This window comes from Lithobates pipiens, unplaced genomic scaffold (assembly GCF_037356315.1).
Source record: "Lithobates pipiens isolate NorthernLeopardFrog02 unplaced genomic scaffold, aLitPip1_a1.2 Scaffold_25, whole genome shotgun sequence".
NCBI classification, from domain to species: domain Eukaryota; kingdom Metazoa; phylum Chordata; class Amphibia; order Anura; family Ranidae; genus Lithobates; species Lithobates pipiens.
Window position 1 is genome coordinate 28455438 of NW_027507787.1, and position 71656 is coordinate 28527093.

Sequence of the window (71656 nt, forward strand, 5' to 3'; positions counted from 1 at the left end):
CTGGTTTGCATATTTTATGCTATTAAATTGCATTTTGGTCTCATTTGTGAGGTGCGTCTCCTGCAGGCATATCAATTCCACCCTCTGGGCTTCCATCATGGAGAGCACAGTGGCCTTTTTTTTAGGGTTGCTCATCCCACGGATATTCCAAGACCCTATTTTTAAAGTTCTAACCATCCCTTAATATTAGACAGTCAAAAATAAAAGAGGGGGGGAAAAAAAACTCCAAGAAAAGGATTTTACAGGTAAGTCGTTTTAAAAATCCTATTTTCTTCATCGTACATCATAGGACATAGAGTCTCAAGTAATTACTTGGTGGGATGTCCCATAGCAATGCTACATGAGTGGAGGGAGACACAACCGATAGGGTAACCCCCAGACCTGAGGACTTATACTGCTGCCTGCAGCACACTGCACCCGAAGGAGATATCCTCATTCCATCTTACATGCACTTGATAAAATTTTGCAAATGTATGCACTGAAGGCCAAGTCATGGCCTTGCAGATCTGAGACCTGGAGGCCTGGTGACGCACTGCCCAAGAAGCACCAACCGCTCTGGTAGAGTGCGCTTTCACTTGAAGAGGGGGGGGGATCTTTCCCTTTAAATCATAAGTTTGAATTATAACTTGAGAAATGCACTTAGCGACAGTGGATTCCGATGCTGCCTGTCCCTTCTTAGGACCCTCTGGCAGAAGAAATAAGACAGTCTTATGAATCTGAGCAGTTTTCTTAAATCCATTTTCACTGCTCTCACTACATCAAGACAATGTAGTGACCTTTCTTCCCTGAAACAAGGTCTTGGGAAAAAATCCTGGCAGGACAATATCTTCATTCAGATGAAAGCCTGAAACCACTTTTGGCAAAAAACCTGGACGAGGGCGTAACACCACTCTGTCCTCATAAATAATCAAATATGACTCCTTACAAGAGCAGCCCATTCTGAATTCCTCCTTGCTGAGGATATAGCAAACGAAAATATAAGCTTTCTAGTCAGAAGGACTAAGGGAACATGCTGCAACGGTTGGAATGGCTGTTTTTGGAACACTGACAAAACTAAATTCAAGTCCCAAGGGCTTAAGAGTGATTTAACTGGCGGATTAATCTGGCTGTCTCAATAGCCAAGCCATTAAAATTTAGCGTTCCTAAAGTAGGATGGAATATCGGCCCCTGAGATAGCAGGTCTGGCCTTAGTGTGAAGAGCCCTGAACCCTCCACTGCCGCCCTTACGATCTCTGCGTACCATGACCTTCTGGGCCATGCTGGTGCTACCAGTATTACCGATTTTCTTTCCAGCTTCATCCTGCAAAGAACTTGAGGTAGCAACTGAATCGGGGAAAAGTGCATAGATCAGTAAAAACGGATCCCACGGGGTTGCCAGCGCATCTGTTCCATATGCGAGTGGGTCCCCTGTCCTGGATGCAAAATTGACTAGCTTAGTGTTAAATCTGGACGCTAGAAGGTCTACGTCCGGAGTCCCCCATCTTTGGCAAACAGCTTGAAACACCTTGGGTGTGAAGAGACAATTCTCCTGGGAATAACTGCCGGCCACCTGCCAATAAGCATGGGACATTCTCTTCTGTCCAAGTTGGAATCTGGTTCACCTCTCTGAGCTGAGAGACTCTTGGTGACCCCTTGTGATTGATATATGCCACAGCTGTGGCATTGTCAGACTGGATCCTGGCAGGCCAATTCTTTAACCTGGAGGTCAAGGTTTCTAGAGCCAGATACACTGCCGGAATCTCTAGGATGTCGATGGGCAAGGCTCCTACTCCCCAGCCTGAAAGGCTGGCATCTGTCGTTACTACCTTCCAGATAATTGATCTGAAGGACTTTCCCTTCAGCAGGTTCCAAGATAGTAACCACCAGCTGAGGCTTTGGGGCACTCATGGGGACAGCCATATTGGCAAGTCCAAAGCTTGAATCGTTTTTTTCCAAGCAGACAGAATACTGCTTTCAGTTTCAAATGAAATTGAGCATAGGGAACTGCTTTGAATGAAGATACCATCTTCCCTAACAACCTCATGCAAAGGCGAATTGAAGGATTTCTCATTGACCTGATCATCCTCACCAGCTCCTGTATGGAGCCGATCCTTGCGGGAGGCAAGAACACCCCTTTTCTGGGCTGTGTCTATGATCAGGCCCAGATACTCCAGCCTTAGTGGCTTTAAGGAGGATTTCTTTAGGTTGAGAATCCAACCCAAACCTTCCAGGTAACTGCTTGTGATGTCTACACCTTGCTTCAAGCAAGTCACTGACTGGTCTATTAACAATAGGTCGTCTAAGTAAGCCAAGACAGTTATGCTCTGTGCCCTTAACCCTACTAGAGGTGGGGCTAATACCTTAGTGAATACCCGAGGTGCTGTAGCAAGCCCGAAGGGCAAGGCTATTAACTGAAAATGCTTCTGTTCTACTTTGAACCGCAGAAACCTCTGGGTGAGGAGGAAATATAGGGACAAGCAGCTATGCATCTCTGATGTCGATGGACGCCAGAAGTTTTTCTCCTTGCAGGATGGAAACTACTGACTTGATTGACTCCATGCAAATGTAGCGGATTTTCAGGAACCGATTTAGATTACGTAGATCTAGACTTGGTCTGATATCCCCATTTGGCTTTGGCACCGTAATTAGGTTTGAGTAAAACCTCAGACCTTGCTCTCGTTTGGGAATCTATCTGATCATCCCTTAAGCCAATAATCGGTCTAATGCTTGCAACAGGGATTGCCTTTTCCCTGGATCCTTGGGAACATTTGATCTCAGAAAATGAGATGGTGGAAACTCTCAAAGCTCTATCCTAGAGACACTGGAGAGAGTCCATTTGTCCTGAATCTCCCTTTGCCAGATTTCTGAGTACATCAGAAGCCTCCCCCCCCCCCCCCCCCCCCCCCACCTTGGTGAGGGGAGATGCCTCTTCATAAGGAGGTCTTGTATTCCGCTTTGCAGACTTGTAGCCCCAGGTCTTCCTTTATGCCTGGTCTGATGGCAGAGGCCGAACAGTTTAAATGAAAGACGCTTATATTTTCTTTTGACTGGCAAAAGAGTACTATTTCCGCTGGAAATTGTTTGAATGTATTTATCCAAACTATCGTCAAATAATCGTTCTCCCTTAAAGGGGAAGCTAGTTAGAAGGTTCTTACAAGGCGTCTCAGCTGACCAACCCTTTAACCAAAGGGTCCTTCGCATATGTACAAGTACAAACGCAAGGCGTGATGCCTGGTGAATAGAATCCTTCATAGCATCTACAGCAAAGCATAATGCTTTAGGTAGCTCGGCCAGTTCCTGTGCTTGTTGTGCAGGGAGCTCACCTGAGAGCATCTGTGAACTGGTCCTTTAAGGACTGACATGCCTATAGCTGCAATTGCAGGCTGAGCAACAGTACCTGCTAAGAAAAAAAGGATAACAGACCTTCCAACTTCTTATCTGTTGGATCTTTAAGCATAAGCGCATTGTCCACTGGGGGAAAAATGGAAATCGCAGCGCCAACTGCTGGAACTTTCCATCTTTTAGTGAATCTTTCTTCCATAGGATAGAGCTTTGCGAGTCTCTTTGGAAGGGAAAAAATTCTTATCCGGATGATCCCATTCGGTAGAAATAAGCTTTTTTAGTAATGCGTGGACGGAAAATGCATGCAAAGGCTGTAAAGGCTTCAAAGAACCCAAGGAAGAGACCCTTCATCTAACTCCATTAAGGGTAGCATGCAACTAGAGCGAACCATCTTTGCAAGCCTCTATACTTCAGATTGTGAAGCAGGGATCCTTGGGAACTTCAAGTATTGTTTCCTCCGCAGAGAAATAATCGCATGCCTTTTCCTCCCAATCATCCCCATCTTGCCCCCATAATTCTCTTGGACCCTCCACTGACTGTAAAGAGTCTAAGGTGGGGGAGGGGGATCTAGGACGCTCCCTATACACTGGATGGAGGATGCGATTAAAGCTGCTAATCTTCCTTCTAAGCCTTGCAAGGCAGAGGAAAATGCATCTTCAGTCACCTCTACAGGGGCTGGAGTGTGTGAAGCAGTTGCACCACCGCTAGCTTCCAATGAATCACCCTGGCTTTCCATGTCTGATCTCTCCGAAGAGGAAGACAGTATGGAGGCATAACTGGGATTCCCAGCACCGGGGGGGGGGGGGGGGGGGGTACCTTTACGGTAGGTCTGGAAGACATAGTGCAAAGCACAAACAGAGGTACACACAAAATAACAGTTCTTTTGCTACTAAGTAACAATAGTTTTTCCTGTCTGGAAATGCCTGTATACACCCTTAAGTGCCCAATGCTCTGGTGTCTTAGTGTGACAGACTGCCTCTCTTCAGTTAAAAAGTATTTCTGAAATGAGAGTGTCCGTGATATAAAGCGTCAGGTGGAACCTGATCGGCGTCCTCCACGCTTCCCCTCAGCTATGCGGCGAGTGCTGTGTGTGTGTGTGTGTGTGTACACCCGTTACATCCATACACAGCACCACGTGACCTTGCGGACATGCCCCTCTGCGTTCTCAGGCCCTGCTAGGTACCCGAATGGCCAACACAAAGTAAGGTGAACGTACTATACACCTCTACAAGGTGAGAGGGGAAGAGAGGAAGGGGAGGGTTCTGTCAGCAGATTTATAGTTTTTTTAAAACCACAGAAGCATAGGGCGTTTACCAATGTTACTAGGTGGAAGTGCTGGGTTGTAATTAAACGATGCAGCTAAAAGCAGCTGCATCAACCAATCAGCCACCACCCATATAGAAGTTTATACACATCTCTGTATTAGCAACTGCTGTATATTTTTTACCAAATCCCACAAGATCTATTTAAGTAAGAACCCCCTCTGCCGCTAGCACCACACATGTTCTGAGACAGAGCTGCACTAAGACACATCATAGGTAGTGTAAGTTACTCCTTATAGAGGAGACATTTATAAGGTAGGGATGAGCTTCGTGTTCGATGCGAATACCGAACGTTATGGGCTGTTCGCGCCAAATACGTGTGGCGCTCACGGCCCACAACACACTGCGCCATTGCAGTGCATTGCTGGCTCATGATTGGCCAAGCATGCACTGTGACCCGGCATGCTTGGCCAATCACAGCGCAGGCAGCGAGGAGAGCCATGATTGGCCACAGGCAGGATGCCTGTGGCCAATCATAGCTCAGGCTGTGTAGTACACACCCCACACTATATAAGGCCGCCAGCGCGGCGGCCTTGTGTAGTGTGTTGGCGTCTGTAGGAGATAGTGGGTGTTCTGTGTACCTTTAACACAGTATTCACCGTTCGTTATCGGCCGATTTTGCATTCTTGCTCTTCTGTAGTGGTTGTTGTCTGCGTGCCCTGACCGCAGTATACACCATTATATCCACCTATATAGCTAGCTATATATTTCTCTTTTTTAATAGAGCTTGCAGTCAGTTGTAGGAGATTGTGCGTGCTGTCTGCGTGCCATGACCGCAGTATACACTGCTATATCCACCTATATAGCTAGCTATCTTGCTCTTTTTAAATAGAGCTTGCAGTCAGTTCTAGGAGATTGTGCGCGCTGTCTACGTGCCCTGACCGCAGTATACACCGTTATATCCACCTACATAGCTCTTCTCCAATTGAGCCATCTGCCATCTGCAAGAGTTAGTGAGTGTTGTGTGTGCCTCCAGCACAATATACACTACCCAATTGCTGGTTTTCCCATCTCCCTTCAGGCCATTGCCATGTCTGGAAGGCCAGCAAGGAGAGACAGACAGAGGCGAGCCGATAAAAGGGCAAGCAGGGTCTGTGTCTAGAGACAACTGTGCTGGTCGTGGACGCGGTGCATCGTCATCATCAGCATGTGGCCATGGGACACGCTTGTCCTTTTCGGCAGCTGGACATGTTAAAACGCAACATGCTGAAGACTTGGTAGAGTGGATGACCAAGCCCTCTTCATCCTCTCTTACCCAGGCTCAGGATACTAGCAAAGCAGCTACCAACGCATCGTCTTCCCTCCTCTCAATGTCATCATCAGTGACTCCTTCCCTAGACCCACCACGTCCTCCTGAGGAGTCTCCTGAACTCTTTGAGCACAGTGTTGGGTACATGCTCCAGGAGGATGCCCAGTGTTTTGTAGGCTCTGCTGATGATACTCAGCTAGAGGAGGGCAGTAGCGTGAGCGCAGAGAGAGGGGATGCTCAAGAAGGACAGCAATCTGGCAGTCATGTTCCACAAGCTGCAGCATACTGCCAGGTTTGCTCCAGCGATGAAGAGGGAGGGGATGATGAGGGCACTGACTCCACGTGGGTGCCTAGGAGGAGGAGGAGGAGGCACATGTCCAACGAGGCAGGATGCCCTTCGGGGGCCAGCTTAGGGGCAGCACACCGACTGAATCACACCACAGAGCTCCGCCTGTGCAAGGCGCTGCCTCTGCACGTTATTCTAAAAGTTCTTTGGTGTGGGCCTTTTTTGAGACGAGTGCATCAGATCGCACCGCTGCTATTTGCAACATATGTCTCAAGTGTATCTCGCGTGGCCAAAACATCAGCCGCTTGGGCACCACATGCTTGACCAGACATATGTTGACCTGCCATGCAGCTCGTTGGCAAGCGTACCTCAAAGACCCACACCAAAGTACAAAGCGGACCTCTCCTTGCTCCTCATCAGCTGGGATCTCCAACCCCACTAGACCTTCAGTCCTCTCTGAAACCTGCTCTGAGAGTAATGAAGGTGTAGAATTAGGTGTGTCACAGCCAAGTGCTTCCGGGCACTCTGCTAGCAGTACACCCACTTCCGATTATAGCAAGCAAATGTCCCTACCCCAGCTGCTGGACCGCCGAAAGAAGTTCACTCCCAGCCATCCACATGCCCAGCGGTTGAATGCTAGCTTGGCTAAATTGCTAGCACTTCAACTGCTGCCTTTTCAGTTGGTAGACTCTGCCCCCTTTCCGTGAGTTTGTGCAATGTGCGGTTCCTCAGTGGCAGGTTCCGAAACGCCACTTTTTCTCACGGAAGGCGATTCCGGCTCTCTACTGGCATGTGGAAGGCAATGTCCTTGCCTCGCTGGACAGGGCGGTCAGGTGCATATTACCGCTGACTCATGGTCCAGCAGGCATGGACAGGGACGTTACCCGTCTTTCACGGCCCATTGGGTCACTCTTCTGGCAGCTGGGAAGGATGCAGGACAAGGTGCAGTAGTGTTGGAGGTTGTTCCGCCACCACGCCTACAAAATGCTACTATTGGTTGTGACACACCTCTCTCCTCCACCCCCTCCTCTTCTTCTTCCTCCATGGCCTCTTCCAGTGCTCTGTCCTCAGAACCAGCGGTACTCCGTAGGCGTTCCAGGGGCTACGCAAGTACGAAGGCAAAACAATGCCATGCCGTGCTTGCGCTGGTTTGTTTGGGGGACAAGAGCCACACTGGGGAAGATGTTTTGTCAGCTCTGCAGGGGCAGGCCGAGAGGTGGTTGACGCCACGCCAGCTTAAGCCAGGACTGGTGGTTTGCGACAATGGCACCAACCTCCTCTCCGCCCTCCGACAGGGACAACTGACCCATGTGCCCTGTGTGGCTCACATCCTTAACCTGGTGGTGCAGCAGTTCTTGGGCAGGTACCCGGGCTTACAGGATGTCCTGAAGCAGGCCAGGAAAGTCTGTGTGCATTTCCGCTGATCATTTAATGCCTGTGCTCGGCTGGCTGAGCTCCAAAAGGAGTTGAACCAGCCCAAGAACCGCCATATGTGACATGCCCACCAGGTGGAACTCAACGTTGGCCATGCTGCAGCGGCTGCACACGCAGCAGAGGGCCATCAATGAGTACCTGTGCGACTACGGCACCAGGACAGGGTCAGGGGAGCTCGGTTTTTTCTCACCACGCCAGTGGGGCATGATCAGGGATGCATGCATTGTCCTGTCACCATTTGAGGAGGCTACAAGGATGGTGAGCAGTGACAGTGCATGCATCAGTAAAACTGTACCTCTTGTCCACCTCTTGGAGCATACGCTGCGTGGAATAATGGACAGGGCACTTGAGGCAGAACAGAGGCAGGAAGAGGAGGACTTCCTTGCCTCTCAAGGCCCCCTTTATCCAGACAGTGTTCCTGCTGTGCCACCCATCACACAGGATGAGGATGAGGATTGTGTCAGCATGGTGGTGGAGGCTGGCACGCAGCAGTAGTCTTGTAGGGATGATTTACAGTCCCAAGAAACCTGTGGGCTTGTACATGGCTGGGAGGAGGTAGCTGCGGATCATGTTGTCCTTAGTGACCCAGAGGACTCCGGACCGAATGCCTCAGCTAACCTACTCTGCATGGCCTCCCTGATCCTGCAAAGCCTGCGGAAGGATCCTTGTATTCTTCGGATCAAGGAGAGGTACCATTACTGGCTAGCCACTCTCCTTGATCCACGGTACAAGGGTAAGGTTGCCGACCTTATCTTGCCATCGCAGAGGGAGCAGAGGATGAGACATCTCCGGGAGGCCTTGCAGAAAGGTCTGTGCAACGCGTTCCCAGAGACTGGGAGGTTACAAACTCCTGGTCCTGGACAACATGTTGCTGAGGCATCGGTCAGAAGGAGCGGTGGAGAAGGTGGCCATCTGACCGATGCGTTCAGACAATTTTTTAGTCCGCAGCCCCAAGGTATGATCGGTTCCAGCAACCATCGCCAGTGTCTGATTTACATGGTGCAGGAATACCTAGGGGCAAGGTCAGACTTGGACACCTTTCCCACCGAAAATCCTCTGGCTTACTGGGTCTTGAGGATGGATCACTGGCCAGAGCTTGCACAGTATGCAATTGAGCTACTGGCCTGTCCTGCATCGGAACGCACCTTCAGTGCTGCTGGTGGCTTTGTTACCGACCACAGGGTGCGCCTGTCCACCGTCTCAGTTGATCGACTGACCTTCACCAAGATGAATCAGTCTTGGATCACCCACAGCTACCAAGCACCTGAAGCTGATGTAACCGAATAATTTTTTTTGAAATATCACATCCCTTCAAGACTGCCTATGCTGATTCTGAGTGACTGTCCTGTTATGTTGATTGTCTATCCTCTTCCTCCTACGCTGATATGTTGGAAGAACATTTTTGGTTCTGGGTGATGCCACCAGCCCAATTTTTCAGCCCCTGTTTAACAGGGGCGTTTAATTACAATTTTTGATGCAATGCTTTGCAGCAGGGCTCATTCCTGCACCACAACTAGAGTATATGGAAGAGGTTGCAGTGTCGTGGCACCAGCACCAGTGCCTAAGGCCCAATTTTTCAGCCCCTGTTTAACAGGGGCATGCAATTACAATTCTTGATATAATAGTTCACAGGAGGGCCCATTCCTGTGCCCACCCAGAGTAACTGAGGACTTATAGTGGTGTGGCACCAGCACCACAACCACCAAAGGTCAATTTTTCTACCACTGTTCAACAATGGCATGTAATTACAATTCTTGATATAATCGTTCACAGCAGGGCGCTCCAGCGCCCACCAAGAGTCACTTTGAGGGCTTACAATGTTGTGGCAACACCAACACCTTGTTCCGCCATTTCTGCAGAGCATATAGGGCAGGCCCCTACTTTCAAACATCCAACTTACAAACGTCTCCTACTTGCAAACGGAAGGAGACAACAGGAAGAGAGATGAAAAAAGACGGACGGCAAAACAAATTATACAGGGGTGATGTTTTCCAAAAAGCTTAAAAGTAGATTTTTTGACTGGAGCTACACTTTAAAAATGTACCAGTTGAAAATGACAAAACAGATTCTACTTAACACAACAAACCTACACAGTCCCTGTCTTGTTTGCACCGCCTGTATACTGCTGTTCTGAGTATATAGGGCTTGGGGGCCACACGTATTTCCTTTTTTATTGTGAGTACGGGGTTCCCCTTAATATCCGTACAAGACCCAAAGGGGCTGGTAATGGGCAGGGGTGGCTACCCATGCCATTTTTCTCAATGATTTTCATCCATATTGCCGGAACCAGACATTACATTAAAACCGCAAGCAGCTTTAAATGACGTTATTTCCGTTAAATGTCATTTTGTGCAGGGACTGTTCTAAACACGGGAAACACGTGGCAATTCACAGGCATACTATAGACACCCCCTAGGCACGATATATAAAATGAATATTTCACTTTTTTTCACTTTAATCGTCATTAAAATCAGTGCTCCCGCTAAAACAGCCATTTTTAAAAACATTTTAGGCATTGACCCATGTCCCCTGGGGCAGGAGCTAGGTCCCCAAACCCTTTTTAGGACAGTATCTTGCATATTAGCCATTAAAATTAGCACTTTTAATTTCGAACGTTCGAGTCCCCTAGACTTTAATGGGGTTCTAAAGTTCGTAACGAATTTTGGGTCCGTTCGAAAGTTCTGGTGCAAACCGAACCGGGGATGTTCGGCTCATCCCTATTATAAGGCATATAAGGTATATTGAAGGAAAAAGCAAAGCTTCTTCCCTTACCTTGTCCTCGCTGCAGGATACTGCTAATTTAACAGACAGATCCAACTTTCACCCATCACGGCGGGCTGTGTTTAAACAGGGGTTCCGCTCCTTTGGGCCTTGTATAGCACCCCTCAGGACAACTTTAGGAAATGTAGCAAGACCAAAAAGAGTCCTGGTTCCTAGGGTCCAGCTCTCAAAGAGAAGCATTACAGGCAAAATCTCGTTCTTGCATTGAGGTCCAGGTACCATCCTATGGCCTCAGTGGCGAGAATGGATCTGATTGTGGAGGTTTCTTTAAATCCAGCATGGATCCCACCTAGAGCTCCGCAGAGCACATCTTCACTCGTGACCAACACCTTAGACACTGGCGAAAAAACTGAGTGCTCCTGGAAGGAGGAGGGGTTATATAGGGGAGTCAACTTCCTGTATTGGTTATACCAGTGTCAACACCTGAAGGTAGGCCTATAACCCACCAAGTAATTACTTGAGACTCTGTGTCCTATGATGTACGATAAAGAAAAAAAAAATGTGTCCTAGCTCTCGGGTACCGAGAGCTGGAGCAGAGGGGGATGGGCCCAGGGCTGGCCCTACCATGGGTACCACTGGTCTGTCGCTGGGGGGGGGGCGTGCGCGCGCTGCCGGATTATACAGAGAGGTTATCTCCCACTTACACGGCTGTCAGACAAAGTCACACCTCCTGGGCTGGCTCCTAAGATAGGCAGCACACTGGTGACATCTATCATAGGAGGTGGGACTTTGAGGACAGCGACCACACATGGTAAACAGGAGATCCCTGCTCTGTATAATCCGTCTCCTCTACTCGCTAGCTATGCACCCAACATGCTGCATTGATGGCCGCTGATCAAGCTGCACTGGTGAGGCTGCACTGGATGGCCACTGGTGAGGCTGCACCGGATGAGGCTGAGCTGTTGGGCACCAGTGAGGCTATATTGATGGGCACTGATCAGACTGCATTGATGGGCACTAGTGAGGCTGCATTTATGGGCAGTGGTGATCTGAGCTGATGGCCACTGGTGACGCTGCATTGATGGGTACTGGCGAGTATAATACACTCTTCAAGTGTGCTTTAAAATGGATAGTTTTCCCTTTTAAGAAATTGAAAATAATGACGTTATGTGGTTGGGCTGGAATAAAATGATTTCCAGAAATAACGTATAGATCATACAGTCATTACATAAACACATACCACATACACTGTATATAACACTTGAGGAAAATATGCTTATAAAAGAGTTTACCATTTGCCAATAAATAAAAATATGACCCAGGATTTAAATTTAAAAAATCTGGTCACCTTGCCCTTCCACCCCCAGGCCTCATAGTAGGTTTATGGGCTGCTCTGGTTAATGGTTTCCTCAAAGTACCACAAAGTATCAGTTTCCATTCTTCATTTTATCATGGAGCTTATCATGGAGCATGGTCACATGGTATGAAGCTATCTGTATATAGAGGATCTCATCCACCAGGTAAGTCAGGAATTTCCCAACAACAGCAAACAGTACACTCAACGACGAACAACGCAGAATGAGGTAAATAAACGTATCATTCAAAGTACTAGCAATGACCGGACATCTCTAGCTGTAAATGTATCTTTTAGCCATCTCTATGTACATATTCACATTGTTTGCTAAGGGATACTCTTTATTTTGTTACATGGTCCTTTATATAGCCGTGAAATCAATAGTTTTTTCTAACCTTACATTTTTTAGTAATACACAATACAATGTTTTCAATTATGCATACTACTACCACCATTGCCACTGCATAATGTCCCATTATTTTTATTCTGCATAATCAGATAATGGCTTGTTCTGGTTCTGTTTAAAATAAATGTATTCAAGAAAAATCCACCTATTTTTGCATTTCCTCCACCCAAATTTGGATCTCCATGTTGTTGTGGAGATGTATTTCTGAGGTAAAGGGATCAGATGCCCCTTTATGTCTGCTCTCTGCTGTAGGAGGATTACAGTACAGGTCCTTCTCAAAAAATTTGCATATTGTGATAAAGTTCATTATTTTCTGTAATGTACTGATAAACATTAGACTTTCATATATTTTAGATTCATTACACACAACTGAAGTAGTTCAAGCCTTTTCTTGTTTTAATATTGATGATTTTGGCATACAGCTCCTGAAAACCCAAAAATCCTATCTCAAAAAATTAGCATATTTCATCCGACCAATAAAAGAAAAGTGTTTTTAATACAAAAAAATTCAACCTTCAAATAATTATGTTCAGTTATGCACTCAATACTTGGTCGGGAATCCTTTTGCAGAAATGACTGCTTCAATGCGGCGTGGCATGGAGGCAACCAGCCTGTGGCACTGCTGAGGTGTTATGGAGGCCCAGGATGCTTCGATAGCGGCCTTAAGCTCATCCAGAGTGTTGGGTCTTGCGTCTCTCAACTTTCTCTTCCCAATATCCCACAGATTCTCTATGGGGTTCAGGTCAGGAGAGTTGGCAGGCCAATTGAGCACAGTAATACCATGGTCAGTAAACCATTTACCAGTGGTTTTGGCACTGAGAGCAGGTGCCAGGTCGTGCTGAAAAATAAAATCTTCATCTCCATAAAGCTTTTCAGCAGATGGAAGCATGAAGCGCTCCAAAATCTGATAGCTAGCTGCATTGACCCTGCCCTTGATAAAACACAGAGGACCAACACCAGCAGCTGACATGGCACCCCAGACCATCACTGACTGTGGGTACTTGACACTGGACCTCAGGCATTTTGGCATTTCCCTCTCCCCAGTCTTCCTCCAGACTCTGGCACCTTGATTTCCGAATGACATGCAAAATTTGCTTTCATACGAAAAAAGTACTTTGGACCACTGAGCAACAGTCCAGTGCTGCTTCTCTGTAGCCCAGGTCAGGCGCTTCTGCCGCTGTTTCTGGTTCAAAAGTGGCTTGACCTGGGGAATGCGGCACCTGTAGCCCATTTCCTGCACACGCCTGTTCACGGTGGCTCTGGATGTTTCTACTCCAGACTCAGTCCACTGCTTCCGCAGGTCCTCCAAGGTCTGGAATCGGTCCTTCTCCACAATCTTCTTCAGGGTCCGGTCACCTCTTCTCGTTGTGCAGCGTTTTCTGCCACACTTTTTCCTTCCCACAGACTTCCCACTGAGGTGCCTTGATACAGCACTCTGGGAACAGCCTATTCGTTCAGAAATTTCTTTCTGTGTCCTACCCTCTTGCTTGAGGGTGTCAATGATGGCCTTCTGGACAGCAGTCAGGTCGGCAGTCTTACCCATGATTGCGATTTTGAGTAATGAACCAGGCTGGGAGTTTTTAAAAGCCTCAATAATCTTTTGCAGGTGTTTAGAGTTAATTAGTTGATTCAGATGATTAGGTTAATAGCTTGTTTAGAGAACCTTTTCATGATATGCTAATTTTTTGAGATAGGAATTTTGGGTTTTCATGAGCTGTATGCCAAAATCATCAATATTAAAACAAGAAAAGGCTTGAACTACTTCAGTTGTGTGTAATGAATCTAAAATATATGAAAGTCTAATGTTTATCAGTACATTACAGAAAATAATGAACTTTATCACAATATGCAAATTTTTTGAGAAGGACCTGTATATCGAGGATATGTCTAAAAGGGCACTTGAACATTGTATACTTACAGCGGCACCTACTGTTCAAGACAAGTTTTACCTCATTCCTCTTGTCTTCATTCACTTTTTACAGGGGTTGATCAAATGAGAGTAAAGTACCTTATAGGGAGACCAAAGTATCAAAAGGCTGAGAACTATTGTCTTTCCATTTTATTCTACTGGAATACCAAGCATAAAAAAAGACAAAACTGCAAATACAATATGCTACATGTACTGCAGATTTGTATATTTATATGGAGCCATAGTACATCAGTAGTAAATAGTTCCCGACTGTCCCTGAATTGGAGGGACTGTCCGTCTTTTTTTTTTTTTTCAAAAAGTCCCTTTGTCCTTTCCTTTAACTCTTAGTTTGGTTTGACAGATGTACCTACATAAAATGCACTATTTATATATCAATTGTTGTTTTACAGTGCTAAAGTTTTCATCCAATTACTAAATTGTTGCATTTTATATTTAAAAGTCAGTATAAGGGAATTATAGGGGGGGGGGAATACTTGTGGGTTTATCCTATCATTTTTTTTTTGTATTAATGCTCCATGTTATGGGGGTATAGTAGGGGTGTGTCCTTTGCCTACATTCTTTTTGCTAATAGGTGTTCTTTCCCATCTCAGAAAGTTGAGAGGAATTAAAGTAAATTCATTTATCCTTCACCGAGATCAAAAAAAAGTTGGAGACCAATAATGTTGTCATTCCGTTTTAAAGAGGAGCTGCACCTAAAAAAAAAATATTAAAAGCCAGCAGCTACTAATATTGCAGCTGCTGACTTTTAATAATATCACACTTACCTGTCCCAGGTTCCAGCGATGTCGGCGGCAGATAACGAGCGATCGCTCGTCTCGCTGCAGCCACCGCCACCATCCTCTGTCAGGGAATCGGGAAGTGAAGCATGAGGGCTTCACTGCCCGATTCCCTACTGCGCATGCGCGAGTTGCGCTGCGCTTCTCTTATGGTCCCCCGCTGTGTCTCTGGGAACTGTGTGTTTCCCAGAACACAACGGGGGGGGGGGGCGGAGCAATGCGGGGGGCGGAGCCATGCGGCGGTCTGGCCGGAAGTGGGTGCAGATACCTGGATTATCCAGGTAACTGCACCCCCCTCCCCCCGAAAGGTGCCGATTGTGGCACCGGAGGGGGGGAGGGATAATACTAGCAGAACTTCCCCTTTAGGGTGAAGAACCGCTTTAAATAAACTATCTCATACCAATGTTACTTTAAAGAGTTCCACCCAAAAATGGAACTTCCACTTTAAATGATGGCCAGTTCCTGACATGCCATATTTGGCATGTAATTTTTTTTTGGGAGGGAGCGGATACCCTCCTTAGTTTTAGAGGCATCCAACTCCCACTTCCTCCCAGGGCTCCGCAGCACCAGAAGGAAGTTCCTCTCCCTCCTCCCTCGCCACAATCTTCTGGGACACGTCACAGGTCCCAGAAGATTGTCTGGCCATTCAAAATGCGCAGCTCGCGCATATGTGCAGCGCGTGCCCAGCTGAAAAGCCAAAGTCGGGCGCCCACAGTAGTGTTTCTGGTGCCGCAGAGAGGAGGGGGGAGAGGAGCAGGGCTTAGTTCGCCCGCATTGCTGGACCGTGGGACAGGTGAGCGTACGGTTATTAAAAGTCAGCATCTACACTTTTTGTAGCTGCTGACTTTTAAATGGGTGGAACTCCACTTTAATTGAGTGTTTATATTTTACCAGAATATCAACAAACATTTTACAGGCTAAAACACAAGAACAAAAACATAACATATTGCAGCTTACTAGTCTTTAGATGTTGTGACTGCCTTCATTTTTAAGCTAAGAACATTTGCAAATACAAAAAATACCTGTTGATCTTGCCAGAATTGTGTTGCCCTTGTCACTTCTTGTGAGCTAAATTTAAATATCAAAAAATGACATCTTCCTTGTAAGCAATCTTCATAAAGTACATGTTCACCGTTCCCCAAATATAATGGAGATAAAGAGAGGAAGAGGTTGTGTGTCCAAATCAGGAGGCCAACTTAACCACCTCAATACAGAGCACTTACACCCCCCTTCCTGCCCAGACCAATTTTCAGCTTTCAGCGCTCTCACACTTTGAATGACCACTACTCAGTCATGCAATACTGTATCCATATGAAATTTGCGTCCTTTTTTTCACACAAATAGAGCTTTCTTTTGGTGGCATTTAATCACTAGTGGGTTTTTTATGCTATAAAAAAAAAAAAAGTAAATTGTGAAAAAAAAAAGCCCTTTTCTTTGTTTCTGTCATAAAATTTAGCAAATTAGCAATTATTCTTCATACATTTTGGCCAAAATTTGCTACATATCTTTGGTAAAAATAACCCAAATAAGTGTAAATTATTTGGTCTTTGTGAAAGTTAGAGTCTACAAACTATGGTGCCAATCACTGAAAATTTATCACATCTGACCACACCTGATGTACTGAAAGCCCATCTCATTTATTGAGACACTAACAAGTCAGTGAAGTACAAATACCCCCCCAAATGACCCCTTTTTAGAAAGTAGACATTACAAGGTATTAAGTAAGTAGCATGGTGACTTTTTTTTTTAAAGTTATAACTTTTTTCCCCCAATTCTTTGCAAAATTACGTTTTGTTTTTTTTTTTGTTTTTTTTACAAAATTGCCATATTTACAGGTTATTTCTCTCAGAGCATACGCAAACAACAAATTACACCCCAAAATACATTCTGCTACTCTTCCTGAATATGGTGATACCACATGAGAGACTTTTACACAGCCTGGCCACATACAAAAGCCCAACATTATGCCACGTACACACGGTCGGAGAATCCGTCGGAATGCGCCTTATCGGACCGTGTCGTCAGATAATCCGACTGTGTGTGGTATGCATCGGACTGATTCCGTCCGAATCTCCGTCGGACCCAATTTTCCAACATGTTGGAAATATTTCCCGACCAACTGGGCCGGTCGGACGTAATCCGATCATGTGTAGCGAATTTTGATCAGACCAAGTGCCACGCATGCTCAGATCAAATTCCTACATCAAAGCTATTGGCTACTAGCCTGAATCTAGTCCCATTGTAACGAAATTACGTCATCACGTTCTGAAAGATCGGATTTTTCGACAACTTAGTCCGACCGTGTGTATGCAACAGTTTCGGACACAATCCATGCGTGCAAAACATGCAAGCTGAAAGTCAGCATGGCAACCCCCTCTAGCATGAAGCTCTCCGTGTAAGGATCGGCTGTGGTGGCCGGCGGTGTCACGTGCTGTGCTCGAGCGCCGCGCTCTGAGCCTCCCCCCCATGCCTGGCCACGCCATAGTGTCCTCTGGTTGGACTCCATTTCCCAGCATGCATCACTCTGCTCATCCGAGAGCCCCAACAACTGGATTGCCACGAATCCACGAGTAGGACACCTCTACGGGCACAGAGCGGCAGTGATCCTCCCCCTCCTCCTCTCCCCTAACAGTGAGTCAACATAGGAACATTGTTCCTTCATCTGTACTTTGGGAGTTTTGTTCACCAAGCACTGTCACCCCCTCTCTAGGCAAGGACATTACGTGATCACTAACCCCTTGAGTCCTAGTAGGTTGGTGGCAGTGCATGTGTTGTTTTTACATATACAGACTACATGCAAGGATTATTTGTTAAAAGTCTGCTATTTTATATTGTGACCTTCTGTTACAACAGACTGACTTTTGTTGCTTAGATCCCAAGAGGGATCGGATGTCTTTGTCATAGTTTTCTCATACATTTTTGAATAAATCACTTTTATGTTTTATCATGCAAAAGATCTCTAGTGCGCTGTCTTCTGCTGTTTTTTTTTAAGTTTATATAATATATTTGTCGTGATTTGGATGATTGCGGGGAGCGCACTGGGTGTTGTCACTAAAATGAAGAAAGCGCATTATCATTTCATATCGGGACCTGGCCATTACGGCAGAATAAATAGGCATGTGGTGGACCAATAGGCATGTCCTTCATTTTTTTTTGTAAGCCCCATGTTTAGGGTGAGGCCCATAAACAATTTGAACTCCTCCAAATTCAGATATCTCCACTCAAATGGACAGGCATATGATTGGGGGTGTTGGCAATATACTGCTGGGCATATAAATTTGTCTGGTCCACAATGAATTGCAGCAAAGTGTCGGGCAAAAACAGATGAAAGCAATCTGAGAAATTTTGGGTGTTGGCCTGCACATCTGGCTGTGCTGTGAAAGGGGGAATAATTGGTGATCCCGAGTTGGATGGCAGCCATGTTGGGTTTTAAAAGTGCCGTGCTATTTTAGGAGGGACCCATTCTTCCTCCAAATCATTTGCTGATTCACTATACTCAAGCCGTTCAAATTTCCGAATTGGATTCGGAATCAGAATTGGAATCTGATGAGAACTCCCCGTTGCTCTCATCAGTCATGGAGAGTATCTGGAACGCCTCCTCACTGCTGTAAACTCCTATGGACATGACGCTGATGATGGTGTGACAGGCCGGCGACGGTCACTGATGGGCGACGGCTGACAGTTGGTGGTCACTGATGGGTGATGGCTGACAGGTGCACCACGGACGGTAACTGATGGCAGTCTCTTATGTGACAGGTGCAATTTATGGGGTAACAGATGACAATGGGGGGGCGATGGGGCAAGTGTTTTGCTTGGTGCAGATACTACAGAACACAGATCAGTGAGGCCGCGTACACACGCGCGGACTGTTGGCCCAACCTTGTCCGCTGAACAGTGTTTGGGCGGACAGTCCGCTCGTGTGTGGGGCTTCAGCGGACAGTTTCAGCGGACAGTTGGCCGAACAAGGTCTTACGGAAATTCCGAAAAACTGTCCGCTGAAACAAGGTTTCAGCGGACTGTTCGCTCGTGTGTAGGCTTGTTCGGCCAACTAAGTCTCGCGCATGCTCAGAAAGGATTTCCACGTCGGAAGGTTGCATTGCAGTGTATAGGACGTCGTATTTTTCGTCCCGTCGTACGTGCCGTTCACGTCATCGCGCACGGTTTCAGCAAACTGTTCGTCCGTCGTGTGTGGCCATGTCCGTCCATGCTAAGTTTGAGCGGACTGTTCGCTCAAACTGTTGGACGGACAAAGTTGGGCCAACAGTCCGCGCGTGTGTACGCGGCCTGACTCACTGCTCCAGGCTCTTCTCTCCTCACAATGGAAATGGTGTGTGAGGAGAGAAGAGCTGGTAACAGCTAGCTACCGCTCTGTGTTTACATTTAGTGATCGACTCTGAAAGGATCACAGCCGATCACGTGGGTAAACAGCCAGCCAATGGCTGTTTATCGGTGATGAGCAGTGTTCCCGGGGGAACATACCACCACCGACGCACAGCACGCATGCACCGTGCAGATAGGGGTGGAACCATTTGTGATCGGCCGTGATGAACGTGGTAAATAGCCATGCCCAATGGCTGTTCACCCCCCTTGGTGGCGAGCGGTGTCACGGTGACACGCCGAAGGAGCAGGGATGTGCGCACACGTTTGCGCGCATTCCCTGTTTAAAGGGTAGGGCGTCGTATGACGCCCTCCCATGTGACGGTTAAAGGGGTTGTAAACCCTTGTGTTATTTCCCCTTATCCTATGCATTAAGGTGAAAAAGCTTCTGACACTGGACCACTATGCCCCCCCCCTACTTTAGTCACCTGAGCCAGTTCGTTGCCTTGGTGGAGATGTGCTGTTCCTCTCTGCCTGGGGTTCTGGGCTCTTGATTGATAGCAGCGCAGCCATTGGCTCCCGCTGCTGTCAATCAAATCCAATGGTGCATGTACCAGGTTCAGAGCCGAGTCCAGCATTCTGTGTCTATGCATAAAAAATGCTGGACTTGAGAGCACGCCCGCAAGGTAACCCCCAGGTAGAGCGCTTCTCCTACAAACTGCACAGTGGAGTTAAGTATGATATGTTTGTTATTTAGACTGCTTTTACACTGAGGCCCTTTACAGGTGCTATTTTGCTAAAAATAGCGCCTGTAAAGTGCCTCTCCTCTCACTCACTCTCACTCCTCTCACTCCAGTGTGAATGCTTTCACACTGGAGTGGTGCCCTTGCAAGATGGTTAAAAAAAAAAAAAAAAAAAGGTCCTGCAAGCAGCATCTTTGAAGCACTGTAGAAGCGTTGTATAAACCACTCTGCTAGCAAGGGGTTAAAAGCATCCCGCTAATGGTCAAAAAAAAAAATAGCGTCACTTAACGCCAATGCCCTCAAGAAAATGTCCTCCGGGACTTTAGAGGCAGGGGTCACACCAAGCATACGGGTAGAAATGTAGGTATTAAAATATATCAATTGTATTACAAATATAAAAATTAAAAAGGTTAGACATGCATATCAGAGTTTCAAAGATGAAATACACATGGATCACCATACAATACAAGGCTGATATTCAAGGTACACGGTTGGTTGGCAAGTGGAACACCTAACAGCAGACAATCAGCTGGAAGATCCCAACATGTTGTTTCGAACTGTATATCAAATTCCTTCTTCAGGGAATGATCATAACAAATTGTATTTTCTGGTAATATAATAACAGTATATCTGTATAGGTTCACATAGACAGATAATATGAGTAATACCATAATAGGTTAGGGGAACAGCATAGCATGATATAACACAGGGACAGAGTGAGAGGTATATATATTTAAGTGATCCATCAAAAAGCTTCCACGGTGCCCCACCACATTCAAAGAGCCCCTATCCTAAAATTGTGTGTAAAGATCTGAGTAATGTTGAGTATAGGCGAGTAAAGGTGTGCATGTGTATAGACAAGTACAGGAAAGTAAAATTCTTCTTTATGGCCAGTATTGTATCATACTCACATACTCGTGTAAATATTAAATGAGTAAACATGTGAGTAAATTACTGCACTCAAAAGTAAAATTTTATTTTTATTCTACTGTTCTGTACTCAACGTATAAAGCCCCGTACACACGAGAGGACTTATGTCCGACAGACTTCCGAAGGAGTTCTGCCGGAGTTCTGCCGGAGTTCCGACAGAGTTCTGACGGACTTTTCGACTGAGCGGACTTGGCCACACACAATCACACCAAACTCCGACGGATTCGAACGTGATGACGTACGACTGGACTCGAACAAGGAAGTTCATAGCCAGTAGCCAATAGCTGCCCTAGCGTCGGTTTTAGTCCGTCGGAATAGCATACACACAAGCGAATTTTTCGGTAGGAACTGGGTCCGGCGGAGTTCCGTCGGAAAAATTTGAAGCATGTTCCATTTTCTAAAGTCCGTCAGACTTTTGCGAATCAAAAGTCCGTTGCAGCCCACACACGATCGAATAGTCTGACGGAATCATTCCGTCGGACTTTGGATGTTGAAAAGTCCGCTCGTCTAAGAGTATGAGTAAGGAGTATCCACCATTGGTTTTAGCAGTTAGTAGGTCATTGGTGAGTTTTAGTAGGGCAGTTTCAGTGGAATGTTGTGGGTGGAAGCCAGACTGTAGGGGGTCAAGAAGGTTGTTGTCAGTAAGGTAGCACCTCATTTAGTCATAGATAAGGCATTCAATGAGCTTGGAGGCAAATGGGAGCAGGGAGATGGTTCTTAACTTATTCAAACAGGTGGGGTCTAGTGAGGTTTGGTATGGGTAACTAGTGTATGTTTGAGCGGAGAAGGAAAGGTGCCAGGGGAGAGGGGGAGGTTGAAGATGTGGGTTAGGGAGTTTAGCGTAGAGCGGGAAAGTGGTCACAGTAATTGTGAGGGGACAGGGTCCACTGCACAGGTGTTGAGGTGGGCCATGGAGAGGAGTTTATCAACTTCATCAGTGGTAACTGGGCAGAAGAAGGAGAGTATTGAGTGCATGTTGGATTGTCAGTTATACACTCACTCCCGGTGAAAAATCCCCCCCGTCAGTTCTGTACGACATACAGACCTAGAGGTAAAAAGGTTAAATGTATTGGAAGATTTTTGCCGCATACACACGATCAAACAATCGGGTGGAAAAGTCCGGCAAACTCAAGTCCGCCGGACAATCCCCCCCCCCCCCCCCCCCGTGTGTAGCCTCCGGCGGACTTTTTTTACCCGAAAGTACGGCGGACTTAGAAAGTATTTTTTACTCGCAGTCCGGCGGAAAATACGGCCGTGTGTGCTAGTCTGCCGTACTTTTGAAATGAGCGGACTTTTCCCGCGCGGAGAAAAGTCCGCTCATTTTGAGCGTGTCTCCAGGTAGACGGGGCCAGCGAAGGAGGCGTCGCTAGCCCCGTCACCTGGTATGGACTTAAAGGGGAAACCCAACGCCCAAAAAAAATCGGCGTTGGGGTCCCCCCCAGGTCCACATCAGACCCTTGTCCGAGCACGCTACCCGGCCGGCCAGGAAAGGGGGGGGCGAGCGAGTGGCCCTCCTCCTGAGCCATACCAGGCCGCGTGCCCTCAACATGGGGGGGTGCCTTGGGGAAGGGGGGGCCACGCCGTTTTTTTTTGCGTTGGGGTTCCCCTTTAAGTCCATACCAGGTGGCAGTGCCAGCGACATCTCCTTCGCGGGCCCCGCCTACCTGGAGACGCGCTCAAAATGAGCGGACTTTCCTCCGCGTGTGTGAGCGAGTCCGTTCATTTCAAAAGTACGGCGGATAGTCCGGTCGGACTTAGTATGCCGTATTAGTCCGCTGAAAAAGTGCCGTGTGTGGGCAAGTAGCCTGTTCGAAAAGTCCCGCGGACAGTCCTGCGGGAAGTCCGCCGGACTAAGTCCGCTACGTGTGTCTACGCGGCATTAGAAACACTAACAAATTGCAGTCAAACTCTAGCTCACACTTTATAGTCAGTTAGATCAAACTGTTTTTTTCCTTTTGGGATAAAGGTTTTACATAAATAAATGCTTATAATTGTAAGCACCCCTGACATTTTAAATGGTTTTTCTCCTCCCTGTAAACTGATAGTCTGCAAGAGAGCTTGTTATGAAACAAAAAAAAAAATGTTATATATATATATATATATATATATATATATATATATATATATATATATATACTGGCTGGATAACCAGATGAGAACAGAAGAAAGCCTAAAATGCAGCCATCACATCTAAGAATTAGTAATCTGCGATTTACAAAATGGTTTGTTTTTAGGTTTAATACTGCTTTAGGGCTGTTGAAAAGTGAATTCTTACATTGTTGATCAATAGGAAGATTAACCTCCTCACAGGCAACTAAAAAGATCATTAAATGTCAGTGATTACTGAGAGACAGAAATTCTTCATTGCTCGACCCCTAGCAAACTCTAGAATAGCCCTAGGGTTCCAGAGAACACTGATTTAGGAAGGACACACAAGAGATTTATAATCCTGAGGCATGTCTCTAATGACACGTTACCCTTTTTTAATGCATGGTTTTCTTTATGTCTAACTTTTCAGTGACATTGTAAAAAAATCCTTGATGGATCGTCTATTGAAACTTCAATGCCATTTTACTTGGCACCTTCTTGGAGAAGATGTAGATATTGATAATGTGGAAGAAAGGCTAAATGACCAGATTGTGTTTTTGCCAGATGCACTCAAACACAGGATGTATAACCTCCTGGCTTACCTAAAGCATCTCAAAGGAGACCATGAGGAAGCCATGATCCAGCTCCAAAACGCTGAAGAACATATCCAAGAGTCCAACATATCAGAAGATACAGATGTTAGAAGAACTGTCATGTATGCTAACTTTGCTTGGGTTTTCTACCACCAGAACCAGTTTACCAAGAGTTCCATCTATGCTACAAAGGTGGAGATTATTTTAAAGCAATACGAGTCTCCTCCAAATAAAAACACTCTTATATTAGATATATATGGTGAACAAGGCTGGGCTTACTTATCCTTTACAGGAAAATACTATCAACAAGCTGCTGAGTGCTTTGAAAAAGCTTTAGAACTTGACCCAGAAGATCCAGAATTGAATTCAGGCTATGCCATGGCTGTGTATAGAATGGAAGGTATCAGCTACAGCAGCAACACAGAAATCAAATCTTTTCCACTCTTGGAACGAGCTGTTAGATTAAATCCTAGAGATACAGTGCTGAAGGTTCTCCTTGCTTTGAAATGTCTAGATATGAAGAATTATAATCAAGGAACTATGTTAGTAGAACAAGCACTGCAAGAACAACCAGAATCTCCATATGTTCTTCGATATGCGGGAGAATTTTACAGAAGAAATGAGAAGATAAATGAAGCTATTGCAATATTGAAGAAAGCAGTCAGTTTAACTCCTACCTCCTTCACTGTTCATTATCACCTTGCCAAGTGTTACAAAAAATTGATAATGCCCAACTATACACTATACAATAGGCAGCAAAATGAGGAAACCATTGCAAATGCAATATTTCACTCAGAAAAGGCTGTTGAGCTAAACATGTCATCTGTGGGGGCTCACATTTTATTGGCTAGTGTATACATGAAAGCTAATGAACACCAAAAGGCAAAGGAAGAATTTAACAAAACTCTGACCATGAATAATATTGACTCTGTACAAAAACAAGAGCTCCATTTCTACAGGGCACTATATTTTAAACATCTGGGAGCTGAGTCTGAAGCAGTAAAGCATTTAAAGGTAGTGATAGACATACAAAATCCAACATGGTTTAGAGAAACTGCCATACAAGTACTGGAAAAACTTGAAACCGGATTCACTGCATCCAATTCGCAATAACAGGAGATTGTGACCGACTCTCTATGGAGCCGATTCACATATCTCCACAGCGGGTCTGGTGTAATTTGCAGCAAACCGCTGTGCATCTTTTGGTCCATTTCAGGTCCGAATTCAGCCCAAAATTTGGGCTGAAATCGGACCTGAAACGGTGCACCAGGGCGCACTGGACCCCTGCTGTGAGCTGCATGCAGCTCATGTATAAACCAAGCCTTATTGTGCAAAATTCAATGAATGCCACCGGACATGCTTACATCCACCAGCATAGAGGACAGGTCATCGCAGCAATGAAGTTCTACAACAAAGCTCTTCTACTAGAGCCAGACAACCAGGAGCATTTAGAAGCATGGTCTGCTTTGCAAGCCACATTATGGATGACATAGTATTGTTCTATAGAATTAGAATCTGATCTTAACTGCTCTGAATATTGTAAATGTAAATATGACTATGATTACTACACTTTGTATTGATTTTGGCAAGGCCCTATTGCATAAATCTGGTGATATTAACTAATACTGATTTACAAACAAAGGAAAATGATATTAGTTTAAATCTTGTACTGTTATGGCGATTTACTCTTTCTGGGAATTAGATATGAAAGAAATTAATTTTATAAAACAGTGAAGGGAAAAAAAAAAAGAAACGCTTCCTAATCTCCTTAGATAATTCAAATCCTATTTTTTATTTTTAAAACTAATAGAGGAATGACTACTGGGTTGCTGAGTCAGGCCAGTAATAAGTAGTTTAAAACAAGTCTGTCATCTCTCCCATGCAGGGCAAAGTGACAATGTGGCTAATTTACTAAATAGGTAAAGAATGTTCACTTTGCAAAGTGAATTTTCACTGAACTTAGTGAATGAGGTGAATATATTCTGATCTCAATTAGCCAATCATGTCCAAACTAAATACATTTGCATGTGATTGGCTATTCTGTACAAAGTGAACTTTCACCATATTCGCCAAGTGAAATTTACCTTGAAGAATGGAAAATTCGCTTTGCAAAGTTGACATGCTCTACTTAGCAAACCATCCACAGCATCTCTGCCAAGGGCCCTCTGACTTACTCACCTGCTGCACCTTCTTCCGCTCTCACATGACTGAGGAAGTGATGTGCCCACTCCCCTTATTCTAAGGCACTGGTGATTTTAGTGTTGGCTGTGATCGAAGGACACAATAGGAACATACGTATAGCCATCATGTGACCAAAATCTCATTAGAGCAAAAAATAACCCACTTGCCTTGAATGATTTAGTGCATTTTGGTACCTCTTGACTGTTATTTGTTGAAAAGAGTGGTAAGGTGTGTTTAAAAAAATGCAGTCATTGAAATAAAATAAATATTCCTTTGAATTTGTCTGTGTTAATAATATAAACTACTGCAATTGCATTACAAGGTTATCTTAAACATTTTATTTGTTGTTCTACATTTTCCAATCTGATGGAGGTCTTACTATAGGATGCTATCTTGCACTTTACTGCCAACAACTAGGAATGAGCTCAATGTTCGGGTCGAACATACGTTTGACTTGAACATCAGGTGTTCGTGGAAGAATGAACAATATGGCGTTCACGGGAAATTGGAGCGCCTGCGGAATGCCCCATAATGCAAAATCACAGTGCATTGCTGTATAAAGTTTGGCCAAAGCATGTGCCTGACCTGCGTGCTTTGGCGAATCCCAGCTCCCACTGCTAAGAGAGCCATAATTGCCACATGGCTCAGGGGGACAAAGTCCATGCCCCACACTATATAAGGCTGCCTACACGGTGGCCCTGTGTAGTGTAGTTGGTGTGGACGGAGAGATAGCTTGATTTCGATTAAGCAGGCAGGTTATTCAGTTAGTGGCAGTGTATTTGAGATAGATTATGTAGCAGATAACATTTGAGATCAAACATCACACACATTGTAAATTTAGTTTTTGCCTTAGGACATTAACCTCCTCCCACCCGCCCTATAGCCGAATGACGGCCTTAGAGCTGGCGGGTTCCTTCGCCTGGCCGTCCCTGGACGGCCTGGTGTTTACTTCCGCAATGCGCGCCGCCGGGGGCGCGCATCGCGGAAGTATTGTATTCGCCGTGTCTCCCGGAGACAGGCAAATACAGATCGCCGTGAATGGCCAATCAAAGCGGCCGTTCACAGCGCGATCGCAGCTGCCAATGGGAGATGATCTCATATGTAAACATATGAGATCATCTCCCATTGCCGTGTCTCTGCCTCCTCACACAGAGACAGCATGTGAGGAGGGAGAGCGATCTGTGTGTCAGCCCCAGTGCCAGTGTCAGCCCTAGTGCCAGTGTCAGCCCCAGTGCCAGTGTCAGCCCCAGTGCCAGTGTCAGCCCCAGTGCCAGTGCCATCTGTCAGCCCAGTGCCATCTGTCAGCCCAGTGCCATCTGCCAGTAGTGCCAGCGCCAGCGCCAGTGCCTGCCGTCAGCCCCAGTGCCGTCAGCCCCAGTGCCGTCAGCCCCAGTGCCTCCAGCGCCAGTGCCACCTGCCAGCGCCACCTGCCAGCCCCAGTGCCGCCCGTCAGCCCCAGTGCCGCCCGTCAGCCCCAGTGCCGTCCGTCAGCCCCAGTGCCATCAGTGCCATCAGCCCCAGTGCCGCCAGTGCCGTCAGCCCCAGTGCCACCTGCCAGTGCCACCTGCCAGCACCAGTGCCACCTGCCAGTGCCATCCGTCAGCCCCAGTGCCGTCAGCCCCAGTGCCGTCAGCCCCAGTGCCGTCAGTGCCGCCAGTGCCAGTGCCACCTGCCAGTGCCACCTGCCAGCGCCAGTGCCACCTGCCAGCGCCAGTGCCATCCGTCAGCCCCAGTGCCGCCAGTGCCACCTGCCAGTGCCACCTGCCACCACCAGTGCCGCCAGTGCCAGTGCCGCCAGTGCCACTTGCTAGTGCCACCTGCCAGTGCCACCTGGCAGTGCCACCTGCCAGTGCCACCTGCCAGCGCCAGTGCCATCCGTCAGCCCCAGTGCCATCCGTCAGCCCCAGTGCCGCCAGCCCCAGTGCCGCCAGTGCCACGTGCCAGTGCCACCTGCCAGTGCCACCTGCCAGTGCCAGCACCAGTGCCACCTGCCAGCGCCAGTGCCACCTGCCAGTGCCATCCGTCAGCCCCAGTGCCGCCAGCGCCAGTGCCGCCAGCCCCAGTGCCACCTTCCAGTGCCACCTGCCAGCGCCACCTGCCAGCGCCAGTGCCATCTGCCAGCCGCAGTGCCATCTGCCAGCCCCATTTGCCAGAGCAATTAGCCAGAGCAAATAGCCAGCACCATCTGCCAGTGCCATCTGCTAGTGCCAGCCCCAGTGCCAGCCCCAGCCCCATCTGCCAGCGACATCTGCCAGCCCCATCTGCCAGCCCCATCTGCCAGCCCCATCTGCCTCCAGTGCCATCTGTCAGTGCCACGTGTCGTCAGTGCCACGTGGGGTCACTTTGTGGGCATTTCCATTGTCCTGGTGCTCCAGGGCCTTCAAAACTGTATTAGGTGGTTGAGAAATAAGATGTGTAATTTATGTTCCTAGAACGCCTGATGGTGCTATTTCAATATTGGGCCTCTGTATGTGGTCAGGCTGTGTAAAAGTCTCACACATTTGGTATCGTTATACTCAGGAGGAGTAGTAGAACATATTTTGGGGTGTCATTTTTGCTATGTACATGCTATGTGTTGGAAATATCTTATAAATGGACAACTTTGCGTAAAAAAAATGCGTTTTCATTTTTTTTCCACATTTTCCCAAAACTTCTGGAAAAAAAACGAACCATTCAAACGACTTATTATGCCTCATAGATTATACGTTGGGGTGTTAGCTTTCCAAAATGGGGTCACTTTGTGGGCATTTCCATTGTCCTGGTGCTCCAGAGCCTTCAAAAATGTAATAGGTGGTTGAGAAATTAAATGTGTAATTTATGCTCCTAGAACGCCTGATGGTGCTATTTCAATATTGGGCCTCTGTATGTGGCCAGGCTGTGTAAAAGTCTCACACATTTGGTATCGTAATACTCAGAAGGAGTAGCAGAACGTATTTTGGGGTGTCATTTGTGGTATACACATGCCATGTGAGAGAAATAACCTATTACATTGAAAATTTTGTGAGAAAAAAAAAAAAAATCTTCATTTTGCAAAGAATTGTGGGAAAAAGATGACAACATCAAAAACCTCACCATGCATCTTAGTAAATACCTTGGAATGTCTACTTTCAAAAAAGGGGTCATTTGGGGGGTATTTGTACTTTCCTGGCTTGTTCGGGTCGCAAGAAATGAGATAGGCCACCAGTACATCAGGTGTGATCAATTTTGTGCGATTCGCACCACAGCTTGTAGACTCTCTAACTTTCACAAAGACCAAATAATATCCACTAATTTGGGTTATTTTTACCAAAGATATGTAGCAGTATAAATTGTGGCCAAAATGTATTAAAAAAAAATTATAATTTGCAAAATTGTATCACAGAAACAAAGAAATATGCGTTTTTTTTCAAAATTTTCGGTCTTTTTTCATTTATAGCGCAAAAAATAAAAACCCCAGAGGTGATCAAATACCACCAAAAGAAAGCTCTATTTGTGGGAAAAAAAGGACACAACATTCATTTGGGTACAGTGTTGCATGACTGAGTAATTGTCATTCAAACTGTGAGAGCACCAAAAGCTGAAAATTGGTCTGGTCAGGAAGGGTGTTTAAGTGCCCAGTAAGCAAGTGGTTAAGGTGCTGAGGGTTAATTGCTAGGTAGGCCTCAACACCTGGCTGGGCCATGTTTGAAGTTCTGCCTGGTCATGTGAACAGTGAGGTGCACATGACAGGCCAGAACCTGGCTTGGTTGAATGTTTGGGTATGGCCCTCTCGGAGCCAATCAATGGAAGTGCCAGGCCCGCTGAGGAGTCTGGGAGATGGTACTTAAGCAGGTGTGGGTCATGTGATCGGGGTTCCGGAGTTGTTAGAGAGACCCGTGTGGTCTGTTCTGGTTCCAGGACTGGGGTAGCCCCGTGAGGGGTCCCGGTCACGGGGTGTTTGACATCCCGCAGCATGTTCCTGTCAGTGGCCCCTGATAGACACGTCTGGTCTGGGGTAGGGATCCGTCTGTTCCCGAGTCTCGGAACCGACTGGTCCGAGGCGCTGTAACTGAGGGAGGATTCAAAGTGTCCGGGTGTGCTCTCGGCTTAGAGGGATACCACAGCTTGTGGAAGTGACTGGGGGGGGGGGGGTGGAGGACTCTTCGGAGGAGGGGCGCCAAGTGGCATCCTGAGAAGTGCCTGGTTACTGAGTTGGGAAGGACATTGACAAATTCACACTTTTCCGGTACCATAGAGGAATTGGGAAACGTTCCAAGTACGGTGGAAAAAAGGTTTCTGTTCACCTTCAGTTGATTGTTCAAGTTTTGAGTCAACGTGCTGACTGCCATGATCTCTGGCTAGAGATCTGTTCAGCCTTGAAGTACCCAGCTGCGAGTGGCTACTCTCTGGGAGACAAAGAGACTTTGTTAACCTGCAGTTCAAGGTACCTGAGTTCTTCACCCATGCCCTCTGTTCCCTAAGAGACTGTGTTTTGTGAAAGTTCTACTGCAAAATAAAGCCTTTTAAAGGACTTTATCTGCGTCAGTGTACAAGTCATTGGGTATCAACCCTGGGAACCCCTAGACGTGGAAGAGCAGGCCAAGAGAAGGTAACCAGTAAGCCCATAAAGTCAAGGCCGCCCTGCAACCGCTAATATATATTAATCTGGGGGACAGGTAACAGATACAAAAGCTTCCTGGGATAAGCAGGCTTTCAGGCACAGATACCAGATCCAGTGAGGTAGTGACAAACAGTGTTGTGTTTGTGTTCTATATAAGTCTGTATACAGTAGACATGTGCGATTCGTTTCGTACGAATCTCAAATTCGTCCTAATTTCCCAAAATTCGTACGAATTTCCCAAAATTCGTACGTTCAGGAGGATCCGAAATACGAATTGCCGTGCGTCCGAATTCTGTACGGAATACGAACTTTTGTTTACGAATTCCGGATTTCGGACGACGACTCAGTCATAATGCTTATTATGACTTGCAAAAGACTTCTGTAATAGAAGTCAATGTAAGTTGCCTGAAGACATCACTGAAGGACTTTCCTCCTCTCTGGGCAGGCTGCCAAGAAAAGATCAAAGTGATACAATGTTTCTTCTTCAATGGGCTGAACTCCATGTGTAGAAGTTCTCAGTTTAACCATTTAAAGACTAAATCTTTTCTGACACTTGTTGCTTACAAGTAAAAATCCAGTATATTTTTGCTAGAAAATCACTCAGAAGCCCCAAAAATTATATATATATTTTTTAGCAGAGACCCTAGGGAATAAAATAGCGTTTTTTGCTATATTTTATGTGACGCGGTATTTGCGCAAAGGTCTTTCAAACGCAAGTTAGCCCTTTTTTCAGTCGACCTCTAGAGAGCACTGACATTAGCAGCGTGACATACAGCAATGACACCTGCACCGTGATAGAGTGATCTGACACCAGCACCGTGATAGAGAGCACTGACATCAGCAGCGTGACATAAAGCACTGACACCAGCACCGTGATATACAGCACTGACACCAGCACCGTGATATACAGCACTGACACCTGCACCGTAAGCAGCCCCAGGTGGAAGTCAGCATAGCACAGGGATGGTGGGAGCCCCTCATAATAAGCAGCCCCAGGAGGAAGTCAGCACACCACAGGGATGGTGAACTTTACAATCCTACAGGTCATATTTGCAGCCACAAAATAATTACTAGCTGTGCACACATAGTCCCACCACATGGCCAATGACATAACACATGTATGAGGTGAATCTGGGATCGACAACTACAAGCATTCTTTTTTTATATGTGAAATTCTGAAAATTCAGGAATCTTGAGACAATGGAGGCGAGGGAAGGTGAGGGTAGGCAAAGAAGAGGGTGCAGGAGATGATCACCAGCACCAGCACGGTGATATAGAGCACTGACACCTGCACCGTGATAGAGTGATCTGACACCAGCACCGTGACATAACACATGTATGGGGGGAATCTGGGATCGACAACTACAAGCATACATGGTGTCAGTGCTTTATGTCACGCTGCTGATGTCAGTGCTCTCTATCACGGTGCTGGTGTCAGATCACTCTATCACGGTGCAGGTGTGCATTGCTTCTGAGTGATTTTCTAGCAGAAAATACTGGATTTTTACTTGTAAGCAACAAGTGTCAGAAAAGATTTAGTCTTTAAATGGTTAAACTGAGAACTTCTACACATGGAGTTCAGCCCATTGAAGAAGAAACATTGTATCACTTTGATCTTTTCTTGGCAGCCTGCCCAGAGAGAAGGAAAGTCCTTCACTGATGTCTTCAGGCAACTTACATTGACTTCTATTACAGAAGTCTTTTGCAAGTCATAATAAACTAACCTAACGACAATTCGTATTTCGTACAAAACAGAACGGAATTTCGGACACGAAATACGAAGTACGCTTTTTTTTTTATTACGAATCGAAATGGAACAGAACGAAACAAATTTATTGACGGCGCCCATGTCTAATGTCTACTGTCCTCTATCTCCCCTTCTTTATGTCCTTGTCATGGAACACCTAGCAATAGCCTTACGCAATAACCCCGATATCTCAGGTGTTTCGATAGGCCCCACTCATTCCAAGCTGGAGCTCTTCGCGGATGACCTGCTATTGTTTGTAACCCAACCCCATATATCTTTACCACATATAATGCAGGAATTCACGAGGTTTGGCATGCTGAGCAATTTTAAAGTAAACCATACTAAGTCAGAAATCCTGAACATCTCACTGTCCCGAGACGTCCTCCACTAGGTCGTCGCTAGGTGCCCGTTTAAAACAGGCTCTACCTCCATCCGCTACCTCGGAATCCAAATACCCATGGAAAGGTCCCAATTATTCTCCTTAAATTATGCACTCCTTCTCCTTCCTTAGGACCAAGACGGATCTCTCAAACTACACAAAGAAATACCTATCATGGCTAGGCAGAGTAAATGCCCTAAAAATGGATGTCCTCCCTCGGTTTCTCTATTTGTTCCAAACAATTCCTATTTCCATACCCTCCTGGTTTTTCAAGAAGCTCCATCAACTATTCTCTTCCTTTATTTGGGGAGGGGCTCATCCCCGGATACGCTATGATTCCTTATCGCTCCCCAAGATTCGTGGCGGAGCTGGAGCCCCAGATGCCTCCTTATACTATAGAGCAGCTGTGCTCACGCGTATACTTAACTGGTTCCATCATTCCTCTTCCAAATTGTGGGTACAGATAGAGAGCCATATTAACTCAATAGATCTCTGTGCTTTGACATGGACACCTACTGAATTCTTGAAAGGAGAGATACCCCTGAGCGACCTCACCGGACAAACCATAAGAATTTGTACCCGAATTAACTCCTCCAAGACCCTATCTCCCCTGAAGGGACCCATGACCCCTCTGTTTGGGACTCCGGCTTTTCCACCGGCCCTCCAGGGCGCAAGTTTTGGACCTTGGTGTAAGGAGGACCACAGACGACTTGCCCAAGTCCTATGTTCAGACCCCTCTCTGACTCATGACGTTCCCTCCGACCCATTTTCTCATGCCTCGACGCATTGGCTGCAGAGGCAACAGGTGATTTCCTTCATTTGCACCTTCCCATCATTACCTGATGTACTCACTGACTTAACAGACTTGGAGAGCATGTTGCTCCAGGCCACCCCCCCCCCCTACACATGTAGTCTCTCAATTATACTCTCTCTTACACGTGGCTTATAATCCTGACCTTCCCCCATACACACAAGCATGGAAGGAAGACCTGGGCCACTCCATCTCGCCTGTAGATTGGCAAAAATGCTTCATACTGACTCACAAAATGTCCTTAGCCTCCAATTCTCAAGAAAAGGGGTTCAAGCTGTTGACCCGCTGGTACAGATGCCCTTTGACTTTGCACCGGATAAACTTGCCGCTTCCGGATACTTGCTGCTGTTGCTTGTCTTCTAGGGGAACCCTACTTCACATTTGGTGGGAATGTCTTTTAATAAATATCTCCTAAACCATGTAGGTTTAGGAGATATTTCTTGGCCCCCCTGTAAGGAAGTTCTGGCAAAAGATCCTCAACTTGTACTGCAGACTCATGGTGACCTCAGTCACACCCTCTCCTGAGGTGGCTCTGCTATCTCTGCTCCGGGGATCACTTAAATCAGTCAAGAAAGACATTCTGCTTCACTTTTTGGCTGCTGCTAGATTAAGGCTTACCTGTAGGTCAAAGTGGTTTGTAAGGGTTTACAACCACTTTAATAACGTATTATATTCTTAAGATGAAGATTGAATCAGATGTGTATCTGTGTGTAAATGTATCAGCAATGTCTTGCAATGTGTGTGTGTAGCTGTCCTTGTGGAATGAATGTCTGTAGCAGAATCTGTCTTATAGTTCCACAGAAAACCGAGGGCTTTCCTGAGACATAGCTTTCAGTCTAATGCCAGATGTTGAAATAGAACACAATCTCTATGCAAGTCATTCCATGGGGATGGGCAAGACTGCAATGTGTAACATTTTAAACATATACAATATAAGCTTCCTTTAACTTCTAAATAAAATACTACATATATCAGTAGGTAGATTATATTCATTTAAAACGCAATGTTCTTATTAATATCCTAATCAAGAAATATTGTAATATAAAGAAATTATGATCTTAACTAAAACATGAACCTTTACATCTTAAAGAATATGAATTCTTCCTTCTCATCTGTGATGGGGGGAGGAAATAGCTCAGCTCACTCTTAATTATTAACACATGTAGACTCTACATAGAACAGCTTATGAGCTTATAACAGCATATACTTTCACAAGTATAAAAACCTATATAAAACTTCACTTTTTCTATACATTGAGTTTTTATAAATATATATTTATATCTCTTCTATTATTCTGTAAGATCGAATCCATTCGTAAATATTACTTGATAAATATTAAATTCTAACAAAAGTGTAGATCAATTTTGTAATGTTGTGCAAGTGCCTTTATGTCTTCTGACAAAAAAGATGTAGAAAGTGGGTTGCATGCCTCAATGCCCCTGACCAAATTTCTTTACTGCTTGAGAAATGATGGTCAAGTTCAGAGAGTATTCGGTCTAAGCCAGAGTAAAAGATTTTTGTTCTAAGATCATCTTCACTTGACGCATGATCCTGTGTTGGCCTGGCTTCGTACACAAAGTCTTCCATCATTTTTGTTTTTTTAATTCAATCTTAATTGTATTGATATATAGAAAGCAAGATAGAGAAAATGCAAAGTAAACAAACAGATTCGTTGTACAATGATACTTAATCAGTAGAAACCAGCTCTTTTACAATGGTGTCAAACTATCATGGGGTTAAAATACGTTGTTGAGCTTTGGATTGTTTAGTATAATGTAAGAGCCTGTATACCTACAATAGACAAACAAGATACCTACAATGTCTAGTCCAAGTTAAAGTGGGTATGTGCGCACCACTATCCTCTCTACGAGTAATGCCCACTCATTACAGGTAGGCTAGGGCTATTGTTCTTAATCTGGCCCCATTCTCTCTGGGGGGGGGGGAGCTCTGTGTGTGTCACCATTCCGGTCTAATGAGACTAGAGGTTAAGTAGTAAATAATTGGATTGTACTGCAACATGTAAGGGCGGGGAGGTGGAAGAGAGTAAGGAAAGAGGGGTCAGGACAGTAAAGAGCTTAGGGATCAAGAGGTAGACATTCCACCCTGATTACACAGGTGTATCGGTAGAGTCCTCTGTGGCCCATGGGATAAATTCTGAGGAATATCGAAACATAGTCCATGAGGTCCAGGTCTTGGAGAATTGATCCTCCCTACCCGTTTCCTGCGCCAACATTCGTTCCAAACTATTAATTTGGTCCACTTCAATTGCCCAATCCCCCAGGGAAGGCATGCCCGTCGACTTCCAATGTCTGGGCAACACCATTCTAGCAGCAGCCAAAAAGTGAAGCAGAATGTCTTTCTTGACTGATTTAAGTGATCCCGGGAGCAGAGATAGCAGAGCCACCTCAGGAGAGGGTGTGACTGAGGTTACCATGAGTCTGCAGTACAAGTTGAGGATCTTTTGCCAGAACTTCCTTACAGGGGGGCCAAGAAATATCTCCTAAACCTACATGGTTTAGGAGATATTTATTAAAAGACAGGCACCACTGTCTACGGCACATGCGCCGTAGACAGCGGCGCGCAGGTGCACTATCGCCGTTAGCAGCATGCCTCTGCTAGCGGCAATATGCCGTTAGTGGCGGCTCCCCTGCGCATGCGTGGCAGTGACGTCATCGCTGCTCCGACGATGTGAGTGGTCTGGAGCAGCGATACTCAGAAGAAGATGGACGTTCCTTGCTACAGGAGACAGCGGTGACATTGTTGGCTCCTGTGTCAGGTAAGTGACACATAATGGGCTACTATTCTGACAGGTTCACTTTAAACACCTACAGTATATGAAGTGTGGCTGCGTTTTGCGCAGTTGCTAAAACCTTTTTTTCTTTATAGTTGACATCGCCATCAGCTGCATTGATAATACAAATGATACATTTGTAGCGGATGACATTTTGGGCATACGCATGTAAATTTAGTTTTTGCCTCAGAACAGTAGGGGTTCTGAGGGTTGATTACATAGGTTGGCCTTAACATCAGTCTGGCCAGGCTGTGTTTGGAAGTTCTGCCTGGTCATGTGAACGGTAAGGTGCACATGACAGGCCAGAACCAGGCCTGGTTGGATGTTTAGGTATCACCCTTCTCTGAACCAATCAGTGGGAGTGTCGGGGCCCACTGAGGAGTCTGGGAAGGCGTACTTAAGAGGGGTGGGGCACGTTTTCAAGGGAGAGGAGTTTGTGGGACCCGTATGGTCTGTTCTGGTTCCAGGACCGGGGTATCCCCGTGAGGGGTCCCGGTCACGGGCTGTTCGACACCCCGCAACATGTTCCTGTTGGAGGCCCCTGATAGTCCTGTCTGGTCTGGGGTAGGGATCCATCTGTTCCCGAGTCTCGGACCTGGCTGGTCCATGGCGCAGTAACTGAGGGAGGATTCAAGGTGTCTGGGTGTGCTCTCGGCTTGGAGAGGCACCACAGCTCTTGGAAGTGACTGGGGGAGGACTCTTCGGAGGAGGGCCGGCAAGTGGCATCCTGGGAAGTGTCTGGTTACTGAGTTGGGAAAGACATTCATTAATTCATGCTTTTTCAGCACCATTGAGGAGACGGGAAACGTTCCAGGTACTGAGGAAAAGGTTCCTGTTCACCCTTAGTTAAAACTTTTACACGTTCATAGGATTGCTTTAAGTTTTGAGTCAACGTGCTGACTGCCATGATCTCTGCCTAAAGATCTGTTCAGCCTTGAAATACCCAGCTGCGAGTGGCTACTCTCTGGGTGGAATTAGATTGCTAGACCTGCAGTTCAAGGTTCCTGAGTTCTTCACCCGTGCCCTCTGTTCCCACACGAGACTGTGTTATTGGATGTTACTACTGCAAAATAAAACCCTTGTTAAAGGACTTCATCTGTGTCAGTGTTCAAGTCGTTGGGTATCAACCCTGGGAACCCCTAGACGTGGAAGAGCAGGCCAAGAGAAGGTAACTGGTAAGCCTAACAAATCAAGGCCCCCAGCAAGGGTAGTGGCCGCTACACACAGGGCCGTACCAAGGGGTTGGCGAGACCGGCGCACGGCGGGGGTGCAGGCTGGGAGGGCGCAAGTGGGCAGTGTTCTACTGGTGCCACACTAGTCCCAACTCCCGCAGAGGCCACCCGCTGCACTGGCTCCTAAGTCTCAGCCAGTGGCGTAATACAGGGGTAGCTGGAGCGGTGGAGGGGTGCAGAAATAAGTGCCATGCTGCCCCCTCCAGAACACCAGTGGTTCCATCCACCTGCTCCTCTTCTCCCCGCCCCCCCTCCTTTCATATCCCTGGTCTCGGTGTGCGGAGACAGGTGGCTCACGAGATGTGGCTGTCCTGTCCTGTCCTGGAAGCTGGAAGGACATGGTCCCCACATGGCTCTTTCCACCTCCAATAGCAGACACAGTATAACAGAGCGTGCCTGCATCCTTCTTCTGCCGCCCCCCCCCCCCCCCCCCACTTTCTGTCTGTGTGCTGCATCTGTAGGAATATGGGGGCGGGAAGATTAAACAAGCCGACAGTGACTGAGAGCTCCCGGGGACCATCCAAGTGAGTGACCAGACCCTGACTCCTCTCTCTCTCTTCTCTTCTCTCCCCCCAGCCTCTCTCTCTCTCTCTCTCTCTCTCTCTCTCCCTCCCTCCCTCCCCCTCTCTTCTCTCTCTCTTTCTCTCTCCCCCTCTCTCTCTCCCCCTCTCTCTCTCCCCCTCTCTTCTCCCCCTCCTCTCTCTCCCCCCTCCCTCTCTCCCTCCCCTCTCTCTCTCCCTTCCCCCTCTCTCTCCCCCCTCTCTCTCCCTCCCCCTCTCTCTCTCCCCCCTCTCTCTTTCTCTCTCTCTCTCTCCTTCCCCCCTCTCTCTCTCTCTCCCCCCCTCTCTCTCTCTTTCTCTCTCCCCCCTCTCTCTCTCCCCTCTCTCTCTCTCTCTCCCACCTCTCTCTCCCTCCCACCTCTCTCTCCCACCTCTCTCTCTCTCCCACCTCTCTCTCGCTCATCTCTCTCTCTCTCGTTCCCCCCCTCTGCCCCCCCCTATTCTCTCACTCTCTCTCTGCTTCCACCTCCAAAGCAAACATTTATTTTATTGCAGCTTTACAAATATTAGATGTGGTGGCCGCACTCGTGGATTTTTTTAGGTTTTCTTTCTTTTATTTTCACCTGCTGATCCTGCTAAAATTTCTGATGGCTGCCCTGCTCATTGGCGTAGCGAGGGGGGCTGTGGGGGTGACATTCCGCACCAGTGAGTGTCTCCACCCGGCTCTGTCCCCCTAATTTTGATCTGTGTCCCTGCTCTTTGGCCACCATGTTTTGGGAGTCGTGTTGCTGACCTGGGGGGATGGACATGGTCTGGGGAGAGGGAGCAGTCAGTAAGTCTGGTCAGTGTGTGTTGGTCAGCTCAGTGTGTAGTGTAGTGGTTAGTGTGTGGTGGTCAGGTCAGTGTGCAGTGTGGTGGTCAGGTCAGTGGTCAGGTGAGTGTGCGGTGTTAAGGTCAGTGTGCGGTGGTCAGGTCAGTGTGCGGTGGTCAGGTCAGTGTGCGGTGGTCAGGTCAGTGTGCAGTGGTCAGGTCAGTGTGGTCAGGTCAGTGTGCAGTGGTCAGGTCAGTGTGCAGTGGTCAGGTCAGTGTGGTCAGGTCAGTGTGCAGTGGTCAGGTCAGTGTGTAGTGTAGTGGTCAGTGTGTAGTGTAGTGGTCAGTGTGCTGTGGTCAGGTCAGTGTGTGGTGGTCAGGTCAGTGTGTAGTGTAGTGGTCAGTGTGTGGTGGTCAGGTTAGTGTGTGGTGGTCAGTGTGCAGTGGTCAGGTGAGTGTGCAGTGGTCAGGTGAGTGAGCAGTGTAGTGGTCAGTGTGTGGTGGTCAGGTCAGTGTGCGGTGGTCAGGTCAGTGTGCAGTGGTCAGGTCAGTGTGGTCAGGTCAGTGTGCAGTGGTCAGGTCAGTGTGCAGTGGTCAGGTCAGTGTGGTCAGGTCAGTGTGCAGTGGTCAGGTCAGTGTGTAGTGTAGTGGTCAGTGTGCTGTGGTCAGGTCAGTGTGTGGTGGTCAGGTCAGTGTGTAGTGTAGTGGTCAGTGTGTGGTGGTCAGGTTAGTGTGTGGTGGTCAGTGTGCAGTGGTCAGGTGAGTGTGCAGTGGTCAGGTGAGTGAGCAGTGTAGTGGTCAGTGTGTGGTGGTCAGGTGAGTGTGTGCGGTGGTCAGGTCAGTGTGTGGTGGTCAGGTCAGTGTGTAGTGTAGTGGTCAGGTTAGTGTGTGGTGGTCAGGTCAGTGTGCGGTGGTCAGGTCAGTGTGCGGTGGTCAGGTCAGTGTGCGGTGGTTAGGTCAGTGTGTAGTGGTCAGGTCAGTGTGTAGTGGTCAGGTCAGTGTGTGGTGGTCAGATCAGTGTGTGGTGGTCAGATCAGTGTGTAGTGGTCAGTGTGTAGTGTGGTGGTCAGTGTGTAGTGTGGTGGTCAGGTCAGTGTGTGGTGGTCAGGTCAGTGTGTAGTGTGGTGGTCAGGTCAGTGTGTGGTGGTCAGATCAGTGTGTAGTGTAGTGGTCAGTGTGCGGTGGTCAAGTCAGTGTGCGGTGGTCAAGTCAGTGTGCGGTGGTCAGGTCAGTGTGCGGTGGCGCAGTAACTGAGGGAGGATTCAAGGTGTCTGGGTGTGCTCTCGGCTTGGAGAGGCACCACAGCTCTTGGAAGTGACTGGGGGAGGACTCTTCGGAGGAGGGGCGGCAAGTGGCATCCTGGGAAGTGTCTGGTTACTGAGTTGGGAAGGACATTCATTAATTCACGCTTTTTCAGCACCATTGAGGAGACGGGAAACGTTCCAGGTACTGAGGAAAAGGTTCCTGTTCACCCTTAGTTAAAACTTTTACACGTTCATAGGATTGCTTCAAGTTTTGAGTCAACGTGCTGACTGCCATGATCTCTGCCTAAAGATCTGTTCAGCCTTGAAATACCCAGCTGCGAGTGGCTACTGTCTGGGTGGAATTAGATTGCTAGACCTGCAGTTCAAGGTTCCTGAGTTCTTCACCCGTGCCCTCTGTTCCCACACGAGACTGTGTTATTGGATGTTACTACTGCAAAATAAAACCCTTGTTAAAGGACTTCATCTGTGTCAGTGTTCAAGTCGTTGGGTATCAACCCTGGGAACCCCTAGACGTGGAAGAGCAGGCCAAGAGAAGGTAACTGGTAAGCCCAACAAATCAAGGCCCCCAGCAAGGGTAGTGGCCGCTACACACAGGGCCGTACCAAGGGGTTGGCGAGACCGGCGCACGGCGGGGGTGCAGGCTGGGGGGGCGCAAGTGGGCAGTGTTCTACTGGTGCCACACTAGTCCCAACTCCCGCAGAGGCCACCCGCTGCACTGGCTCCTAAGTCTCAGCCAGTGGCGTAATACAGGGGTAGCTGGAGCGGTGGAGGGGTGCAGAAATAAGTGCCATGCTTCCCCCTCCAGAACACCAGTGGTTCCATCCACCTGCTCCTCTTCTCCCCGCCCCCCCTCCTTTCATGTCCCTGGTCTCGGTGTGCGGAGACAGGTGGCTCACGAGATGTGGCTGTCCTGTCCTGTCCTGGAAGCTGGAAGGACATGGTCCCCACATGGCTCTTTCCACCTCCAATAGCAGACACAGTATACCAGAGCGTGCCTGCATCCTTCTTCTGCCGCCCCCCCCCCCCCCCACTTTCTGTCTGTGTGCTGCATCTGTAGGAATATGGGGGCGGGAAGATTAAACAAGCCGACAGTGACTGAGAGCTCCCGGGGACCATCCAAGTGAGTGACCAGACCCTGACTCCTCTCTCTCTCTTCTCTTCTCTCCCCCCAGTCTCTCTCTCTCTCTCCCTCCCTCCCTCCCCCTCTCTTCTCTCTCTCTCTCTCTCTCCCCTCTCTTCTCCCCCCCTCTCTTCTCCCCCTCCTCTCTCTCCCCCCTCCCTCTCTCCCTCCCCTCTCTATCTCCCTTCCCCCTGTCTCTCCCCCCCTCTCTCCCTCCCCCTTTCTCTCTCCCCCCTCTCTCTCTCTCTCTCCTCCCCCCTCTCTCTCTCTCTCTCTCTCTCCCCCCCTCTCTCTCTCTTTCTCTCTCCCTCCTCTCTCTCTCCCCACCCCTCTCTCTCTCTCTCCCCCCTCTCTCTCCCTCCCCCCTCTCTCTCTCTCCCTCCCCCTCTCTCTCTCTCTTTCTCTCCCCCCCCCTCTCTCTCTCCCTCCCCCTCTCTCTCTCTTTCTCTCTTCCCCCTCTCTCTCTCTTTCTCTCTCCCCCTCTCTCTCTTTCTCTCTCTCCCTCCCCTCTCTCTCTGTCTTTCTCTCTCCCTCCCCCCTCTCTCTCCCTCTCCCTCTCCCTCCCCCTCCCCCCCTCTCTCTCCTTCTCCCTCTCTCCCTCCCCCTCTCTCCCTCCCCCTCTCTCTCCCCCCTCCTTCCCCCTCCCTCTCCTTCTCCCTCTCCTCTCTCTCCTTCTCTGTCTCTCTTCTCTCTATCCCCCCCCCCCCTCTACACTTCCCTCTCTCTCTCCTCTCCCTCTCTCTCCCTCTCCCCCCTCTCTCCCTCACCCCCTCTCTCTCCCCCCCCCCCTCTCTCCCCCTCTCCCTCTCCTCTCTCTCCCCCCTCTCTCGCCCCCTTTCTCGCCCCCCTCTCCCCCCCCTCTCTCTCTCTCTGTCCCACCTCTCTCTCCCTCCCACCTCTCTCTCCCACCTCTCTCTCTCTCTCTCCCACCTCTCTCTCTCTCATCTCTCTCTCTCGTTCCCCCCCTCTGCCCCCCCCCCCTATTCTCTCACTCTCTCTCTGCTCCCACCTCCAAAGCAAACATTTATTTTATTGCAGCTTTACAAATATTAGATGTGGTGGCCGCACTCGTGGATTTTTTTAGGTTTTCTTTCTTTTATTTTCACCTGCTGATCCTGCTAAAATTTCTGATGGCTGCCCTGCTCATTGACGTAGCGAGGGGGGCTGTGGGGGTGACATTCCGCACCAGTGAGTGTCTCCACCCGGCTCTGTCCCCCTAATTTTGATCTGTGTCCCTGCTCTTTGGCCACCATGTTTTGGGAGTCGTGTTGCTGACCTGGGGGGATGGACATGGTCTGGGGAGAGGGAGCAGTCAGTAAGTCTGGTCAGTGTGTGTTGGTCAGCTCAGTGTGTAGTGTAGTGGTTAGTGTGTGGTGGTCAGGTCAGTGTGCAGTGTGGTGGTCAGGTCAGTGGTCAGGTGAGTGTGCGTTGTTAAGGTCAGTGTGCGGTGGTCAGGTCAGTGTGCGGTGGTCAGGTCAGTGTGCAGTGGTCAGGTCAGTGTGTAGTGTAGTGGTCAGTGTGCTGTGGTCAGGTCAGTGTGCGGTGGTCAGGTCAGTATGTAGTGTAGTGGTCAGTGTGTGGTGGTCAGGTTAGTGTGTGGTGGTCAGTGTGCAGTGGTCAGGTGAGTGTGCAGTGGTCAGGTGAGTGAGCAGTGTAGTGGTCAGTGTGTGGTGGTCAGGTCAGTGTGCGGTGGTCAGGTCATTGTGTGGTGGTCAGGTCAGTGTGTAGTGTGGTGGTCAGGTCAGTGTGTAGTGTAGTGGTCAGGTTAGTGTGTGGTGGTCAGTGTGCAGTGGTCAGGTGAGTGAGCAGTGTAGTGGTCAGTGTGTGGTGGTCAGGTCAGTGTGCGGTGGTCAAGTCAGTGTGCGGTGGTCAAGTCAGTGTGCGGTGGTCAAGTCAGTGTGCGGTGGTCAAGTCAGTGGGCGGTGGTCAAGTCAGTGTGCGGTGGTCAGGTCAGTGTGCGGTGGTTAGGTCAGTGTGTAGTGGTCAGGTCAGTGTGTAGTGTAGTGGTCAGTGTGTGGTGGTCAGATCAGTGCGTGGTGGTCAGATCAGTGTGTAGTGGTCAGTGTGTAGTGTGGTGGTCAGTGTGTAGTGTGGTGGTCAGGTCAGTGTGTGGTGGTCAGGTCAGTGTGTAGTGTGGTGGTCAGGTCAGTGTGTGGTGGTCAGATCAGTGTGTAGTGTAGTGGTAAGTGTGTGGTGGTCAGATCAGTGTGTAGTGTAGTGGTCAGTGTGCGGTGGTCAAGTCAGTGTGCGGTGGTCAAGTCAGTGTGCGGTGGTCAGGTCAGTGTGCGGTGGTCAGGTCAGTGTGCGGTGGTCAGGTCAGTGTGTAGTGTAGTGGTCAGTGTGTGGTGGTCAGTGTGTGGTGGTCAGATCAGTGTGTGGTGGTCAGATCAGTGTGTAGTGGTCAGTGTGTAGTGTGGTGGTCAGTGTGTAGTGTGGTGGTCAGGTCAGTGTGTGGTGGTCAGGTCAGTGTGTAGTGTGGTGGTCAGGTCAGTGTGTGGTGGTCAGATCAGTGTGTAGTGTAGTGGTCAGTGTGTGGTGGTCAGATCAGTGTGTAGTGTAGTGGTCAGTGTGCGGTGGTCAGGTCAGTGTGCGGTGGTCAGATCAGTGTGCAGTGGTCAGGTCAGTGTGTAGTGGTCAGTGTGCAGTGTAGTGGTCAGTGTGTGGTGGTCAGGTCAGTGTGTAGTGTGGTGGTCAGGTCAGTGTGTGGTGGTCAGTGTGTGGTGGTCAGGTCAGCGTGTAGTGTGAGGGTCAGGTCAGTGTGTGGTGGTCAGGTCAGTGTGCAGTGGTCAAATCAGGGTGCAGTGGTCAGTGTGTGGTGGTAAGGTCAGTGTGCGGTGGTCAGGCCAGTGTGCGGTGGTCAGTGTGTGGTGGTCAGTGTGTGGTGGTCAGGTCAGTGTGTGGTGGTCAGGTCAGTGTGTAGTGTGGTGGTCAGGTCAGTGTGTGGTGGTCAGATCAGTGTGTAGTGTAGTGGTCAGTGTGTGGTGGTCAGATCAGTGTGTAGTGTAGTGGTCAGTGTGCAGTGGTCAGGTCAGTGTGTTTTGGATCCCAGACAAATCTCTGGCCGAGTTATCTGCACCTGGTCTAATTCAAATGTCCATGCATGCATGTTTAGAAGGAGTACGCTGACACACACTGTTCAGTGAAAAACGTCCTTTATTGTTCTGGGCATACAGCCCCTTTATAGTAAGAGATGACTCATTGTTTGCAAAGCATCATCTCAGGTGTATTCTGTGCTGTCAAGCAGAGATTGGAGGACCCTTATCTAAGGGGTCCTGGCCAGTTTCATCCAGGTTTTCTGCTGATGGCTTGTGGACTCCTGGACTCACTCCGATGGGAGGGGGGTCTCTAGGTGAGGCATTTTGAGTAAGGAGATTCAGCATTTATCTTGACATAATAGAAATAGTCATTTAATCAAAGTATTCAAACAATCCATAACAGTCCCCCCTTGAAATGTCTATTTCCTATTCTGTCCCTAGTAGGTGGTCTAACTCATCTGTCCTCATGTGCCTTGGAACTTTTTTCTTGCTGTACGTTAGACGGGTGATGGCTGGCCCATCACCCCCCTTGCCACAGTCTTTGCACATGTGGAAGTCAGATGCTATCCCTATGGCTGAATGATCTTATAATTTGTAGATATGGGGAGGGACTGTAATGGGGCATAGGGCTTCTTATAGTCCTCATCTTCTGCGTCCTGCTGCATCATCACTGGGGTCGCTTGGTCAACTGTTTGCCTAGGAATTTCTTTACACATGTAATAACATAACATACTATAGTAGCTAGAAATACCAGAATAACTAGTATTACAGTACCTATCCGAGCCAAGGTCTTCTGCCAACCACCCAAACCACTGGTCCTATGGCTGATCTATACCCAAATTCTTCTTCAGCTCTACTGATAGGCTTTCCAACATTTTATGGCCAGGGTGACCTTACCATTTGGACCGGTGTTGTCAGGTATGTATGTATAGCATGTCCCTGTACCTTCTATTATTTTACAAACAACCCCCTTTCTCCGCTAAAATCATGTCCAAGGCCATCCTATTCTGAAATGTCATGTAAGATGTGGGTGCTAATTGGTCAGCAATCCCCTGCAGGGCATCTCTAGTGTAATTTACAAACCACTGCTGGTTGTAATATATGTCATTTATCCAGTCTACATTTTTGTTGACAGTGATTATGGGAATCGAAGACTCAAAACCTGCCTTAACTTGTTCTCGGGCTTTAAATTCATTCAGGACCCTTATGGCATCTATATACACATGTGGGTGAAAACTTCCCTCAGGAGCGTTCCTCTTAGTGATAGCCACCTGTTGGGCCCTCACCAGATTTAACAGAAAAAGGATATACAATGTAGACATCATGGTGCAGTCAATGTCTTGTCCTCTGGACTTGGGACTTTCTTACAGTGGAAGGGGCGGATTCAAGTGTTTTCCCAGCCAACTTTACAGATTTGCTTGTGGTCAGCAGCACCCGGAAGGGACCATCATATCTGGGTTCAAGAGACCTTTTTCCCCACAAATGTCTTTACCAGCCCCCAATCTCCAGGTAGTAGTTGGTGTGTTCCTGTATCTAATTCAGGATCTGGAATGGAAGAAAACACCTGGGCACATATTCGGGTTAATTCTCGTGATAATGCGGTTACATAATTAGTCAACACATCAGACTGCAATTATAACTGTGGAAAATAACAACCAAGTCTAGGGGCTAAATCAAACAAAATCTCATAAGGGGGTAGGGGAGTGTTCTCCCCTTGGTGTGTATCTGATGCTGAACAGGGCAATGGGCAGGCTGTCCAGCCAATGCATACCAGTCTCTTGGGCCATTTTTAACATTCAAGTCTTTAATGTGTCATTCATTCTTTCTACCTTTCCGGTACTCTGGGGGTGGTAGGCTGTGTGAAACTACTAAGGTGTACTCAAATCATCCAATCTTTGGCATTTGGATGTGGTCAATTTGTATCCGCTGGAAAGGGTACGAGGGCTTTGCCAGGCGTTTCTGCGGCATCTTCTCTGAGCATCCCGGGTTACACTTTGCACAAATGGTGCATGACTTATAGACATTGCTAGTCAGTGGAGTGATTCCTGAAGCTACATTCATAAGAGTCTTTGACAGATGGGCAGCTCCATGTGCCCATTGTACCACACCCGAGTACATATTCCTGGGTAAGCAAGGCTTCTTGTTGCACTCGAATAGTCCATCCTTGAGGGTTGTTCCCCTCTACTTCCAGCTTTCCTTCTCATCCGGACTTGCTGCTTCTTGTAGTTCTTTCAGATAAACTCTGTCCACTGGGACAGTCTGTAGGGCAAGCATGGGGTGGTCTTCTACCACTCTATTTCCACTTCTCGTGGACCGCTGGTTGCCTGTTTGGCAGTTGAATCGGCTAGATGATTGCCTCCGGCTTCCTTCGAGTTCAGTTTGCCGTGTGCTTTTACTTTCAAAATAGCCACTTGGGTTGGGAGAAGTAAGGCGTCCATCAGGTCATTGATAGCTGGACTGTGTTTCACAAGTGTTCCTGCAGCTGTCAGGAATCCTCTGGCCTTCCAGATAACACCAAAGTCATGGCCAATGCTAAAAGCATATCTTGAGTCTGTATGAATGTTGGCTCTTTTTCCCTCTGCCAGTTTATATGCTATAGTGAGTGCTTGCAGCTCTGTCTCCTGTGCAGACATCCCCGGTGGTAAGGCTTCAGCTTGTAGAACCGTCTTAGGTCTGAATTATGCAGGGGTATTTCACTCACATTGGGAATATGTGTGGTTGAAAACAGTCATGGGGTGGCTCCTCTATTCCCCCCTCGGGAAGTGGAAAAAGGGTTGAAGGGTTCAGTGTTTGACAATGTAATAGAGTAATGTTGTCCGATAGAAGGAGGGAACGTTGGAGTCTCAAATGTCTGGCAGTGGACAGATTTTTCGGCTGGATCTGGTTGAGTATGGCAGCAATGTCCCAGACGTTCGGATACAAAGAGCTTGAACGTTTTTTCGTAGTCTGGAAGCCCTAAAACTGAAGATAATGAAATGGCTTGTTTGAGGGCCTCGAAGTTGGATATTACCTCTGAGGACATTTGGAAGGGCTCAGACTTCAGAGCATCATAAATGGGTTGCATCGGTAAGGAGGCTTCCGGACCGTAGCTTCATTATCTGCTCGGAGATCCTGGACCATTCTGTACATGTCTGGTTCTGCCTTAGGGATTCTCTTCTTCACGGGGAACAGAAGTGTGTTGTATGGAGATGTACAGGGTATCAGGGCACCATTTGACATGAGGGCTTTGACATGCTGTGAAATAGATTTGCAGATTGGGATAACTTTAGAGGGTTTCCAGGGCAGGGGAGCTCCAAGTTTCAACTGCACCATGACTGGTGGCACCTTTAAATGTCCTACATCCTCAGCTCCTGTGGACCATAGCAGAAGTGTCCTTAATGTCCAGTGGAGAAGAGACAGTAATAGATCCATCTTCAAAGAAGACAATGGAAGCCTGAAGTTTGGACAGTACATCTGCTCCCAGGAGATTGAGTTGACAGGTGGAAGAGAAAGAATCGAGCCAGAAGGTCTGGGTACTTCCCAACTTGCAGGGGGCGGGTCAATGGGTTAGTTCTGGGAGTTCCATCTATGTCCACACAAGATATGTCAATATCAAAAAAGGTATGAGTGGTCAAGTAAATCCTCTTCTCTAATCACGCTTCTGGCTGCACCTGTGTTGCTTAGGAAAGTGGTTGGATGTCCCTCAATGGGTAGGGTAACCCTCGCTAATGGGCCTTCTGAGTTCTTTGAAGAGGTTGCCCTCACATGGGTTAGTGACACAGGCTTGCCCAATTCCTAGCATAGGAGATTCAGGTGTTCCGAGGTGGGATGTCCAGGGTTTTGATATTGTTGCTGCTGCACACAGTACTCCGGTTGGGCCATGGTGAGGCCTTTTCAGATTGACTCCTTGAGGCCTGCCACAAAGGCTGAAGACAGCATCTGGCTGTGTGCCATATTATGGGTGATGAATACCAAATCTGAAAAAAACTTGTGACAGTCCGGTGTAAAACTTTCCTACTGACTCCGTTTTGTCTTGAGTAACATCTTGGATACTTGTAGCTTGATCAGCCAGTCTGCCCTCCGCCCACTCGCACAGCTACTCACAGAATTCCACACCAGAATTAAAGGTATTGTCATCGACAATCCTCACATCACAGAGACTTTTCTCCATGATGGGCCAGTAAGCGTCTCCAGCTTTAATTTCACATAAACTGACTAGATTTCTTATTACTGCTAAGTAGGGTTTTTTCCACTGCCTATTACTCGGCAACTTTCATCAGGAGACTCGTTTTCCTGCAGAAAACTCTCCATCTCTTCTATTGTTTCCTGTGAGTGGTCTTTGCTACATTTAAAGTAATCAAAACATTCTCAGCCTCTTCTTTCATTTACATTTGCATATTTCTTCATAACATCCATTCTAAACATATATTCTCTTTTGTACTGTTTCATTGTCTAACTACTGTTTTCTCAACTTGCAAAATTCCTTTAATATCCTAGCCTGCTAGAATAATAACTAAATCAACCCGGTCCTGTATATCCCACACATGCAAACATCACATTATACCAGTAATCTCACAGCCTTTCAACCATTAACATCCCTACAGACAGTCTCTCACACAGGGATCTGAAGGGAGGGGCACCTCACTCCTTGCAGTGAAGCGTAAGGATGGGGGTAAGGAGCACAGCTGCAGAATGCTCTGCCATGCTCAAAAAAATGAGTCTTCAGGCTTATATTTCTTTTATCTCAGCGATACTTCTAACATATGCATTGCCTGATATTCTATTTTGCTAGACCCATCAGTGATATGCATTATAAAAATGTTGACAGGCTAATAACTAGAGTTTCATCATGTTGCATACTTTCAAATAAATTCCAATATTGCACACATTATACTAGGCTTCTGCAGTTTTCTGTAAACCGTTGTCAGGTAACACCCCTCGTTTTTTCTTTCAGTATTTTCCACCATTCCTCCGGCTGCAATCTACCCCCTGGAGGAATGGTGACGCTACAAATCTTCGCTAATTTTTTTGCTTTCTTAACATAATTCCTCCCTCTCTCTCTCTCGTGTTTCCCTTTCTCTGGCTTAACCAATTTCTGCCCCATTATTTTCTGTCTTGATGACTGAGATATTTATGTGTCTGCTCAGGATTTTAGACGGGTCACGAGGTTGCCTTGGATTCTGAAAGGGTCTGGCAATTCCTCTATTCATCACCTGGTACCGGTTCAGACTATATCCCAATCTCAAGTTAACGAGGACAAAACAGATAGTACGACAGAGAGAGGTTTTGTCTACAATGCTCGACTGCCACCTGGGTCGCCCCTGGTGCGTCTTCCCAAAACGTAGACTCAGTCACGGTTCTGCCCGTCCGAGACGGCCACAGAATGGGGGTCGGGTAGTGCGTGACCACTCACTTCCCTCAACAAGACATTTAACAGACAGATAAGTACAGCAGTTAATATTCATCAATGAGATCCTCAAATTTTCACTTCCCTCTGTTTCTTCTAAATCTCACACTTGTTCAGGACACCTTATCAGTTCCTGTCCACTCTTTCTACATTCACTTTCTATAGACCCAATTGACCTTCCAACCACCTTCAAAAATGCTGAACATCAATCCACAAACACAGTTATGACATGACATTTGCACGAGTTGTAATAGATGTGTATGCTTGAATTATAACAACCACACAGCCACGCTACCTGCGTCCCTGACGCCCCCTTCTGGGTGACGTGCTTTACCACACCATCACCTTTACCAAAGGAGTTTATCCACGTCCCTGACACCCCCCTTCTGGGTGAAGTACTACACCGCACTAACACCGGTACCGAAGGAGTTTGTCCATGTCCCTGACGCCCCCCTTCTGGGTGAAGTGCTACACCGCACTAACACCGGTACCGAAGGAGTTTGTCCATGTCCCTGACGCCCCCCTTCTGGGTGAAATGCTACACCGCACTAACACCGGTACCGAAGGAGTTTGTCCATGTCCCTGACGCCCCCCTTCTGGGTGAAATGCTACACCGCACTAACACCGGTACCGAAGGAGTTTGTACACTGTCCCTGACACCCCCTTCTGGGTGAAATGCTACACCGCACTAACACCGGTACCGAAGGAGTTTGTCCAGGTCAGCTGGGACCCAGCTGTGTGGCAATCTCTTTCAACATCATAAATCATTTATCACCGACCCATACAACACAACAACACAGACTCATACAATACAACAACACAGACTCGTACAATACAACAACACAATGTTCTTACAGGCTGCAGATAATCGGAATACAGGTTCATATAATGGACCTCGGGCAAGTATTACCTGTCTTTTGGCGACCTTCGGCAGCCGACGCGGATACAGAGACGGACCCACACGGGAACGGGATATACTAGCAAGATATGAATGTGATATCTTACTGTATTTTCAGAGTTGATCAGTCTCTGTCCCTCCTGTGGTGATTCCTCCTCAGTGGCCTCTTGGTCGGCTGTTCCTCCGGTTCACAACCCGAGAGCCTCACGTTGAGCTGCCAGCTGTTTTGGATCCCAGACAAATCTCTGGCCGAGTTATCTGCACCTGGTCTAATTCAAATGTCCATGCATGCATGTTTAGAAGGAGTACGCTGACACACACTGTTCAGTGAAAAACGTCCTTTATTGTTCTGGGCATACAGCCCCTTTATAGTAAGAGATGACTCATTGTTTGCAAAGCATCATCTCAGGTGTATTCTGTGCTGTCAAGCAGAGATTGGAGGACCCTTATCTAAGGGGTCCTGGCCAGTTTCATCCAGGTTTTCTGCTGATGGCTTGTGGACTCCTGGACTCACTCCGATGGGAGGGGGGTCTCTAGGTGAGGCATTTTGAGTAAGGAGATTCAGCATTTATCTTGACATAATAGAAATAGTCATTTAATCAAAGTATTCAAACAATCCATAACAAGTGTGCAGTTGTCAGTGTGTGGTGGTCAGGTCAGTGTGTGGTGGTCAGGTCAGTGTGTGGTGGTCAGGTCAGTGTGTGGTGGTCAGATCAGTGTGTGGTGGTCAGATCAGTGTGTGGTGGTCAGATCAGTGTGTGGTGGTCAGATCAGTGTGTGGTGGTTAGATCAGTGTGGTGTGTGGTGGTCAGGTCAGTGTGTAGTGTGTGGTGGTCAGTGTGTGGTGGTCAGGTCAGTGTGTAGTGTGTGGTGGTCAGGTCAGTGTGTAGTGTGTGGTGGTCAGGTCAGTGTGTAGCGTGGTGGTCAGTGTGTGGTGGTCAGGTCAGTGTGTAGTGTGTGGTGGTCAGGTCAGTGTGTAGTGTGTGTTGGTCAGTGTGTGGTGGTCAGGTCAGTGTGTAGTGTGTGGTGGTCAGGTCAGTGTGTAGTGTGTGGTGGTCAGGTCAGTGTGTAGTGTGTGGTGGTCAGGTCAGTGTGTAGCGTGGTGGTCAGTGTGTGGTGGTCAGGTCAGTGTGTAGTGTGTGGTGGTCAGGTCAGTGTGTAGTGTGGGTTGGTCAGTGTGTGGTGGTCAGGTCAGTGTGTAGTGTGTGGTGGTCAGGTCAGTGTGTAGTGTGGTGGTCAGTGTGTGGTGGTCAGGTCAGTGTGTAGTATGTGGTGGCCAGGTCAGTGTGTAGTGTGGTGGTCAGTGTGTGGTGGTCAGGTCAGTGTGCGGTGGTCAAGTCAGTGTGCGGTGGTCAGGTCAGTGTGTAGTGTGTGGTGGTCAGGTCAGTGTGTAGTGTGGTGGTCAGTGTGTGGTGGTCAGGTTAGTGTGTAGTATGTGGTGGCCAGGTCAGTGTGTAGTGTGGTGGTCAGTGTGTGGTGGTCAGGTCAGTGTGCGGTGGTCAAGTCAGTGTGCGGTGGTCAGGTCAGTGTGCGGTGGTCAGGTCAGTGTGTAGTGGTCAGGTCAGTGTGTAGTGTAGTGGTCAGTGTGTGGTGGTCAGATCAGTGTGTGGTGGTCAGATCAGTGTGTAGTGGTCAGTGTGTAGTGTGGTGGTCAGTGTGTAGTGTGGTGGTCAGGTCAGTGTGTGGTGGTCAGGTCAGTGTGTAGTGTGGTGGTCAGGTCAGTGTGTGGTGGTCAGATCAGTGTGTAGTGTAGTGGTCAGTGTGTGGTGGTCAGTGTGTGGTGGTCAGATCAGTGTGTGGTGGTCAGATCAGTGTGTAGTGGTCAGTGTGTAGTGTGGTGGTCAGTGTGTAGTGTGGTGGTCAGGTCAGTGTGTGGTGGTCAGGTCAGTGTGTAGTGTGGTGGTCAGGTCAGTGTGTGGTGGTCAGATCAGTGTGTAGTGTAGTGGTCAGTGTGTGGTGGTCAGATCAGTGTGTAGTGTAGTGGTCAGTGTGCGGTGGTCAGATCAGTGTGCAGTGGTCAGGTCAGTGTGTAGTGGTCAGTGTGCAGTGTAGTGGTCAGTGTGTGGTGGTCAGGTCAGTGTGTAGTGTGGTGGTCAGGTCAGTGTGTGGTGGTCAGTGTGTGGTGGTCAGGTCAGCGTGTAGTGTGGGGGTCAGGTCAGTGTGTGGTGGTCAGGTCAGTGTGCAGTGGTCAGATCAGGGTGCAGTGGTCAGTGTGTGGTGGTAAGGTCAGTGTGCGGTGGTCAGGCCAGTGTGCGGTGGTCAGTGTGTGGTGGTCAGTGTGTGGTGGTCAGGTCAGTGTGTGGTGGTCAGGTCAGTGTGTAGTGTGGTGGTCAGGTCAGTGTGTGGTGGTCAGATCAGTGTGTAGTGTAGTGGTCAGTGTGTGGTGGTCAGATCAGTGTGTAGTGTAGTGGTCAGTGTGCAGTGGTCAGGTCAGTGTGCAGTTGTCAGTGTGTGGTGGTCAGGTCAGTGTGTGGTGGTCAGGTCAGTGTGTGGTGGTCAGATCAGTGTGTGGTGGTCAGATCAGTGTTTGGTGGTCAGGTCAGTGTGTGGTGGTCAGATCAGTGTGTGGTGGTTAGATCAGTGTTTGGTGGTCAGGTCAGTGTGTGGTGGTCAGATCAGTGTGTGGTGGTTAGATCAGTGTGGTGTGTGGTGGTCAGGTCAGTGTGTAGTGTGTGGTGGTCAGTGTGTGGTGGTCAGGTCAGTGTGTGGTGGTCAGTGTGCAGTGGTCAGGTCAGTGTGCAGTTGTCAGTGTGTGGTGGTCAGGTCAGTGTGTGGTGGTCAGATCAGTGTGTGGTGGTCAGATCAGTGTGTGGTGGTCAGGTCAGTGTGTGGTGGTCAGATCAGTGTGTGGTGGTCAGATCAGTGTTTGGTGGTCAGGTCAGTGTGTGGTGGTCAGATCAGTGTGTGGTGGTTAGATCAGTGTGGTGTGTGGTGGTCAGGTCAGTGTGTAGTGTGTGGTGGTCAGTGTGTGGTGGTCAGGTCAGTGTGTAGTGTGTGGTGGTCAGGTCAGTGTGTAGTGTGTGGTGGTCAGGTCAGTGTGTAGCGTGGTGGTCAGTGTGTGGTGGTCAGGTCAGTGTGTAGTGTGTGGTGGTCAGGTCAGTGTGTAGTGTGTGTTGGTCAGTGTGTGGTGGTCAGGTCAGTGTGTAGTGTGTGGTGGTCAGGTCAGTGTGTAGCGTGGTGGTCAGTGTGTGGTGGTCAGGTCAGTGTGTAGTGTGTGGTGGTCAGGTCAGTGTGTAGTGTGTGTTGGTCAGTGTGTGGTGGTCAGGTCAGTGTGTAGTGTGTGGTGGTCAGGTCAGTGTGTAGTGTGGTGGTCAGTGTGTGGTGGTCAGGTCAGTGTGTAGTATGTGGTGGCCAGGTCAGTGTGTAGTGTGGTGGTCAGTGTGTGGTGGTCAGGTCAGTGTGTAGTGTGTGGTGGTCAGGTCAGTGTGTAGTGTGTGGTGGTCAGTGTGTGGTGGTCAGGTCAGTGTGTAGTGTGTGGTGGTCAGGTCAGTGTGTAGTGTGTGGTGGTCAGGTCAGTGTGTAGCGTGGTGGTCAGTGTGTGGTGGTCAGGTCAGTGTGTAGTGTGTGGTGGTCAGGTCAGTGTGTAGTGTGTGTTGGTCAGTGTGTGTTGGTAAGGTCAGTGTGTAGTGTGTGGTGGTCAGGTCAGTGTGTAGTGTGTGTTGGTCAGTGTGTGGTGGTCAGGTCAGTGTGTAGTGTGTGGTGGTCAGGTCAGTGTGTAGTGTGTGGTGGTCAGGTCAGTGTGTAGCGTGGTGGTCAGTGTGTGGTGGTCAGGTCAGTGTGTAGTGTGTGGTGGCCAGGTCAGTGTGTAGTGTGGTGGTCAGTGTGTGGTGGTCAGGTCAGTGTGTAGTGTGTGGTGGCCAGGTCAGTGTGTAGTGTGGTGGTCAGTGTGTAGTGGTCAGGTCAGTGTGTAGTGTGGTGGTCAGGTCAGTGTGTAGTGTGGTGGTCAGGTCAGTGTGTGGTGGTCAGGTTGTGGTGGTCAGGTCAGTGTGTAGTGTGGTGGTCAGTGTGTAGTGTGGTGGTCAGTGTGTGGTGGTCAGGTCAGTGTGTAGTGTGGTGGTCAGGTCAGTGTGTGGTGGTCAGGTTGTGGTGGTCAGGTCAGTGTGTAGTGTGGTGGTCAGTGTGTGGTGGTCAGGTCAGTGTGTAGTGTGTGGTGGCCAGGTCAGTGTGTAGTGTGGTGGTCAGTGTGTAGTGGTCAGGTCAGTGTGTAGTGTGGTGGTCAGGTCAGTGTGTAGTGTGGTGGTCAGGTCAGTGTGTGGTGGTCAGGTTGTGGTGGTCAGGTCAGTGTGTAGTGTGGTGGTCAGTGTGTAGTGTGGTGGTCAGTGTGTAGTGTGGTGGTCAGTGTGTGGTGGTCAGGTCAGTGTGTAGTGTGGTGGTCAGGTCAGTGTGTGGTGGTCAGGTTGTGGTGGTCAGGTCAGTGTGTAGTGTGGTGGTCAGTGTGTGGTGGTCAGGTCAGTGTGTAGTGTGTGGTGGCCAGGTCAGTGTGTAGTGTGGTGGTCAGTGTGTAGTGTGGTGGTCAGTGTGTGGTGGTCAGGTCAGTGTGTAGTGTGTGGTGGCCAGGTCAGTGTGTAGTGTGGTGGTCAGTGTGTAGTGGTCAGGTCAGTGTGTAGTGTGGTGGTCAGGTCAGTGTGTAGTGTGGTGGTCAGGTCAGTGTGTGGTGGTCAGGTTGTGGTGGTCAGGTCAGTGTGTAGTGTGGTGGTCAGTGTGTAGTGTGGTGGTCAGTGTGTGGTGGTCAGGTCAGTGTGTAGTGTGGTTGTCTGGTCAGTGTGTAGTGTAGTGTAGTGGTCAGTGTGTGGTGGTCAGGTTGTGGTGGTCAGGTCAGTGTGTAGTGTGGTGGTCAGTGTGTAGTGTGGTGGTCAGTGTGTAGTGTGGTGGTCAGTGTGTGGTGGTCAGGTCAGTGTGTAGTGTGGTGGTCAGGCCAGTGTGTAGTGTGGTGGTCAGGTCAGTGTGTGGTGGTCAGGTTGTGGTGGTCAGTGTGTAGTGTGGTGGTCAGGTCAGTGTGTAGTGTGGTGGTCAGTGTGTGGTGTGGTGGTCAGTGTGTAGTGTGGTGGTCAGGCCAGTGTGTAGTGTGGTGGTCAGGTCAGTGTGTGGTGGTCAGGTTGTGGTGGTCAGGTCAGTGTGTAGTGTGGTGGTCAGTGTGTAGTGTGGTGGTCAGGCCAGTGTGTAGTGTGGTGGTCAGGTCAGTGTGTGGTGGTCAGGTTGTGGTGGTTAGGTCAGTGTGTGGTTGTCTGGTCAGTGTGTAGTGTAGTGTAGTGGTCAGTGTGTAGTGTAATGCAAAAATGGCATTTATACTGCAAGGCTACTTAAAAACATATTCAAAAATACGGGGGTGACAATGTATAATGGGGGGGGGGGGTGCCGATACAGATTCTCACCAAGGGCGCTGGAGACCCTAGGTACGCCTCTGGCTACACATGATTATGCTATCTCTGTCATTTGTGATCTATAGACAAGCTAGTTTCACTTTCCATTCTCCAGTTATGTTTTTGTTATGTTTCTCCGTTCTCGCTCATGTTCTATTCTTGGCCCACATTCCTTTCTGTGCAGCCAATTCTTTGTCAAAGGGATGAGTGACAAAACAAAAATAAATGTGACAGTTTTTTCTTTCACTATACAATTGGTTTCAGTGCCTAACACTCCAGTTATGTTTTTCTGCTTGACATTGCCTAAGCAACTTAGCAGTATCAGCTATTTGCATGGGCAGCACAGTGGTTAGCACCTCCACCTGGTAACATTAGGGTCATCAATCCAAATCACAGGACTACCTTGAGTGTGCCCATTCTCACTATGCCTTTGTGGCTTTCCTCCGGGTACCCTGGTTTCCTCCCACACTCCAAAGACATGCTGGTAGGTGAATTGGCCCTTGTTTAATTTGGGCCTAGTATGTGAAATAAAGTATTGCTGTCTCCGCACTACCCAGTGATTACCACAAAAAAACCTGATTGCAGCCAGGACTGGCATGTGTTCCCCCACCAATTGTAATACTGGGCTCCATTCACAAAAGCATCTTGCATGCGGTATTTAGGTGTCCATACACATTTTCCCTAAATATCGTCTGCAATCCAAAATGCTCAAAGCTGTCAGTAAATAGTGCATGCAAAGGGGTTAAAGTCAATTCACAGATGGAAATTAATAATTAAATGCATGTGGTAATTAAGCAGTGGTCCGGGCATGCAGTATTTAACCACTTGCTTACTGGGCACTTAAACCCCCCTCAGTCCCAGACCAATTTTCAGCTTTCAGCGCTGATGCACTTTGAATGACAATTGCGCGGGCATACAACACTGTACCCAAATGAAATTTTTATCATTTTTTTCCCACAAATAGAGCTTTCTTTTGGTGGTATTTAGTTACAGCTCGGAGTTTTATTTTTTGCTAAACAAACAAAAAAAAAATCATGTTTTAATAGTTTGTTATAAAATTTTGCAAACGGGTCATTTTTCTCCTTCATTGAAGTGCGCTGATTAGGCAGCACTGATAGGCTGCATTGGTGGGCACTGATGGGCTGCATTGGTGGGCACTGATAGGCTGCATTGGTGGGCACTGATAGGCTGCACTGGTGGGCACTGATAGGCATAGTTAAGGCGGCACTAATAGGCACAGATAAGGCGGCAACGATGGGCACAGATAAGGCGGCACTGATGGGCAAAGATGGGCACAGATAAGATGGCACGGATGGGTGGCACGGATGGGTGGCACGGATGGGTGGCACGGATGGGCACTGATAGGTACCACTGATAGATGGGACTGATGGGCACTGATAAGTGGCACTGATAGGTGGCTCTGATAGGTGGCACTGCTGGGCACTGATGGGCAGCACTGCTGGGCACTGATGGGCGGCACTGCTAGGCACTGATGGGCGGCACTGGGGTGCAGCACCTTTGAGGCAGATTGTGGGCACTGTGGGTGGCACTGTGGGTGGTACTGCTGGGTGGCACTGTGGGCACTGCTGGGTGGCACTGTGGGCACTGCTGGGTGGCACTATGGGCACTGCTGGGTGGCACTGACGGGGGGCACTTACTTTTAATTAGGGTGGCACTGCAGGGGGCAGGTGGGCACTGGCAGGGGGCAGGTGGGTGCTTGCATTGCTGGCCGTGATCGGGACTGATGTCCTGATCACGGCCGCCGGTGATCGGCTTTTTTTTTCTCCTCGCGCTGACAGCGCGAGGAGGAATACTAGCCGGTTACCGGCTCCGTTATATCACATGATCAGCTGTCATTGGCTGACAGCTGATCACGTGATAAGGGGTCGGGATCGACCCCTTGCACGGATCGGTGATCAGGCGAGTCTCATGGACTCGCCACTCACAGAGCGCGCAGGCCGCTCGTACACGGGACTACGTCTATTGACGTCGTCCCGGAAAAGGAGATCCGCGCTGTAGCCGTCATTTGGCTATAGCGCGGATCTCAAGTGGTTAAGGAATGTAACAAAAAATAGCCAATTTTGAGTAGTCTTTGCCTTTTTGGATAAGTTCTCTCAACAATAATGCAGAAAAACTGAAATATGGAAATCAATGGGGTTGATTTACCTAAAGTATAACTAAAGGAAACTCATTTTTGTAGTTTTGCATAAAGTGGAGGTGGATAAAAACACCTGTCAGGTCTTTAATATTGTCTGTGGCCCCCGTTAGAGAGATTCCCCCTCTCTATTTGTCCTGTTTACCATTACCATTGAAAGTAAAAGAAATTCACAAATTTTGGTTTGGCCCCAGAAAAGTAATAGAGGGGAAATCTTTCACTGGGACACAGATGGCAAAAAAAGTGACAGAGGTTATAACCCTCCCTTACTGTATCCAAAATGGAAAAAAAAATGTTGCTTATAGTTCTACTTTAGGGCAAATATACTGTGCAACTTGCAAGTTGCTCCAGAGCTTTGTAAATGAGGTAAAGCTCAACTTTACAAGGAATACCCAATCACATACAGGGAAAAAAAAAAATCACTTTTTCTTGCACATGATTGAATGATGGAAGTCAGCAGAGCTCCCCCTTATTTACTAAGCTATGGAGTAACTGCACTTGCAAAGTGCACATTTTATGTGCCTTTAGTAAATCAACCCCATTACATGAAACATACTTATTTTCTCCTGTTATTTCGCCAGATTTTTGGAGACTTTTTTTGTGTACTTTTGTATTGGGGTATTCAAGCATATACATCATTTGCTGCACAAAAAAAAAAACTTCCAATCACACCAAACATAATTCAATGTACATGCATATCACAATGGTCTAATCCCTTGTTAGAACATATGTCATATGTAGTGGGAATTCTAGAAAACAGTAGGACTGATGCCGCGTACACACGATCAAATTGTCCGGTGGAAAAGTACAAGCGAGTGCCCCCCCCCTCCTGAGCCGTACCAGGCCGCGTGCCCTCAACATGGGGGGGTGCTTTGAGCAAGGGGGGCCACGTGGTCCCCCCCCCACCCCAAAGCACCTTGTCCCCATGTTGATGAGGACAAGGGCCTCTTCCCGACAACCCTGGCCGCTGTTTGTCGGGGTCTGCGGGCGGGGAGCTTATCGGAATCCGGGAGCCCCCTATAATAAGGGGGCCCCCTATCCCAGCCCCCCACCCTATGTGAATGAATATGTACCCCTACCCATTCACCTGTGAAAAAAAATGTAAAAAAAAACACAACACACAAGGGTTAAAAATAATTTATTGCACAGCTCCGGGGGTCTTCTTCCGTCTTGGGGGATCTTCTCGCCAGACTCCTCCGCTATCTTCTGCTCTTTTACTAGCTCTTTTACTAGCAGAGGAGCCCGGCTTTCTTCTTCGCCGCCGCTCGGGGGTCTTCTTCTGACAAGTCCGTTCATTTCAAAAGTGTGGCGGATAGTCCGGTGGACTATACGGCGGATAGTCCACTGGAAAAGTCCCATGTGTGGGCAGGTCAGCTCGTTCGGACAGTCCGGCGGACAGTCCGGCAGTTTGTCCGCCAGACTAAGTCTGCTGGATAGTCTGATACGTGTGTATGCGGTATAAGGGAACATCAGCCCAAAAACTCTAAGTACATTGTATGAGACGAGAGAGGTAGTGAACAAATCAATCCGAACCTGAACATCAAAAGCATCCAACATGATCAAAGCATAGTAGGGAACCATCCATCATAATTCCCATCAATTAACATATTAGAGCAGGGATATGCAATTATCGGACCTCCAGCTGTTGCAGAACTACAAGTCATAACAAGACTCTGACAGCCACAAGCATGACACCCAGAGTCAGAGGCATGATGGGACTTGTAGTTTTGCAACAGCTGGAGGTCTGCTAATTGCAGATCCCTGTATTAGAGGGTACCCTGTATGCACAAAACACTGGCAATACTATAAAAATATAAAAAAAATCCAAAGAAGAGAAAAGGAGAAAAAAGAGCTCAAGAAAGAGTGCAGACAAGCAAAGAGTCAAAGAAAGGAAAAGAAGAGAAGAAAGGAAAGGGAGATCCAGGAATCTCAGATGAAAGCACCATCTTGTAGTTGTCATAGAGTAGAAGACAGAGGTACCTTCACATAGGATGCCCATGGTTCCTAAGTTTTTCACATAAAGCTTGTTTATAATTTACCACGCTAGCAACCTTTTTATGAATCGTGATCCAGGACATTTTATGCTTCAGCCGACGAATGGATACAAAGGGTGTTTTCCATGACCCAGCAATGGTGATCCTGGCCACCACTAGTATAAAATTAACCAAACACTGCAGAGGGCGTGGTAGTCCTACTGGGAGATCATTCAGTAAAGTAATAGAAGGCTCATGAGTGATTGCAATAACAGTTTTTTTATGAATTATGGAAAAGACTCTACTTCAATAACGTCTGACCTGAGGGCACTCCCACCAGATGTGGAACATGGTGCCTCATTAGGAACATCCTATAAAACAATATGCTGATGTAGTTGGGAACATCCTGACTAGGCGTGTAAGAACCAAGTATCACCTCATAACCACTTTGATAATGGCCTCTATCAGAGAGAGAAATCCAGATCCCCCTCCCAAGACAGCATGTACAGGTGTTTCAGAGGGCAGGTGAGCAAGGACTCATAAGCCATGGAGATACCACCTCTGGAGCTGACAGCGCGAGGAGAAAAAAAAAAGCCGATCACCGGCGGCCGTGAGAGGGACTTCAGTCCCGATCACGGCCAAGTCATCAGTGCCCATCTGCCCCCTGCCAGTGCCACCTAAATAAAGTAAAAGTGCCACCCATCAGTACCACCCCTTAGTGCCCATAGTGCCACCCATTAGTGTCCATAGTGCCACCCATCAGTGCCCACAGTGTCACCTATCAGTGCCCACAGTGCCACCTATCAGTGCCCACAATCTGCCTCAACAACAGTGCTGCACCTCATATGGCACATATCCGTGCCCATCAGTGTCATCTACCAGTGCCCATCAGTGCCCAGCAGTGCCACCTATCAGTGCCCATCAGTCCCATCTATCAGTGGTACCTATCCGTGCCCATCCGTGCCACCCATCCGTGCCACCCATCTGTGCCATCTTATCTGTGCCAATCTTTGCCCATCAGTGCCGCCTTATCTGTGCCCATCAGTGCTGCCTTATCTGTGCCTATCAGTACCACCTTATCTGTGCCTATCGGTGCCACCTTAACCTTACCTATCGGTGCCCACCAGTGCAGCCTATCAGTGCCCACCAGTGCCGCCTCATCAGTGCATTTCAATGAAGGAGAAAAATGACCTGTTTGCAAAATTTTATAACAAACTATTAAACATGATTTTTACATTTTTTTTATTTTGCATCTTTTTTTGTTTGTTTAGCAAAAAATAAAACTCCCAGCTGTAATTAAATACCACCAAAAGAAAGCTCTATTTGTGGGAAAAAAATGATAAAAATGTCATTTGGGTACAGTGTTGTATGCAGGGCTGGATTAACGTAGGGGCTATTGGAGCTGCAGCTCCAGGCCCCTAACTTAATATAGGCCCAGCCACCCAAAAAGGACATGGAAAGCAATGGGTCAACGGGAAGAGATCTCCCCTGATGGGCCCTGCATTCCACGTGCACCATCTGGGCAGGGTGGTGGAATTGATAATGGGCACTGCAAGAGCAGTCCTAACAGAAGCCTGGGGAACCCCAATGCAGGGCTCTTACAGAAGTCTGGGGCTTCCATAGTGTTAGGCCTGCGCAGCTGCACTCTTTCAGCTCAGAGTGCACACCGATGCACGGTCCTTACAGAAACTTGGCAAATCAAATGCCAGTCTTCCCTAGTGTTATGCCTGTGCGGCTGTGCACTTTTGAGTTTGGGCGCATGCCAGCACAGGCTCCTGGAAAGCAGAAGGGTGCCCAGTAAAAGGTCCACCAAAATCCTCAGGACCAAGCACATGAGGCTTTTAATCCGGCCCTGGTTGTATGACCACGCAACTGTCATTCAAAGTGCATCAGCGCTGAAAGCTGAAAATTGGTCTGGGCAGGAGGGGGGTTTAAGTGCCCAGTAAGCAAGTGGTTAAAAAACACAATTATTTTTAGAGATGACTTTGGCTCAATTATTCACAAGACAAAATTGGATTAGGACAAATATTCTTACAAATGTGTGGCGCTTGAGCTGTTAGGAGAGGGGTTTCATCAATTTGAAGGTTTGACAGGTGGATACCAGAGTGACACTTTCAGGAACATCAGAGAATGACAATGACTATTCTCGAACAAAAAAACAGACCTGTCTAAAGATATAACAATGACGTCACCAAATAGCACAGCAAAATTAATTTAACCACTTCTGGATCGCCACATGTACATTTACTGCAGAAGGGTGGCCCTTCAGTGCGAAATCACGTACCTGTATGTGATTTTGATTGCTGGGTCTGGAGCGCACATATGCACCGCCGGCGACCCTCTCCTGCTGTGATTGGACACAGTGGGACCCATCGATCATTCCCAAGGCAGACAGAATGGCGGTTTTCCTATGTAGACACCGTTCAGTCAGAGGGGAAGATGGTGATCTTGTGTTTCTACTAAGCAGGAACACGGATCTCTGTCTTCCCCCAATCAAAGCATCCCCTCCCCCCAACAGATAGAAAGCATTCACTCACAAAACAACAGATTAAACCCTTTGATCACCCCTGATATTAACCCCTTCCCATAAAAATAATAGTGTGTACTAGGCTTTATTATTATTATTATATTATTATTATTATACAAGATTTATATATAGCCTGTGGAGGCTGCAGTCTTGGATGGAGTGTGGGCTACCAGACTGGACCAGTAATGCCGCGTACACAGGTCCAGACTTTCCGGCAGAAAAGGTCAGACGGATTCATTCCATCAGATATTACGATCATGTGTGGGCTTCATCTGACTTTTTTCTTCAAAAATTCAGCAGAACTAGAAATAGAAAATGTTTCAAACCTGTCCGACAGAATCAGTTTCTATTGGGAAAACCATTTGTCTGTATGCTGGTCCAATGGAGCAAATACGACGCAAGTGCAGCTATTCTCTACTGGCTATTGAACTGCCTGCTCTAGTCCCGTCGTCAATCTCCATTCTCCCCTATGGGGGGATTGGATGAACATGGACCGTCTGTCCGTGTTCATCTGATCCGCTCTACAGACGGATAGAAAAATAGGATTTTCCTCCGTCTGCAGAATCGGACCATCGTGGAGACGGATGATATTGGGTGTCAGCAGAAGTTCATAGGAAAGCATGTATGTCCGTATTTCATCCGAAAACTGATGGATGAAATACGGATATACGGTCTGCACGTGTGAAAGGGGCCTTATGCCGCGTACACACGATCAAACAATCTGGTGGAAAAGTCTGGCAAACTCAAGTCCGCCAAACAATCCCCCCGTGTGTAGCCTCCGGCATACTTTTTTGACCCGAAAGTACGGCGGACTTAGAATGCCATGTTGCACATCAATCTGCCCGCCGTACTCGCATTTCGGCGGACAATCCGGCCGTGTGTGTGCCAGTCCGCCGTACTTTTGAAATGAGCGGACTTTTCCCGCCCGGAGAAAAGTCCGCTCATTTCGAGCGGGTCTCCAGGTAGGAGGGGCCCGCGAAGGAGACGTCGCTGGCCCCGCCACCTGGTATGGACTTAAAGGGGAACCCCCAATGCCCAAAAAAATCGGCGTGGGGGTCCCCCAAAGTCCACAACAGACCCTTGTCTGAGCACGCTACCCGGCCGACCAGGAAAGGGGGGCGAGCGAGCGCCCCCCCCCCCCCCCCTCCTGAGCCGTACCAGGCCCCCCACCCCAAAGCACCTTGTCCCCATGTTGATGAGGACAAGGGCCTCTTCCCGACAACCCTGGCCGTTGGTTGTCGGGGTCTGCGGGTGGGGGGCTTATCGGAATCCGGGAGCCCCCTTTAATAAGGGGGCCCCCGGATACCGGCCCTCCACCCTATGTGAATGAGTATGGAGTAAAATGTACCCCTACCCATTCACCTGTAAAATAAAGTACAAAAAAAACACAACACACGAGATAAAATACTTTATTGCACAGCTCCGTGGGTCTTCCGTCTTCGGGGGTCTTCTCGCCGGACTCCTCCGCTATCTTCTTGTAGCTCTTTTGCTAGCGAAGGAGTCCGTCTTTCTTCCTCGCCGCCGGCCTCTTCTCCCGACTTCGGGGGTCTTGTCCCCCTCTTCGGTTCTTCTGCCGGGCCACCGCGCCTTCTTATAGCTCTTTTACAGGCGGTGGCTCGGTCTTCTGTCGCCGCCGCCGCCTTCCGTTCTTCTTCTTCTTCTTCTTCTTCTCCTTCTTCTCCTGGAGATGTTGACTCAACGCTCTCTCCGGCCACAATGCCAGGGACGCGCTGTGCGGCCACTTATATAGGGACAAGGGGCGGTGTCACATGGGTTTATGTCACATGGGTTGGCATGGTGACCCCGCCCCCTTACGATGTCACAGTCCCCATGTGACATCAACCCATGTGACCAACCCATGTGACATAAAGCCATGTGACACCGCCCCTTGTCCCTATATAAGTGGCAGCGCAGGGCGTCCCTGGCATTGCGGCCGGAGAGATCGTCGAGTCAACATCTCCTGGAGAAGAAGAAGAAGAACGGAAGGTGGCAGCGGCGACAGAAGACCGGGCCACCGCCTGTAAAAGAGCTATAAGAAGGCGCGGTGGCCTGGCAGAAGAACCGAAGAGGGGGACAAGACCCCTGAAGTCAGGAGAAGAGGCCGGCGGCGAGGAAGAAAGCCGGACTCCTCCGGTAGCAAAAGAGCTACAAGAAGATAGCGGAGGAGTACGGCGAGAAGACCCCCGAAGACGGAAGACCCCCGGAGCTGTGCAATAAAGTATTTTATCTTGTGTGTTGTGGGTTTTTTTGTACTTTTATTTTACAGGTGAATGGGTAGGGGTACATTGTACCCCATACTCATTCACATAGGGTGGGGGGCCGGTATCCGGGGGCCCCCTTATTAAAGGGGGCTCCCGGATTCCGATAAGCCCCCCGCCCGCAGACCCCGACAACCAACGGCCAGGGTTGTCGGGAAGAGGCCCTTGTCCTCATCAACATGGGGACAAGGTGCTTTGGGGTGGGGGGGCCGCGCGGCCCCCCCTTCCCCAAGGCACCCCCCATGTTGAGGGCACGCGGCCTAGTACGGCTCAGGAGGGGGGGCGCTCGCTTGCCCTCCTTTCCTGGCCGGCCGGGTAGCGTGCTCGGACAAGGGTCTGTTGTGGACTTGGGGGGGACCCCCATGCCGATTTTTTTCGGCGTTGGGGGTTCCCCTTTAAGTCCATACCAGGCGGCGGCGCCAGCGACGTCTCCTTCGCGGGCCCCGCCTACCTGGAGACGCGCTCGAAATGAGCGGACTTTCCTCCGCGTGTGTGGGCGAGTCCGTTCATTTCGAAAGTACGGCGGACTTAGTACGCCGTATTAGTCCACTGAAAAAGTGCCGTGTGTGGGCAAGTAGCCCGTTCGGAAATTCCAACGGACAGTCTGGCGGACGTCCGCCAGACTAAGTACGTCGGACAGACGGCTACGTGTGTACGCGGCTTTAGTCTTTCTCTTCTATACTAGCATGTATACCTTCTGCTATGCTGAGGTATTTTCCCAGCTATATGTTTTCTTGCTCTCAAATAAAAAAAATGTGAGACACCTACACACTGGGAATATATCTTTGTTTCATTATTTGTACTATATAATGTATGTGGAAGCTCAGATCACATTGAGGTGTGTAAGTCAACAGATCCCTTCTAACCTGTACATATATTATGTTTTTTGCTCTGATCTTTCTAAATAATTAAATTTGTAAACTGTTTTTCTCTAAAGTGTATGAGGTGTACTCCTTTATTTAATTAAAGAATGTTTAAAAAAAAAAACTTCTGTTGGCTTCTACTGCTATCCACAGTTCCATTAGAGAGAGATATCTCCTCAGTTTTTGCCTGTTTGTCTCTGCTGAATCATCCAAATTTCGATTCGTCTATGACTAGCTTAGCATGGCTAAACAAAATGTTATTAGTGACAGTGCTGAAGTCTCCTTGAGCATGTCTGTCATCAGCTCTTTTTAATTGAAATATCACAGGGGAGACAAAGGTCAGTGTCAACTATAACCTATTCAATCTTCAACCTTCCATACCGGGCACTTAAACACCTTCCTGCCCAGACCAATTTTGAGCTTTTAGCGCTGTCGCACTTTGAATGACAATTGCGCGGTCATGCTACACTGTACCCAAATGAAATTTTTATTATTTTTTTCCCACAAATAGAGCTTTCTCTTGGTGGTATTTGATCACCTGTGTGGTTTTTATTTTTTGCTAAACAAATAAAAAAATACCGAAAATTTTGAAAAAAAATATGTTTTATTTTGTTTCAGTTTCAAAACTTTGTAAATAAGTAAGTTTTCTCCTTCACTGATGGGCACTGATGGGGCTATACTGATGGGCACTGATGAGGTGGCACCAATGAAGTGGCACTGATGAGGTGGCATTGATGGACACTGATATGTGGCACTGATAGGCGGCACTGGTGGGCACTGATAGGCGGCACTGATGGGTGGCACTGAAGGGCAACACGGATGGGCACTGATAGGTGGCACAAATTGGCACTGATAGCTTGCACGGATTGGCGGCACAGGTGGGCATGGGTAGGCGGCACAGGTGGGCATGGGTAGGCGGCACAGATGGGCATGGGTAGGTGGCACAGATGGGCATGGATGGGCACTGATAGGCGGCACAGATGGGAACTGATAGGCGGCATTGTATTATAATATACTGTACTAATAGATGCCAGTGCCAAACAATAATGCATGCCAATCAGCGATGCCTATTGTGGGCACTGATTGGCATCCATTGTGGGCACTGATTGGCATCCATTGTGGGCAATGACTGGCATCCCTGGTGGTCTAGGGTGGCATACCTTGTCCTGGGTATCCCTGGTGGTGTCCCTGGTGGTCCAGTGTGGGCATCCTCGGGGGGGCTGTGCTGATAATCGATCAGCACAGGACCCCCCTGTCAGAGGAGCAGCCGATCGGCTCTCCTCTACTCACGTCTGACAGACGCGAGTGAGGAAAAGCCGATCACCGGCTCTTCCTATTTACACTGTGATCAGCCGTGATTGGACATGGCTGATCATGTGGTAAAGAGTCTCCGTCAGAGACTCTTTACCGAGATCGTAGTTGCAGGGTGTCAGACTGACACCCCGCAACAACGATCGCCGCGATGCGCGCCCCCGGAGGCGCGCAGCGGCTCATAATCCTGATCACGTCATATGACGTCCGATCAGGATTATGAAACCACTTTGCCACCGTCATTTTGTTATAGGGCGGGCGGCAAGTGGTTAATAATACAGTGATGATTGTGTGCTATTTTCACATGTACCCAGATTCTCTATGCTAACATTTTCTCAGCAGCCCCTCTAATGATTCCCCCTTCTACTCCCAGGCCTCATAGTAGCTGGTGACCCCACAATAAGGTTAAATCTTTTTCGCAGAAGGGAGTTTAACCCTTTCATGACTAAGCCTATTTTTGGAATTTGGTGTTTACAAGTTAAAATCCATATTTTCTACTAGAAAATTACTTGGAACCCCCAAACATTATATATATTTTTTTAACAGAGACTCTAGAGAATAAAACGGCGATTGTTGCAATATTTTATGTCACACGGTATTTGCGCAGCGGTGTTTTAAATGCAACTTTTTGGGAAAAGGGACACTTTCATGAATAAAAAAAAAAAAAAAACAGTAAAATTAGCCCAATTTTTTTGCATAATGTGAAAGATAATGTTACGCCGAGTAAATAGATACCAAACATGTCACACTTTATAATTGCGCGCACTTGTGGATTGACGACAAAGTACGGTACCTAAAAATCTCAATAGGCGACGCTTTAAACATTTTTTACGGTTACCAGGTTAGCGTTACAGAGGAGGTCTAGTGCTAGAATTATTGCTCTCGCTCTGACGATCGCGGCGATACCTCACATGTGTGATTTGAACACCGTTTACATACGCGGGTGCGACTTCCGTATGCGTTTTCTTTGCTTCGCGAGCTCGCGGGGACGGCGGGCGCTTTAAAAAAATTTTTTTATTTTTTTTATTTATTTTATTTATTTTAAAATGACTAAATTGTTTAAAATAAAAAATTTGATCACTTTTATTGCTGTCACAAGGAATGTAAACATCCCTTGTGACAGTAATAGGCGGTGACAGGTACTCTTTATGGAGGGATCGGGGGTCTAAAAGACCCCCCACCCCTCCTTTAGACTTCAGTGTATTCAGATCGCCGAAAACGGCGATTCTGAATACCGGATATTTTTTTTTAAACCGGCGCCATTGGCAGCCGAGTAAACGGGAAGTGACGTCATGACGTCGCTTCCGTGTTTACTATGAGGAGACTGGAATGAAGCCGATTACGGCTTCGTTCCAGTTCCTCCCCAGCGGCCGGAGGCATCGGATGGCGAATCGGTGCTCCCGATCGAGCGGGAGCACCGGTAACAGCGGCGGGAGGCGGCGGGAGGGGGGGACGTCCCCTCCCGCTCCTCCGGCATAACAGCCGAGCGGCTTTTAGCCGCATCGGTTGTTATGCCTGGATAGCCAATCGCCCGCTGAACAAAACGGTACCGGGATGATGCCCGCACCTGCATACCCCCCGGAAGCCGAGTACACACATCTGCGTACGCTCGGCGGGAAAGGGTTAACAAGACACGTGGACACTCATTAAAATGAGAAGAAAAGAGGTTTAACCTTAAACTACGTAGAGGGTTCTTTACTGTAATGCCGCGTACACACGACCGGACTTTCCAGCAGAATAGTTCAGACGGAATCATTCCGTCGGATATTCTGATCATGTATGGGATAATCCGATCGTTTTTCTTTAAGAAATTTCCGATGGACCTAGAAATAGAACATGTTTCAAATCTATCTGACGGACTCAATTCCTATCGGGAAAACCGACGGACCAAATAAGATGCAAGGGCAGCTATTGGCTACTGGCTATTGAACTTCCTTTTCTAGTCCTGTCGTACGTCATCACGTTCAAAACGAACGGACTTTCGAACTGACTTTAGTCCGTTCGTGTGTGGGCAAGTCCGTTCGTTCAGAAGTCCGTCGTAACTTAGTCGAAAGTCCGTCGGGAAGACCGTCGGACCTTTTCTGCAGGAAATTCCAGTCGTGTGTCTGCGGCATTAGAGTGACAATAATGTGGAGGGGGGGGGATTGATAGTTGATGGACTTGTGTCTTTTTTCAACCTCACATATTATGTAACTATTTAACTATATAGCTGCATGGGCTACTCTGGTTATTGTTTGCCCAGGTCACTTCTCTGAAAACACCAAGTTTCAGTTTCCATTCTTCATTTTATCATCATGGAACATGGTCATGTCATGTGGTATGCATCTAACTCTATATATATAAAGAATTTTATCCAACAGGCATATCAAGAAGCTCCAGGCAACGGCATAGGCAATACACTTGAAGACAACAACACAGAATGAGGTAAGAAACTATTATCATCCAAAGTGCTAGTAGTGACCAGACACCTCTAGCTTTAAATTTATCTTCTAGCTGATTCTATGTACCTGTTCACAATCTTTGCTATTAGAAAAAAATTTTTTTATTTTTTATTCATTGTTCTGTGACCTTATATTTTTTAGATACTATACAATATATAGATGTTTCCAGGTTTGCGTACTACTTTTTTATATAGCCACTACATAATGTCCCTTGATATCTTATTCTCCTGCATTATAAGACAATGGATTATTCTGGCTCTACTTAAAGCGGAGATCTGCCGATTTATTTATTTTTTTTTTTAAGTCAGCAGCTACAAATACTGCCGCTGCTGACTTTTAAAATAACGACACTTACCTGTCCAGGGCGCCCACGATGTTGGCACCCAAAGCCGATCTATCCCTCAGCTGTCGGGTGCTGCCGCCGCACCCTTCTGTAAGGGAATCAGGAAGTGAAGCCTTGTGACTTCACTTCCTGGTTCCCTACTGTGCATGCGCGACTCGCACTGCACTATCCCATTGGTCCCTGCTGTCTTCTGGGACCTGTGTGTCTCCCAGAAGACAGTGGGGTGGGCAGAGAAGCGCCAGAAGTGGCGTAGATACCTGGGGGTGGCTCGGGTAATTTTGCCCGGAAATGGGAGCAAAGTAGCTGTATTAGACAGATATCTGCTCCCCCTCCCCCCTGAAAGGTGTCAAATGTGACTCCAGAGAGGGGGAGGAACCGAAAAAGCAGAAGTTCAATTTTTGGGTGGAACACTTTAAGGTAAATGTAGGCATTAAAAATCCACCATCCATTTATACACTTCCTGCTCAAAGATTTGGAGCAAAATTTTGTTGTGTAGATGTATGTCTGGAGTCAAGTGATCAGATGGCCTTTTGTGTCTGCTTTTCTGCTGTAAGAGGATTATATCAAGGATATATCTAAACGGCAATGACACACTGTATACTGCCAGCAGCACCTGCTGATCAAAACAAGTTTTCTGCATTCCCCTTAATTCACCTTTGACAGCAGTCGATCAAATGATAATAAAGTACCTTATAGAGCAGGGGTAGGCAACCTCGGCACTCCAGCTGTGGTGAAACTACAAATCCCATCATGCCTCTGCCTCTAGAAGCCATGGCTGTGATTGTCAGGGTCTTGCAATGTCTCATGGGACTTGTAGTTTCAAAACAGCTGGAGGGCCAAGGTTGCCTACCCATGTTATAGAGAGACCAAAGTAATAATAGGTTGAGAACTGTTGTCTTTCTATTGTAACCGCTTCCAGACCACCCATTGCACAATTACTGAGGCAGGGTGGCCCGGCTGCGCGAAACAACATACCTGTATGTTGTTTCCTCATCGGGGTCTAGGGCACGTGCTGCCGGCAACCCACTCCCACTGTGATTGGTCACAGCTGGAGTCTATCAGCAGGTCCGGCAGCCACGATGGTTGCCAGGACCCACCGATGGTTCACAGGAGAGGCAGAGCAGCTGTGTTCCTCCGGTTAAGCCATTCCCCACACAGTTAGAAATCACTTCCTAGGAGCACACTTAACGCTTTCATTGCCCCTGATGTTAACTCCTTCCCTGCCAGTGTCGTTAGTACAGTGAGAGTGCATTTTTTAGCACTGATCACTATTAATGTCACTGGTCCCCAAAAAGTGTCACTTAGTGTCTGATTTGTCCGCCGCAATGTCACAGTCACTAAAAATTGCTGATCGCCGCTATTACTATTAAAAAATAAAAAATAAAATGCTATAAAAATATTCCATAGTTTGTAAGCCAATCAATATACGCCTATTGGGATTTTTTACCAAAAACATCTAACAGAATACATATTGGCCTAAATTGATGAATTGAATTAGATTTTTTTATTGGATGTGTTTTTATAGCAGAAAGTAAAAATTTATATATTTTTTTAAATTGTCTGCCTTTTCTTATCGATGCAGATAAAAACTGTAGAGGTGATCAAATACAACCAAAAGAAAGCTCTACTTGTGGGTAAAAAGGGACATAAATTGTATTTGTGTACAGTTTTGCATGAATGCACAATTGTCAGTTAACCACTTCAGCTCCGGACCAATAAACACCTTAAGGACCAGAGGTCTTTTTGCAATTTCGCACTGCGCTGCTTTAACTGGTAATTGCGCGGTCATGCAATATTGCACCCAAACGAAATTTGCGTCCTTTTCTTCCCACAAATAGAGCTTTCTTTTGATGGTATTTGATTGCCTCTGCGATTTTTTTTTTTTTGCGATATAAATGGAAAAAGAGCGAAAATTTTGAAAAAAAAATATATTTTCTTCTTTTTGTTATAAGAAAAATCGAATAAACTAAATTTTAGTCATACATTGAGGGCAAAATTTATTCAGCCACATGTCTTTAGTAAAAAAAATGTCAATAAGCGTATATTTTTTGGTTTGCGCAAAAGTTATAGCGTCTACAAACTAGAGTACATTTTCTGGAATTTACACAGCATTTAATTTATGACTGCCGATCTCATTTCTTGAGGTGCTAAAATGGCAGGGCAGTACAAATCCCCCCAAAATGACCCCATTTTGGAAAGTAGACACCCCAAGGAAATTGCT

The 71656-nt window shown here is 47.8% G+C and overlaps 2 protein-coding genes across 2 annotated transcripts in view; both read left to right on the forward strand.

Moving 5' to 3' along the window:
- Positions 1–11866: 11866 nt before the first annotated feature.
- Positions 11867–24922, forward strand: LOC143930158 (interferon-induced protein with tetratricopeptide repeats 5-like). Its single transcript, XM_077454185.1, has 2 exons — positions 11867–11916; positions 23308–24922. Exons 1-2 carry the CDS (start codon positions 11912–11914, stop codon positions 24581–24583), a joined length of 1281 nt encoding a protein of 426 aa, XP_077310311.1. The 5' UTR covers positions 11867–11911; the 3' UTR covers positions 24584–24922.
- A 43989-nt stretch (positions 24923–68911) lies between these two features.
- The window catches only part of LOC143930160 (protein IFIT1 homolog B-like), a 12207-nt gene continuing 9462 nt past the window's right edge, over positions 68912–71656 (forward strand). Inside the window, exon 1 of the mRNA XM_077454187.1 lies at positions 68912–69075. Within this exon, the coding sequence (XP_077310313.1) occupies positions 69071–69075 (5 nt within the window). The 5' untranslated portion in view covers positions 68912–69070. The remainder of the gene's footprint in view (positions 69076–71656) is intronic.